The sequence below is a fragment of the Macrosteles quadrilineatus genome, unplaced genomic scaffold (assembly GCF_028750875.1).
Source record: "Macrosteles quadrilineatus isolate MER2022 unplaced genomic scaffold, UCM_ALF_1.0 Scaffold_8__2_contigs__length_117827958, whole genome shotgun sequence".
NCBI classification, from domain to species: Eukaryota; Metazoa; Arthropoda; class Insecta; order Hemiptera; family Cicadellidae; genus Macrosteles; species Macrosteles quadrilineatus.
Genome location: NW_026542601.1, coordinates 62,641,197 through 62,713,285, shown reverse-complemented (window position 1 = coordinate 62,713,285; position 72,089 = coordinate 62,641,197). Strand labels below are relative to the sequence as shown.

Here is a 72,089-nt window from a genome sequence, read left to right as displayed (position 1 = left end):
AGTTACACGCTTGAAATATCACAATTGACATTGTTTACAACCAAGAAGCTTGGACAGTATTTCACGTTCAGTAATAGTGTCTCAGAGGTCGTCGTTTGTCAAGCGATATTTTCCTTGTTTCTGATTGGATGGTTTTAAATCCTGCAGAGGGGAGGAAAGGAAGCTATGAGATTTAACTGACAAAGTTCAGTTCCGTCTTCAACATATCGGGGAGTGGACTCCCGAGTCTCGCGGTATTGTAGTTGTGCACGTGGTTCTCATTTACGTCCGCTATTTCAGCCATTGGATGATATTTGTTAACTTGTATTCTCTTATTAACGTATTTTCCTAAAGTCCAATGTGTTTTAAAGTATTACTCTCTCAATCAGTATATTGATAAAGTTTCAAGTTCTGCTGTTGAAGCAAGACAGATTTTAACAAGATCCATCAAGTCTAAAATACAGTATTGTAAAGTGCTATTTTACAGTGTTAATTTCTTAATAAATTAAAACATTTCATAAATAATTAATAATTCAACCGTAAATATAAGGCGTAAGAAATGCCAAGTTAAAAAAAAAACTTTCATCAAAATCATTAAAATGACAGATTCATAAAGCTTTTCTTAGTAGCCGTGCGCTGTACAGTTATCAAATTCCTCACCTTAAGTCACTTATCTAATTTGAAGTTGATTACTGCTGTTCGACCTGAAAGTACACAATGTATCCTTCAAAGCCTTTATTGTTAAATAGAAATGTAGATTTTTTATTGATTTTGTAAGATATCATAAAGGAAAACTTTTATGTACAGCTATGTAGAACCTGCATTAATCATTCAGGTTATCTCCACACTGATGACTAGGTTTTCGCAGGTTATCTAAAGACGTGATAATACAACAATTTTGAACAAAACGTAATAGGGGCCTTAAGAAACAGTACAAACCCTATAGTTTGTCATGATGGTTACGGTCCGAAACCTACTGCTGATTAATCAGCACTAAAAAATGAACCATTTTTATTACAGATATGTTTTTAAAGTGAATAAAGAAGATAACATTGAAAACCTGACAATCTATGAAACTTAGCAACTTAGAAACTTACTTAGCAGCTAGCTTCAGTTCAAAAAGCTCTTGATAGTAATTTGTTGAATTGAGTAATTTGAAATCATCGAATGAATTAAAATCATTCCAGAAATCGATTGCAATATTAAAAAATATAAATTTTTGGTTTACGCTTAAGCGATTAGTAGGATTCACAGTTGCAACTACAGCTACAGTGATGTACTAGGTTCAGTGACAGGTGTCAGGTGATATTGTCACAGGTTCAGCAGTCCATCCATCTCCCGTGACATTTTAGCACTTCTCACATTTCACCAGCGATGTAAACCGTGATACGTAGATTCTCGTAAGTATTGAGATACTCACGTTTCCCCACAGCATTACAGAATACTGTACGATTGTTCAAACAGTGTGTTAGTATTGCGTAAATATACTTCTTTATTTCGATTGAAACATCAATAGATCGTTTTTAATAAATAATTTTAGGAAATCAGCCATTTACTTGCTAGGTGTTTCATACCTAAGTCGGTATAGCATATTTGTATAGGCCTGTTAGTTGTACTGCTAGGTTAGAAGAAATAATAATAGACTTAGGACTTTCCTCACTGTTAGAAATATATGAAATAGACAAAAGTAGCAAAATGTATGAAATACTTCACAAACCGTTCTATAATTGGAGCCACTTTGATTAATGAATGTTATTTTATGATTCATACATTTCATGTCCATAATAGATTATACAATTTTTTTTATTAGCAACTGTTTTACGACGTATTTATATAGATTTTATGTGATTACTAGTTCTATAAATGGACGTAGATATTTTACCATGGATTATGGGTTGCATTATAGTTGAACAGGCTAAACACTAGAATAATACATTCAATTTAAAGCCTCGTGCATTCGTATACGTCATACAAATCTTATTTCAGTTTATAATCCCTCCTTTTTAACCACAGCCAGTGCAGTGAGCTGTTTATTATTCAGGTTGAACACATGTTTGCGTTTAATCAGTGGTAATGTGATCACGTGTCAGCAGTGGTGCCAATCGTTCACTCAATGTTACCAAACTGCTAGCGTAATATATTGTAAGGTTGGGCTTATAAAAAACTACAAACGACTCGGTAACATTTAAATTGGGAGTAATCTATACTATTTTTTTACTTATTTCAACGCCAGTGGCATTTCACAAGAGAATAAATGTTTAGTCGATGTGCCGGGGATTGAACCCGTCCCTCCCCTACCGAAGTTCGAGACGCTAACCACTAGGCTAGCAACACAACCAACTACTTATAAAGAAGAGGTGGTGTCTGTGTCTGCGTGTATTTGTGTCGGTGTGTCTCTGTGTGCGTTTGTATGAGCTAAACAAAAAAAAACTACTGAACCAACTGGGCTCAAATTGGACAAAAATAAAGCTAGAGCTCCGAGGATACATGTAGAGCTATTCCCGCTTCGATATTGACCTAGGACTCTGCCCCGCGGGCTTTCAAAGTTCTGAGGCAAGAGTTTAAAAAGAAAATATTGGTTGGTCTCCATGGTAACAAAGAACAAACACACAAAGTTAAAATATAAACCAAGCAGAACAGTCAAATTAATTTTGATTTCAAATTTCCACACAGCTGGTTCAAACATATTAAATACTGCGCATTAGAACATTAAGAGTATGGATCATTAAAACAATGATGTCACATCAGGCCGTGTTAATTTCATTAGTATATGATCCTTTCAGTAACGTAATTTGTTTATATTTATGATCCATACCGAGTCTGTTCTAATATTTCTGAAATGCTGTAATATTTTACAGGGAATAAGTCATTGCAAAGGAAATCATTCATGGATATAGGTAATAATTAAGATTCTATAATTATTGCCGTTTCAACCTAGGCTCTTATCCCGAGTTTTATGACAATTATTTTTTAGATATATTTTTGTATAGGCTAGACAGTAATAAAATAACACGGCCGCAGCAAACCTGCAGACTATGCGAATTTCCATTGGCCTGATTATAATTTCACTAAAATATGTTAGAAAATTTCACTATTCATAGGTTTGGAACCTTTTAGAATCACTTGGACAGGTTTGGAAAATCAGATGTTGTATTAGCTTTTCGTTACAGTACAAATTATTCAACATATTATTTGATATTAATTTAAAATCCATCATTGATTTTGTATCCTAGGTAGCTTAAATAAGCGTTCACAGATGAGTTACGTAAATGAGAAAACACGTACTATTATTATGTTTAGTGATACAGTTTAGTTTCGTTTCAATTATAAATAAAATTGTTGGTGTGAAACCATTTTAAGGCTTTTTTAAAAAAAAAAAAAAAAAAAAAAAAACATTGTTTATTTTGCATATTGACCCCGTTGCAAGGCTCTGGGTATAGCTGGTAGTTAAAAATAATATTTAAAGATAAATTACATTTGATTTAAAAGTCAATTGAATTTTGATGTTCCTTCTTTCCGTAACACTCATGTTCTCAAGGTAATTACGAACATTTGTAGGGTATTGTTGTAAACCATCGTAGCCTTTGTCAAGATGAAATTGTTAACTCACGATGGTTAACCCATACTAGGTATTAGTATTACTTTAAACACGGATTTTATATGGTAAGTATTTAAAAAGGATTTAGTTAGCTGATGGCTCAGTTTATAGCGTGATGGACTTCATATCTATGGCAGAGATGTCGTGGGTAAGAATCTAGGTAACTGTCACTACTATTTAGGTAGGCCTACTGTTAATCTCTTGTACTGTACCAGCACACTTGCTTTGCTGGATCAGTTCCGTACAAAATTCCGAGGCTTAAGTGGACATAAAAAGACTCCACGAACCTCTTTGTTTAATAAATACAAATATACCAAACACGATTTTTTTTACGCATATCGAGATGATATTAATATTATATTAAGTAAGAACTAGAGTTCCTAACCCAAGCCCAGGTTTTAAATTTTAATAACCCAGATTCAACCCAAGGTAACTCCAATTTAGTGATATACAATAAAAAAAGCATTTTTGATGCAAACCTGCAGTTTTCCTAGTGACTAGTGAATTTATTAGTGAATTGATTATACCTAGTGGCCCCGAATAAGTTGTTAAATTAAATGTTTTAAGTTACCTCTCCATCAGTGACACAGTGCATTTTCACTGACAGACAGGTAATACTGTATACGCCGTATATTAAAATTAGTAGATTTCATACAAAAATCAACACCCAAAACCAACTTCCCAGGGATCTTATGTGATTATGTTTTTCAATAAGAAGTTTAAAGTAGTAATTACATTGAATGGTAACCAATCAATATCTGTAGAATGGAGTACCTCGTCTTATGCCGCTAGTGACCTAAGTAAACTCTAAAACTTGTCAAACTTTAATTAATTTGCTCCTGATCAAAATCAAACTTCGGCAAATTTGAAAGCAAATTAGTTTTCCCTGTGCTGACTTAAGTGACATTCATAGTCGAATAACATTAAAAAATACATGAATACGTAAACCAATTTGTAGCATATGCATGATTACTTTATAATCGTATTTTTACGTCATAGCAGTTAAAGTTATCACTGTAATGTAATTAAATTCAGTAATTAAATGTTAAGTTTTAAAGATAATTTTAAATCTATAATTGAAACACCATGTCTTGCAATCATCAGCCAACCCAGCTCAACACTTGTCCAATATATCGTTCTATCAGTCTTCCTCAGGGATTTAATTTCACATTGGAATCAAATTAGTTTCTGTGGAAAATGTTTTATGTTATGATATTCTTAGGGTAAATTTGGTGTATCTACTTATTTCAATTTACCGTTAATAAATGTTTAGTACTGATTTGAGGAGTCCTATATTTTTTAGATTTTAAAATTGTAAGCGACATTTTGGTTTTAGGTATTTTAACGCAAAAAAAATAATATATATGGAAACTCTGATACGAAGATGACATTTCTCAGTTTACTTGTCATTAAATTGCCACGAATGCAGGAAACTGAATCTTATCGTTCTAATAAAAATTTACAAATAAAGGCTTATCGGCTCACCCCTTGCTTTGCTGGATACGTTTCACGCACAGATCTGTAGTCTATGTGGACGGGAAAATGCAAGGTTAAAAGAGGCCACCAACCTCTAAAAAAAAACCTACGTTACTTTTATAGGTTGCCAGAATTCTTTCCTTATGGGATCTCTCTCCCTCCCCGTCAAATATAAGTTGGTAATGCCAAAACCCGAATATGGCAGGGTTTCTATGATTTGTCCAGATTGTGAAAGAGCATTAATCGTTCGGTTGGTGAACATCTACTAACAATAATTATCCTCGGTTTCTCCGGATCTTGATACAATGTTTGGAATACAACATGGTTACCGTTAGAAAATAATGCATCAGCACATAGATTAACACTACCATTTCAACCTCGATAGAAACTTCCACTGAATTCTTACCGCAGACCTTTGAATTGAACAATTTTAATTGAAGAATAAATTAGCGGTGGAATAAGTGAATAAATTATCTTGGGTGAGATCAAATCTCAAATAAAAGTAACTTGACATTTTTCCACTTTATATTTATTCAATTAGAGGATTTGGTCAACATAAAATATGTAGTATGGGCATTAATATTAATGTCCATACTACTTATTTCATGTTTATTCATTTGTCAAATCAGTTTTATTTGATAATAAACTGATTTGACAAATGGAAGAGCAATTAACAAACGACAGGTGTAATTAATTTATATTAGTCCTACCTCTGTAGGCTGTAATTAAATTGATAATGGAATGCAACAGAGAATATAATTAATTCCGTTTATTATATATAACAGATAGTTGCTAGTTGAAGAATTTTATATTTTAAGTCAGCTTTACAGTTACTTTAGATATATCTACAACCACGACGGTATTGTGCGAATTAAATAAGCCCAACACAATGGTATTAAATAATTACTACTTTAGATTTTTTTACAAAAAATTTGAAAATCAATGTATTTCACGTAGTTTATGACAGCGATTGCATTGTTTACAATATCATTCGATCCACAGGAAGTAATTTGTCAAAAATAATTTATTGATTCTTGGGGACAGTGTTTGACAAATTTGTTCATACCTTTAGGCGTATAGGAAGAGAACTATCATTAACAACACTTTTTGCTATTAAATGAAAGATCTTACTCACTAGCTGTGTTATCAAGGTGAGAAGCTCTTAAAAAAACAACCATCTACTTATATACATTTAAAGTCAAGGCTACGTAGGTTTTGTTGTTGTTTATCGATTCAACTAATTATATAAGCTGATTGAATAGTTGAATAATACATTAAGTTGAGTAAATTTAGGATGAATGGTTCTGTTTATTTGTATTTAAAAAAATGCTACTACAATTTTAATAATAAGATTACTAATAAGATTACACATTGGTGCTTGATTTCGAGATACATTTTGATTCGTAGTGTAAAATATGGTAGCATTCATTTGAAAAAAATATGTTACGAAAATTCTCAATAACTATAATAAACCTAAACTGAGTCATAACAGAAGGCACGACATATTCAAGACATGTAGAATACATTAACAAGGAGTTAGGCATCTGATATACAAATACGTGTGGGGTGTACCAACTTTCACAAATAAAATAACTTTGTTTTACGTTCATATACTGTACGTCGATGGTTTAAAATACACGAATAAAATAAAATATTTGCTTTTTAATATTTGTTTCAAAATTTACCAACAACTGATAACTTCACTAGCCAAAAGTCAATGTTGATACTTGGTACTGAAGTCGTGCTGAAAAGACCTTTGGGTCAACTAATACACCTAGATTGCTTGTATGTCAAAGGTCAGTGGTTGTTACAATTGCATCTTTGTCTAACATTTCAAACGTCTGTCATCTGTGATACTGAGGGCATCTCTGTGTTATAGATCCACTTTGTGTCATTGAAACTGCAATAAAACCTCAATACTCTACTACTGACAGAGCAGCTGGATGCTTGAGCTTCTCTTTGGATCAGACCACTGAAATATCTAAAATGTTGATTCTAATCACCTCTGATCCATCTGTTAACCATTTCCCAAACATATTTATTCTTTTTGTTGGTTTTGTAGTTACAATAAGATGTCCTGTTTTCAAATTTAGATACAATTTGGTTGTTTTGGTAGTGTTAGAAGTTCTCTCTGAATCTCTATGTGTACTATCAACTGCCTGCCATTTGAGGATAAAATCATATGTTATTAATTGTTATGATCTATTTACTTTTTTGTTTACTTTTTATCAGTTTTGTTCTCAACCATGTTAATAAACCATCAATTGTTTTTCATCTCTTTTATTTTGTAAAAACTAATCACTCATACTATCTATCATTAACATTATTGGTCCTAAATCGAGCCGGAACAGCAACATATCAAAACACTTGTATCTATATCACTGAAATTTTATTCATCAAAATTTATTTTATGTCTACCAAAATTTGAAAATTCATTATCATTATGGCATCACTGGAATCAAAAATAAAACTCCAAAAATCAAGATTACAACACCTGGAAAATGCTTCAGCCTTTTTCAAAAACAAAGATACATCTACTATAACTAAGGCTCAACTACAAACAAGACTTGAAGTTTTGGAAGCAGACTGGAAAAAGTTTGACAAAGATCACGAAAGGATCTGTGAGTCAAAGCCCGAATTGCTAGAAAATCTCGACTATCTAAATGAAGACCACTACAGCCGCGGAAAAGAAGCTTACCTCATCAACAAATCGGAAATGCTGGACCTCCTTGACTTAGTCTCAACGTCATCTCTCCAAAATGCAAGTATTACAGAAAGTAGTAAATCCAACTCTTTTCTCAGACCAAAATTGCCTCAAATATCTTTGCCACAGTTTGCAGGAGATTATCAATCCTGGAAACCGTTTAGCGATCTTTTCGTTTCTTTAGTAATTTCTAATTCTGATTTAACTGATGTAACAAGATTACATTACCTCAAAAATAGCTTGGTAGGCGAGGCTGCTCAGTTGATATCTAGTTTTCAAATCACTGAGGAAAACTTTATTCCAGCTTGGGAAAAACTAGTAGCTAGATTTGAAAACAAACGGGTCTTGATTAAAAAACATCTAGATGACATTTTCAATATCCAACCTTTAAAACAAAAATCTGCCAAAGGTCTTAATCATCTGATCTCAACTGTAAATGAGAGTTTGGGCTCACTTAAATCTCTTGGCTCGCCGATCGATCAATGGGATCACATCTTAGTATATCTGACTGTTCATCGTCTAGATCCTGATACACACGAGGCATGGGAGCTTCACCAAGGCGTATCGACAGAACCATCATCGCTGCAAGACCTACAGACCTTCATCGAGGGACGTGTACGGGCTTTGGAAAACATCGAAGCCAGGGAAGTGTCTCACTCGAATGGAATGGTGAATCAATCAAAACATCAAGGTAAACCTCAGCACAATCCTAAGATAAATGCAGCTTTGGTAGCAGAATCTAAAGAAAAAGGTATGTGTAAACTTTGTAGTCATGCTCATTACATAGTATATTGCAAAGAGTTTCTCGCTAAAACACCTGTTCAACGTAAGGACTTCTTATCAAGTAAAAGGTTATGTTTCAACTGTCTTGGTCCTCACTTGCTCAAAGAATGCCGATCTCAAAAATCATGTGTGAAATGTGGTAATCGCCACCATACATTGATTCATGACGCTGTCAGTAAACCTTTTGATACATCTAGTCAAATCAAATCCACTTATCAAACACCAAATCCACTAAATACGGAAAGAAAATCATCAAACACACCACAAGTTTCCTCAAATCACTCTCTTCCCACTGTAAATCGACACACAGTTTTTTTAGCTACTGCTCAAGTTAGAGTAATCAGCCCGAAAGGTAACAACATTGTATGTAGAGCTCTAATAGACCAAGGCTCCGAAATTTCCTTTATCAGCGAGCATCTAGTGCAGACTCTTCATATTGAACGCACCTCATCATCACTCTCTCTTATCGGTATCGGAGGAAATCAATCATCAACTACTCGTGGATTAGTGTCCATTAACATTGGGAGTACATCTAACGACAAAGTCATCTGTCCGTTAACAGCACATATTCTGCCAAAACTCACGGCTAACTTACCTACTATGACACCAGGTAAATCTAACTGGCATCATATCAAGGAGCTTCAACTAGCTGATCAAGATTTCATGACCCCTGGATCTGTAGATTTGATACTTGGAGCTGATGTTTATGGAAGTATCATTCTTCCTGGACTTATCAAGGGCCCGCGTCTAACTCCTATTGCTCAATCAACCATCTTTGGTTGGGTGTTATCTGGGCCATGTGGATTTTTCATCAATGGCAACAAATCATCAATGTATCATTGCCTACTGGAGAACAAAGTAGATGATTTACTTCAGAAGTTTTGGGAACAGGAGGATTTTGCTAAAGATCCAGTTCAGGTTTTATCTCCTGAAAATCAAACGTGTGCAGAACACTCGCAATCAACACACTCTAGGACTGATAGAGGAAGACATGATTTTAAACCCCCACTAAAGGAGTCTGCCACAAATCCGGAATATGACAAACTCATCTGCATGGAAACATTGAAGACCAATAGCAAAATTGTGCTCTCTTCCTGTCACAGAATAAAATTGCCCAGTTCCCTGTTGCAATTTGGGGGGGAGTATGTTAGAAGTTCTCTCTGAATCTCTCTGAATACTATCTACTGCCTGCCATTTGAGGATAAAATCATATGTTATTAATTGTTATGATCTATTTACTTTTTTGTTTACTTTTTATCAGTTTTGTTCTCAACCATGTTAATAAACCATCAATTGTTTTTCATCTCTTTTATTTTGTAAAAACTAATCACTCATACTATCTATCATTAACAGGTAGTAATACTTTGTTAACAAGTGGTAGATAAACTACGAATTAGTAATTAGTTTAAACACTACCGTTAATGTTTGATAAGTTTTCTCTAATCTTTGTATAGTTTTGCATGTTCAAGTTTTAACTATGGCTTAGGTCCTGTACTGCTGTCACTTTCATTTTTCATGTTGACCTATTTTAGCACAGAACAAGACTGAAACCCTTGAAACGTTGTAAAGCTATTGTAATAACAATGAAATGAACGTAATTAATTGATGAGGACAACACATACTCGCATTGTATTACATAATGTAATTACATTCGTCAACGTTCAATGTAATTGAGGGTCAAAAAAATCTATACTGTCAGCCTACTTTATTGAAAGGAAATACTTCTAGATTTTTCAGACAGAGAATTGTGATGAATAGTAAACTAAAAAGTATAATACCCCAACCACAGCAAACCTGCAGACTAAGCGAATTTCCATTTGCCTGATTTGATTTTCAAATAAATCTATTTGAATATCATTTGGTTTAACGAGTACTAGGTTTGATGCTACAAGGAAACTAATAAAGTGTATTTTTTAGTAAAATATTAATAGCTTAGTATAAAATAAATAAATTTGCCAAGTTTGATCAAAATATATTCATAAAGAAGCAATTCAAAATTGTTTAGATTGTGAAATTTTATGTTTTGAGGGTGAAAAATTAGAAAACCCTTTTTTATCCATAAAACCCCGTTCTCATTGTCCTTTCCCATTACGGTATTGTATGTGTACCGGGAACCAAGCCCCGAAGTCCGAGACGCTAACCACTGGGCTCACACCCAAATTTGTACATCTAAAAAAAGTAGGATATTTGTAGTATTTTCTATTGTTTACAAAAACCGTTTTACTATCTTAGTTTTATTACAATATGTTGAGATTTTCAACATTCAGTCAATATGATAAATGTATTAACAAAACATTTGTCTATCTTCATTGACATATCCAATCTGAAACAATATTTCCATATTCCTAAACAAAAGTGAGCTATGGTCTTAATCGGTTTTTTTCGTATGTACGTACACAGCTTAAAAGGCTTAGAGCCAGGTAATTGGGGTAGTTCTCAAGCTATTTTAGGTATTTTACACTGAGTTCCATTATATATTCTTGAATTAACAGACCCCCTTATTCCCCCTTATTCTTGAATTAATTACCCTTATGAAAGTATACAGATAAATGCATTATCCTATAAAAGGCTTGTAGGAGAATGCATTTAATTGTATTCCTGTTTTTAGATTTTGTTATTTGTTGTAATACAAAAATAATTCAATACCTTCAATTAATTATAAACAACAATAATTTATTATGTCACCATTACTTCAAAGTTGAAGAAAATTCACCATCTGTAGTGAAAACATAAACACAATACAGTATGATTGTCAAGAACAAAAATTAAATTTATCTCAAACCCATCACTAAAGAGAGTGATAAGTGTAAAATAAACAGGTTTGTGATTGTTAGGATTGATGAGCTATTTTCATTGATGTTGTTACACATCTTAAATAACATGTTTTGGCATTGAACAAACTAAAATCAATTCTGATAACAAATTACGCTTTTATTATTGTTACTGATCAATAAAATAAAGTACTGATCAAATGTCATCCTAGGAAGATAGTCAATGTCAAATTAATAAATTGCTCTTTCCACGTATTTTTTATTCATGTCACGAGATAAGTATTGTTTATGGTTAATATTTCTAGTTAATATATTCAATAACATAGATTGTTTAATATTTCTGGTACATTGATTCGACGAATTACACAAGTAACTATTATTTTTTCCGTTCATCAGTGTTGCTAAAATGTATATATTTTATTGATATGATATACTTTTTAGAGTAAATCATTACAGACGGTTTTCAGCCGTATTAATAAAATAATGAAAGGGGCTTAATGCACACTTCTCTTTATAAACTTAAAACTGTGTAAACAAAAGTGGCAGTTTACGTATCGTTGAAACAGTTAAAGAGAGCAAAAGAGGAAACATCTGGTCGTGGTTCTGCTTGATGAGTTTGATCCTGTTAAACGTGAAATGAATATTGTTTCGACTAGTTCTAAAATATTTTAAAATATGTTTACCTTAAAAATTTTTTATATTTGAATGGTTAAAATTAATATTTCTACTGATATTTCACATTGTTTACACCTCACGTAATTCTTTCTTGAGGATTTAAATCCTAGTAATATATAACTATAGGACAACTCGCATAGCTCTGAACAGTATTTATGATCAAAAATATATTTTTGAAATAAGGAAAATCTTCTCAGAACATAATATATCTTCTTATAGAGTTGAAATGTTGTAACTGTATAACGGTTGGTGACTTTAAACCTAATTAAGGTTCAAAAAATTAACCTCCAAATGAGAAATTTTACTAAATGTATTATTTTAATCGTATACTATTACAGAGGTATCTACTTACAGGATTTTTGTATATTCAGTTCTTTTGTTTTATTTACTCGCTTTTAAATGTGTTGTTTTTCAACATCGTGCCATCGCAACTTTTTTAATACATCCACCAAGGATTGAGAGGGACGTTGGAAAAGAACATGAGGAAAATAACAACCTATATCATTTAATAATATATTATTTCTAAACAATTATTAGTTTTACATATTTTCCAACAATCATTTTAAAGTGCACCTACTAGAATATCTATGATCTAATTTTTAGATTATCTATAAACTAAATAACATGTTTTAGTGTTTCTCCACCTTAGTGAGAATAATATAAACAATTATAAAAAAGGCGTAAACAATTATTTTTCTATGAATACTAACCGAGTTCTTGTTAAGATTTTAAAACAGATATGTACTTAAAGGCATTTCTATGATATATATATATATATTTAATCCTTTGAATAAAAAAAAATCCTTTACATCGTTAGTTACTTTCTTTTAATATTTATGGTTGGTATAAATCGTTTAAAAAACTAATTCATGCCTTCCAATTTTACGGAATAAACATAATGTTGGCAAATGTATTAAAACTCTTATGAAAAATATTTTTTTCCATATATAATCTAATGCATTGTTTCTATGATAAACGGTGAGCTAACACTGGCACAGTGAATAAAACACCTCGATGCCTCGTAGACTAAAGCTGGAAGTTGAAATCTCTCACATTAAACTAAGCTCTTGATCCGGTTATGGCTACAGGGTGTTAGTAAAAAAAAACAATTCCTGTTGTAGATTTTACGAAACAGGTTTAAATACTTTAAACACTGAAGGTGTTACTTGTGAAAGTTACTTTTATGACTGCATCATCTATCTGAAAGCAGTAAGCAGTTGTCATCTAACAGCTTTCAATACTACATGCCATCATCCATATTACACATTATATTTAGTTCGACTTAGATAGTTCTTCGTCAAACAGGTTTGCTTGGTAGCATACACAAGTTAAAAGATTGAATGTAAATACATTGGCTCTACATCTCAATTATCAATTATTTGAGATGGGAACGCTCCCTAGGTGCGTATTTTAACCTAGATATGAGTGGAGGAAGAGTGTAGAATGTTGTGAGATGATCTCTGATGATCTCTTGTTACTGATTAAGATCAGTTGGTTCATCAGTCAGGATCATTTATTTAAATCTCAATGATCAGGAACAGGTGGGCTTGGTTTTGAAACATTTAAAAGCTATTGCCTTTTTTCAGGATCGATCTGGCGACCTTTTGGTTCCTAAGCCAACGCTATAACCACTCAGATACCCAGCCTAGTTTTAATCCAAAGACACATATTTACTACTTGTTATTTGTGTAGACTTCAAACCGAATTCTCGAAGTCGTAAGCAATAAACCATTCAAAATTAATTGTGCCTGCTATATATACTACATGCACTATTTCACTTACAACCTATATTATACAGTTGATAGGAACATATTTCAATAATATCAGATAACTTAACAATGCCAATACATGACTCTTGCTCTTAGGGAGCTAATTTAAAATCCTCTGCTAAGCAGGACCTAATCTCGCCTCTCGAGAACTATTATATATGATTTAATATCACTCACAAGATTATCCAAGAATTTTGTAGTTTTGTAACATATAAAGTATTTGGCACCCTCAAATGTATACTTTGTTGGAATTTCATCAAAGTGAGAATCCGGGGTATTACAGTTCATCTAGCCGGCCGATATTACAGGAATTTCGCATACTCATGCGCTTGCCCATATGTTGATCGCAGTCCAGGAACTTTAATTAAGAATTTATATTAAATGCAAAATAGCCATTCAAAACATCTCATACTTCTGATTTATATTCTGGAGAAGAACCTCTAAACCGTTTCAATTTTTAACAAAACTTCTTAGTTCAATCTAAATGATACATGTAATAAAGGGGCCTGCCCCTTTTAGGAATATAAAAAATTTGATTATAAATGTAAACAGGACTGTTATGACATACCAAAATATTTTGATTTGTTTGAACCCCACAGCAACACCCCTTATTTGAATACCCCGCAGTTATTTAATAAAAAGACCATGGATAGTAACTGCTTTTGACATTTTTAACTCAAGTTTCACAAACCACAAAAACATTTCACTGCAAACCTCACATTAACCTTAGCAATTTATAACACTCCCAATAGGGCGTGAAAATAACCGTCAATTTCAGTTGACACTCTAATTGCATGGTTTGTAACACCCAAGGTCAGTAAACACATTAATTTATGATTTTATTACAAGGTTTTTTATAAGATTGATTAGCCAACAATGTAAACTTAACACTAAACTTTGTGTTACTAAAACCAGTGAAATAGCTTTTATTATTGATTACATAATTGATTAACCGTTAGTTACGATATTTTAATATCCAATCACTTCCAGGTTGTTTTATACATTTTCCTTTTATATTGTTTTATTTTTTATTCTTTTTTGGGCTATATCTGTTATGGATGTTTCATCTGTCTTATTTGGACTAAAGAGAAAAATATCATTTAGTTGTAAACTTAAAACTTGCTTCAAATAAGTAAAATCAAGGGATATACAACATCCAGTCCTAATATTTATTTAAATGAGTGCTCGATAATCCATGAATTTTCTTATATTAATAGCTATTCGCATATATTTAAATATCTTAAAGTCGTTATAATGTTTATAGAATAGGTTGAGAAAAGCATAGTGACAACAAAAATGCATGTAAGTTTCACTACTAGCCACCCTTCATTATCACAGAGCTGTTGTACCAATCATTTTAAAGACAATAATTAACTTCTTTAACAGCATCGAACGTATTATTAAATTACCTGAAAGCACAAAAATACATCTAATAACACTTGTAATAATTTATATACACTTATACTGATTACTCACAAGACGATAAATACATACAAAAGGTTGTAAGTGGGTATTATGATGATTGGAGCGTCCAATATAAATCGATCACCACTTATCATCTTTTATATGTATTTACCATCTTGTGAGTAATCAGTATAAGTGTAAATATGTTATTAGACGTATTTTTCTATTTTTGTGCTTAATACATTATCAAAATTTAGGATGGAATCACTTATCGACTTTGCACTCTCTGACTATTAGTATAAACATTAAACCGCTGTTAGCATGAATTAAAGGTTGAATTGTTCTTAAAAATTGTCTTAAATTTAAAACTTTTATAAGATTTTGTGTAACATATTTCAAAGCGCTTCGAAACGCCGGTATTCGTGTGACAAATCTTTATTATTCATTGTTTGAAGTATTTTTTGTAGTACCGAGACAACCTAAATCATTTCAAAACCGATTGACCAGCTATTAAACTGTCATCGCCTTAGCAAACAGACATTTCAACACCACCTCAAAGTTTTACTCTTCAGTAGTCCTACAATTTGAGAACCCTATTATTATCCGCGACAATGGCAAGGCCTTGTGAATGTGAATTATAAACCTATGCGTACTTAAAAATATTACTGAAATATATATTCAATGCCTTGAATCATTATTACATTTTTGTTTACTACATTATTTTCTTTCTTTATTATTTACACTTATATTTGACGGATCTTTTTCCAACAATTAAATTATAGCTTTCCGTTATTTGGTATGTTATAAACGCAATATAGGTGCAATAAAGGTGTCAAAACTGAACAATGTAAAATCATATATTCATACGTGACCATATGTAACACTTTTTTAAATAAGGTGATGTATAAAAAGTTAAAACACCAGTTTTCAGTTCACCTGTTAGGAACTAATTACTTAAATACTTATAAAATTTGATTTAAAAAAAACACTACAACAACACCTGATAACTTCAAACGAACAATATTGTAAAGCAAATGTTACACTTGTGTTGTAATATCACATTTTCAGGTTACAGCATGGCAATATTTTAGAATATACACTTATCAATCCTCATAAATTAGTTAAAGTGTTTTAAATACCTGCATTTAAGTAATCCAATTTGTTGTTTTATGGCACAACCGCTTTCGACTCCGTGGAGTTGAAATCCTCAATATACGTGATTAATTTGATATCACGGACGATTACTTAAGATCAAACTTTAGAAAAGGCAAATAATTAAATGCAAAAATCATCTTCTTTATTTCTTTCGTTAAAAATCAACACACTAAACTATTATCTGTTTTTACAAAACAATTGAAATACATGTGACTGTTTATTTATATTAATCAGGAAAAAGTCTGTTGGCAAACTTATAGGGACATATCTATTGAGGGGTTTTCTTCATAAACGATTAATCATCGTACGTCAGAGTCATCTTCAGGTATACAACAATAAAAGATTCACTCCATTGAAGGTCGCCATAGTCTTAAAACTAGAACAAAACTGAACATAGACATTGAACTGATACTAAATAATGTTTTAAATTAGAAAACACAAAAAAATCTGAGTGGTTAGTGACACGTACTGGGCAGATAAAAAAGTATAAACTCAATTACAATGATTTAAAGCTGTCAAGTAAAACTGTATTATCCAATTTTATATTTATTACTACTATATTACTGCACAGAAAAGTTTCTAATTTGGATGCAGATTTAATTGTGGTATAAAATGTCTCATTACAACCATCGCTCCCAACTCATGGAACTCATTTCACATCTAACTTTAAAAACCACTATTTTCTTTAACCTTATAAATCATAGCACAAACAACCTTTGTTATTTTAGCCCTTTAATATAGTCTAGCAAATACCGAGAATTCTAAAAGCGTGTAAAGTTGCGAATGGTGGGTAGTATTCCTTTCAATACAATGAGTTTGATAATACATACCAATTATTGGATGTGCATTTTTGTTTTTGATGTTCATTAATCGTGCCTGTGTTAAAACTCAAAGGTATAAAAAAATTAAGGTTCACATAAAACCTTTCAAGACTTGTACAATCATGGTTGTTGCTGATTTTTTTCAGCAACATTAACATTACATGAATACTATTTGATGTAAATTAATTGAGTTTTTGTCCTTAATTCGTTGTATAAATTTAATCTCTGGTACAGCTTATTAACCCATACTAATATAGCACTGGTTAATGGATTGATATTAATCGATTATAGCTAAATGCATTCCGTGGTCAATTAGCCGAAGGAGAAGGTCCAAACTAGGGACGTGACCATATATTATTACATGCAGTAAGTATATCATTAGGTGTTTCATATGACAAATTTAGAAAATAAAAAAAAAAACTATGTTTATAAATTTGATATTTTACTAAAATTGGTAACAATAAAAAAGACTCATTTGGGTTTGAAATCAAAGCTTACTTTGAACTTTCTTATTCTATCTTAAATTAGTGTGTAAATTAATTTTAATGTTAATGCTTTGCAATAAAAATGCTTTTACTTACTTCAAAATCAAACCCAATTTTATTTCTCATCAAGATAAGTAGGCTTACTTATTTGGACGTAAGAATCAGTTTAATAGTTTTTACTAGTAGGTTATATAAAAAATCAATGTCAATTTGAAACACTTCAATCACGAAAATCGATGGTATAACAATAACAAATAATAGGCTAATACATTAATCTGCAATTAATTTTCTAAAAGGTTTTTCCAGAATTGTGGTATTTTTTTTATATCATAATGTGCATTATTGGAAATAAATAACAAACACACGCAAATAATTTATGAAGAGATCTCACGTATTTATAATAGTAGTTTAAAATAATAGCTTTTTAAACATCGTTTAACACCTTCTATGAAAAACACAAACACTACTAAATCAAACAACTGTCTCGTGTGCTGCAGAACACCAATCATTCAAATAATTTTCAATTACATTTCCGTTTTCAGCACGTACAAACCCATCTGTTGAAAATTTGACTAAACAATCCGTTACAAAACAAAACAATCCTTCAATTAAAACTTTATTAAAACACGCTCTTCTAAAATTACGTGTTGTGAATTTGCTCAAGACTGCCTAAGTGTAATGTTTGTAAAATAAAAAATATATTTAGTTGTTTTGTATGGGAATATATTGATAAAAACTCGTAATTGCTCCTTTTGTATTAGACCTTTTGTATTTATGTGGCGGACCTACGAATGTGTGTGGACCTAGAAAAACCAATTTGTGACATCATCACTTAAAGATAATTCACAGGAGGTTAGTATTTGAGGAATCGAGTTTCAATAGTTGTCCTGTACTCTAACTCTTAGCCAGAAACACAAAAAGAAATATAAGCAAACGATGAAGTAGCAATTGAAATGTGTTTTGACCTAAGATAAAACAGCACTAGGGCTTAAAGCAGGAAGACAACTAGCACTGAAAAGATTGATAATTTTTTACCGTTATAAGATCAAAAAAAGATTAACAGTTTCAAATACTATCCTAACTGTCATAAAACACATTTTTTTAAACAAGAGTTTAAGATTAACTGGATATACAAATAGTTAATATAGGCCTATACAATTCTTTAAATGCCATTTTAACCTCGGAATTGATCTTTAAATTATTAAAGTGTATAAAAGTTTGACATTTATTGCAAGAACAAGGGTTAAACCTATTCTTACCCAAGACTAAAACTAACACTTTTGAATGTAAAAATTGTATAGTTGCGAAACTGCATCATGTTTAGTATGCTTTAATGGTGTAAGCTTATGGCTTATGGTGGTAATTGGTAATTCCACAATAAATCATCGTAAACTTTCAATCTTGCAAATGACCACTAATTTGTTCTCAACCATCCATCACCAAGATTTCCGCTTCAGCTTACGTGTACCTGACCCTCATTGGTAAAGATGAATACGTATACAAGTTGAATGAACAAATTATAGTTCGCCGTTTGAGTATAAGTGAATTGCCTACATTATATTGGTAACAACGCAGTAGTCTATGGCAATATCTAACAAAATGGAGAAACTGAAATAACTACTACTAGCTTAAAAATGAAGGTACAAAAATCTTAAAATGCGATGAACGTCATTTAATGTTTGGTAAAATCTTTCTGCAACACAAGTAATAATAATTTATACTTTTAAAAATTATTTTGCTTTTGAATGAATATTTCATGTAGGACTATATATTAGTTACCATAGCTGGTCGGCATTAGCAATAATTAATACATATTTTGTATTTAATTATTGTATTGTGGATAATGAAGTAGAAATTCCATTCAAATGGACCAGTTGTCACCAAAGTGTTATTCAAAGATGAGTTTTCTGAATCAGTCACGGATTTCCTATTGTTGAAAATTATATTAGCAAATTTCTTATATGAAATGTGAGATACTTGTTACTGAGTTAGCTCTGTCATCCGGATGGTCATTTTGACAATTTGACTTGGTTAAAAAGTTAGCATATGCGACAGTAATTTTAATCAGCCCAATCCGTCGATGGCTTGCTTCAGTACTACGTTCATTTGAATTAAATATGCAAGTTAGTGACAGCTATTTCAGCCATGACATTAGGGTGGAATCTGTAAAATAGTTTACTATAAATGACATTAATTGACACAGACACTATTAGCCTAAATCTGTTAAAAGGAGCATTTTAATTTCTCACAGTGATGCAATGTTTTTCTTTAGACGCGGCCTTGAATGCCTGTCATTTGTCAAGCTGTCAAAAGCAAAAACAAAGAGGGCTTGTTTTTTAAATTGTTCATAATAGTATTGTTATAAAGAGGTCCCTGCATAAGAAAACGATCTCCTTTATATCATCCTAGGGGGTATTTTTGCATTTTCCCTTGAGTTTAAGTGTTCATCTTCTTTTAGGTTCTCCTACCTCAAGGTGCACTATTAAATTTTATTTCAGTTTAATTTTAACACATCTCTGAATTTTTATATTAAACATCAATCAATCAAAAAAAATTTTAAGAAAATAAGAAAATCATTCGGAGAAAAAATTTAGTAACTATTAGTAAACAACATAACAATAAATGTTTTACAATAAATCAGTCTTTGACAAGTCTTGTATCCTGAAGATAATTTATTCTCAAAACTTAAAATAACAATAAAATCAAATAATATGAGAATAAATGTACTAATGTGTTGTTTATTCTTTTCAAGCTATCTATCATTGAAATATCCTAGATGATACCGTTTGGGTTTTAGAACGTTGACTATTTATTTCAGTATTAGAGTTAAACTAAAGTTACTCAATAAAGTTAATTGTAAATAAAATGAAAATACCGCCGCCGCAGCAAACCTGCCGACTAAGCGAATTTCCATTGGTCTGAATTGATTATCAATTTAATCTATAAATAACATTAGGTTGAACGAGTACCTAGGTTTGCTGCTACAAGAAAACTAATAAAGTGTGTGTTTTATTAATAATAATAGCTGAGTCCAAACTAAATAAATTTGCCAAATTTGATGAAAATATAAAAGCTCTTTAAAAAAGTCTAAAGAGAAATTGGGATTTTTTGTTTTGAGAGTCAAAAATGAGAAAGTCTATTTTTAACCCTATAAAACCCCCCGTAAAAACCCGTTCGCATGGTCCGATCATGCTGGTTCGCGAGCTCATTCAAGTTTATCCCGCCTTATACCTTTAAAAAATTGTTTATCAAAATCGGACAAATATATATAAATAACTTCTTGTACGTTTTATTAAATTTACGGTAAGTAAATAATAGAGACGTCTTATAACACTTAAAAATGTTAAGTGTTATAAGACATCTCTTTTATTTACTTTCCGTGAATATATATAGTTATAAATCTATACATTTACAGTGTCCCAGTACTCTCTACCAATATTTTAGGACATTGTTCCTGGGTAAGAATCATATCTAAATATCATATTTAAATTGTCCGGAAGTCCTTAGTTACTCGCACAGCTGCCATTTAGTATTTTTTTACTTATTTACTTATTAATTAAAAATTGCGGCCATTTAAAATTTTGTTTCTTAAATGACTCAAAAACCGTTGATTTTATAAAGATTTTTCAAGAATAACATTTTTTAGGCAATTTAAATACAAATCGATCGCCTTCTAATTTTTTTTTTTTTTAATTGGACGAATATTGACTGAGAAATGGCAGATTAGGTAATACGTGACCGTATGCCTCGGTATGCACTGCAACTAACCTCCAGTGGTCACGCATCACTATATACACACGTACATGTATAACAATTTGAACAAATAGTGTTTTTGGACTCTGGGGACATCAAAATGAAAAAGTAAATGGGCCCCGGGCCTAGGTCATACCGTGACACTTACGGTAGCTACTTCCCTATGGGGAAACTCGCTAGTATAATTAATTTTTTGTAACTTTATTATTTCGAAATTATCTACGGAAAGTAGATAAAAACAAAAAATCTAAATTATTTAAACCAAACCAAAATGTTGAATGCAGTAATTAGATTGTTAAAAATTACTGCGTTACAACTGTATTTGAATTTTAATTGTTAATGTATTTGAGAGAAAAAAACACTACCAACAACAAAAAACTCGTTAGTTGTGATGTCAGTTTGTACACTCACTGACCATAGTTTTGTGCGGTTGTGTCATTACCGTTTGTCATTATCAGGGACTTTTTAATACGTTTTGCTGCTTCAAATGATCCTGATTTCTTTAGTAGCTTTGAACAAGTGTTTAAATGAAAGTTATATGTCAAACATATAGTTTAGATTTATGCTGGAAAGTACTTAAGAAAGTACTTATAACTGTATTAAGATAACTGAAACCAATACAGTTTTTAACTTATCAATATAAAGATTTTTTCGTAGAAATATTTTATTAAAGCAGATTAACTACAATACTACAGAGTATTACAGGATATAACAGATGTTTCTTCATTAAAAATTGTATTATTTTACCTAAATCTATACCATAGGCTTATACGAAAACCTATTAAGAATCAATCACGAAATAGATCGTGAATAACCAAGTTCATTTAATCTGCAACCACTGTTGATTGTCAACAAACCCAAAGTAGAACAATGGTCAAAGTTGTTAGTGGCGTTTGGAAATTGTTATTATAAAGACTCAAATACAACAAGGGCCTTTTATATTGTTTTTAACATCTGATTGTTTATACAACCTTCATGTACACGTAACTTTTGTGACTGCTAAATTTTAACGTATATTTAACATGCAACTTCATCGGTACCACAAAAAACAGAAAATTGTTATGACCACGGTTATTTGTTTGAAAAACTTAAACCCTGTTATAAACTTAAACTATTGATAATCTTGTAAAAAAGAGATCTTTTAAATTTCTTTGTAGATTTAAATACGTTCTAATGATTAAGAAATATACAACGTCTTAATTTTATAAATTAAATAAAATGCTAAAATATGGCTCTCAAAAGAGTGGTAAATAAAATAGTTGTAAACGTATAAATTTAGCTAACACTTAAGGAAAATCAGATTAATTTAGAACACATTTTTCGTGATAATAAATGGATCAGGAGATTATTGAACATGATTTGTGAAGGGATTTCAACCATATTGAATATCCGAGCGTCCGAATGTTTTTATTTGACGAAAAATATTGTGAAACTCAATTGTCAAGAGAAATACTTGTTTCATCAATCTGAATTCGTGTTTTTATTTCTTATTTACAATAGTTTATTTGAAGATGATTGATTTGAAATGTTCGGAGAGATATGAAAATACTGTACGCATATTACAGTAGTTGTAGGTACGTTGTAGTACGTTGAAGTTGCGTTAGTTTTAGTTGTGCATTAGTATTTTCTGTACGATTTGTTGTACCAGGAATGACAGTTTTCATTGAACACCTGGTTGAGAAGTATCCTGCTACCATTATACCAACGACGATGTTTATATGATCAGTTATGTTATTCATATGTTGATTATTAAAGACTTTTATATGTATAGATTCAGTTTTAATAGTTTCAACATTGCAAATGCTAATTGATTCGAGACAAACGGACTTCTTAGTGGGAATTAGATGAAAACTATATTTATGTTTGTCGCATCATAGTTTCATGTTTTAATCTGCCAAACCACCTTGTCCTAAATTAGTAGTCCACTAAACGTAGTATTTGACTGTAACAAAAATGATGTTATAAGTTAAAAAAAAAATAAACATAATCAACAACACTGTAATTCCAACAAAAAGCTATAAAAAACACAAGCACAGCAGCAAGATCAGTGGCTCAATTAATTGTTACAATCATCTTAAACGTTTTGTGATTAATTACTTACAGTTGGAACTAAAAACCTAACAAAGAGTACAACTATGAATATGAACACCAAGATTTATTTTGAGTAGGCTATTTGTATAAGACTTTGGTTTTCATCCCTTCTGGTCTCCTAAGCTGGTCGGGTTATCGTAGGCTTGTGAGTTATTAATTCCGAGTTACCTCTAATCGCTGCAAAAGTCTAATATTAACGTAGCTCAGAGCCAAATGTAATATGATTTGAGTCGGCATAACTCTGTTTCTGATTCGACACTCGAGTTTAGCCGAATACAATTATTACACTGTGTAAAGTTTCTAGGTTGGCGCGGAGTAAATTTATTGCTGTATTTATGCATTCTACTTGATGAATGGCCATAGTGAATGGGCATCTGTTTAATTACATATGTCTAAAAGCGTGGTTAAAAAAACATATTTAATTATTGGAACATTCGTTGAAATATATCCCTTTTAAATGTGATCGATACGTAAAAATGAATGTAAAAAGGTTTTGTGCAACAACCTATCAACAAATAATCAACAGAAAATGTAAAGAAATGTTATTTGGTGTTTAATACGTAACGACAATAATATTAGCAATTTGAATTGAAGATAGTATTGATTATTGCTAAACTTAAAGGGCTACTAAACCAAATAGTATGATAATATTTGTTATTTCAAAGGTTAATCAGTAAACTGTTAGAGGGTTATAAATAAATTAGTTTTCAAAACGAGAAACGAATCAGTTTCGTTAACAATGGTTAGCACCCAAAAACACAAATCAACAATCTACTCTACGTAAAAATTGCGTCAATTTGAGGTTAGAGTAATTTAACAATTTAGTTGTAACAATATAGTTTATTTACAAAACATATACATGTCATAGAGTATTGTACAAAAATATCTTTCACTACCTAAATATACCAAACATATGTTTTACGAAATGTGTTTATTTTAGATTACTATAATGGGATTACTACAAAGGTATTATTGCATTGAAGATCTTACATTACCTAAATGTCTAGCTTATAACTAAGTAGTTGGTTACAAGTAACTAACTCTTCTATATATTTACACTTACTTTGAAGAATGTTCGAGAATTTGTTTGCGGCGGCTCTCGAGGTGTTTTTACAAAAAATATAGGAATTCTCTTCAAAATAAAATAAGGAATTTAAAAGAGGATTACTACAAAAAAAGGTTTGAAAAATGCAGTGGTAATTCGAGGGAAACGTGGAAAATAGTAAATGAGTTAACAGGTCAGTCAAAGAAAAAAGATGACGCTCTTAGATTAGAAATAAATGGTGTACTGACTGATGATTCATTGGCAGTTGCGAATGAATTTAATAACTATTTTTTAGAAATTGTTGAAAATCTGAAAATGAACGATCATACATCTCAGGTTGATCTACGTTTATTAGACTATAGAAACAAGTTCCCCAGTTCTTTTCAAGTCAAAACAATGTTCATTGACCCTGTTTTCCCTGCAGATCTTTTAGCTGTAATTAACACATTAAAAAATAATACATCTCCTGGAATTGATGGCATAAATGCAAGCTTGATAAAGGAAATTTTTCCGGAAATTACTAATGTTCTTTTATTTGTCATTAATTTTAGTTTAACAACTGGAGTTTTTCCAACAAATTTAAAAAATGCAGTAATAATACCAATTTTTAAGAGTGGATCAAAGTCGAAATGTAGTAACTATCGTCCGATATCTTTGTTGTCATGTTTCTCAAAGATATATGAAAAAGTTATGAAGAACAAATTATTAGTATTTTTAGATAAAACAAATTTTTTTAGTGGAAATCAATTTGGATTTAGAGCTGCTATGAACACTGAACATGCTTTGCTAAATTTTATGACAAATGTTAATGAAGGTGTAAATGAGGGGAAAAAAGTGAGTGGGCTTTTCCTCGACATAAAAAAAGCGTTTGACACAGTTGACCACACCATTCTGCTGGACAAGCTGTTTAATATTGGTGTTAGAGGTGTTTCCCATGAGTGGTTTAAAAGTTATCTTTCTGACAGGAAACAATGTGTTCGAATTAATTCTATTCTTAGTGAAATGGGAACTATTAAGAGTGGGGTGCCTCAAGGATCTGTATTAGGGGCAACATTATTTATTATATTTATTAATGATCTTTGTGAAGGTAAATTTAATGGTAAGCTAACCTCTTTTGCTGATGATACAGCTTTATGTTACTCTGAACGCGATTGGCAGTCAGTTCAACATGCGATGAATGGAGACCTTGAGGCACTGAAATGGTGGTTCACTGTCAATCGTCTTTTACTGAGTGCTGAGAAAACCAAATACATTAATTTTAGCCTCATAAAACCCTTAATTTTACAGATCCTATTACATTTAAATGTACACTTTGCTTGAGTAGACAGACAACCTGCATGTTAAACTGTGCTACTGTAGATCAGACTGATAGTATTAAGTATTTGGGACTTCATGTAGATGCAGAACTTTGCTGGAAAATTCATATCAAAAAGCTCAAAGACAAAGTCAACAATTCAATAAGATATTTTTATTTTTTAAGAAATCTAAGTAATACTCAAATTTTGCGTATGTTATATTTTGCTTTGATTCAAAGTAGGCTAGAATACGGCTTGGTTTTCTGGGGTAATACTTATGACTCTTATACAAAACCATTATTTATTCAACAGAAACATGCTTTGAGATTAATTTCATATAAAAATAGATTTGAACCTTCAAAACCTCTTTTCATTCAGCACAAAATCTTTCCTTTAAAATATTTGTATGTTTTTAAAGCTTTGAATCTCTTTTGTTCAGTTTACAAAAAAATACCCAGGAATGAAAATGAATATATACTTAAGCTTAGAAATCCTAACCAGTTTTTAGTTTCCAAGCCCAACAACACCTTTTTTACAAAAACATTTGGTTTTATAGTGCTAAAATTGTTTAAGAAACTCCCTGAAAATGTACAAATGTTAATAAACAACAAAAAAGTGTTTTTAAATAAGGTAAAGAAATGGCTTTCACAATTGGAAGATATTGATGAATTATTTATATTATTAAATTAGAATCTTAAATGAGAATCTTATTTTGTATTTTTAGCAGTTAAGGACGCACTTTGGCGGGCTATGCCACTCAGGGTCTATACATTGTATGTAATGTGCTATGACGGCCCTTGGGTTGGGGCTATCAGCCGCCTGGTGGCACTAGTGCAGTGCGTGGTTTCGAGTTATCAAACCAGAGATAACAAACACGATAGATAAGAATCAAACATATGTGGCAGGTGTTTTGAATAATCATTTGTCTTTCTCATTTATTGTTTTTAGGTTAAGATTTCGAATGAGACCTTTGTGTTTTTTACTAGTATTGTTTTTATATCTATCTGATCGCTCTGTGTATACATTAAAGTTTGCAAGTAAAGGAACCTCAACCACAGGCTTTGCCTAATGAGGCCCTAATTATTTTCTCAAATTCAAATTTTAAAGGTCACTTTTATTGTACATACAGTATGGTTGTTTTTGTGCTTCAGATTACTGTAACTTGTCCTTTGTCAGCCTGGTGAGAACAACGGACTTTTTATTTCATTTCAAGTCTATTTTTATTATAACCAAGTTGTTTTTTTGTTTTACTCCAAGTGAAAATTAATGTACAATAATTGTGAAAGATGTACAATGTATTGTAAGTTCTTTGAGAAAATAAATATATATTCTATTCTATTCTATAGGTTTAGGTTAACAGAAAATAAGATAAGATAAAAAGATCAATTAATTATCATTTAAAGTAGTTCATTCAAAGTAGTGTAGTTAAAAGACATGTTTTGAGGTAACAATTATTTACTTAAAAGATCAATTGTTGTGCTTTTATTTTTGTCATAGATATAAACCACAAGAGAATGCAACATCAAATATTTCTTCTCAAATTAAATTCTGAGCTGCTATGGATAAATATTCATTCTTCTAGATAACCCAAATATATTCAATATAAACTATTAATCGAAAACACTGTACACATTACATTAAAAAAGATAGGCTTATTATCGTTTTATAAATGTATACATTACAGTTAAATAGTAGAAAGTATATCCTTTATATAGCTAAGAAGATAAATGCATTCGAATCCGACTAAGTTCGTTACGTTTCGATATTTTATAATAAATGCGGTTTTCACTATGGGAGTCGTCATCATTATTAGTCACGTTTTTTCAGTAACTTTCAAACTAGATCTGAAACATGACATTTTAAGGAACAACCTTTGTGTTGTTGATATTTGTGCAACTAAAGAAAAAGTTTATCCAGCTTGATATTTTACAACAAAATGTATCCACTATTTTGTTTTATGGTTCCTTAGGCAAGTGAGCGTAGCGAACGAGCTAACCTGAAGGAAAGTGAGCGCAGCGAACGAGCTCCAACCTAAAGGTGAGTGAGCGTAGCGAACGAACTTCAAAAAGAACCGAAATTTCTTAAACCATGTCCTCACTCATAACTGCTATAAGCATTTGATACTTATATGCCAATCCCGTACGAAGGACGGGTACTCTGCTAGTTAGGTATAAAATAATTCGATGATAAAATTATAAATACCGAAAATTACATTAGAACGTTTCAATCTGATTTATTATTTCAAAAAAAATTTATTCTCTGAACCAGTAGAGGTACAATAAACTCTGAATATGATATTTTTAATACGAAATTAATCATATTGGTGCCCTGACCTTAGGGTGGATAATACGTTAATTTTCTGTCGGTTTTGTATATAAGATTTTTCCAAATATTTTGTTTTATTTTGAGTTTGCTTTGTGCTAAGTTTTTTTATTATCAGGTAATTTTTCATGGTGGCTATACACTAGTAAAATATATATTTTTTAAATAATGCGTCTTGTTTGTTCAAACTTCAATAGATTTTGTTCCATATTTTGGTGTTTATTTTTGGTTGTCAATAAATTTTCCGCGTGGTAAGATAATATTTTTACCATCCTCAGTCTTGTATTTTTATTTGTATCTATTTGCTACAAAAAATCTTGTAGTTTCTATATATCCATAACCCTGTAGCAGTTGGCATATATTTTTTGTTTATACGAAGAGAAGATTTTCCATCGAGAGTGATGAGACAGGATGATCAATTCTGTGTCTGCTGTTCAATCTGGAAGATACAAAACATATGTTTAGCAGCATGAAAGCAATTGATTTAAAAATTAATATAATTAATTTATCCAATTTTAAATAGTAACTTTATTTACATAAAATGTTTATTTTAATAAGCATCTATCTACATAGTTTACTGTACAGCTGACCTAAACCCGGATTACTGACAGTACTACAGGTATTTAACCTTTTATTTGTAAAATACGTGATCTATAAGCTAAACATGTTAAAGTAATTATGTAAACGATAATTATCAATAGCTATTAGGCCTAAATCCAGTTCACGAATGCTTAGATTTAACTGTGGCACCTCTACTTCACATACTGTTTACAATTCGGCTAGGACTACTATTATGAATTTTTGTCCCCGAGGGTATACCCGTTCCTGACTGATTCCGGGCCGCTCCTTGCCGCACGATGCGCTGGAGAAAACACGATGAGTTTTGATAAAAATACCCCAAACACATCATTGAAGAGGAGCTCAAATGAGCAAGTAAATTCGTTTGAAGTGGAGCAGAGCCCTTTTGTCCGAAGCTCCAAACTTAAGAGGTCGCCACCACCGAAAAACGTGAGGACATCTCCGCCACCTGCACCTTTCAAGTGCTCTACGATTCCCCCGTTAGGATCTCCTTCGGGAAGTGGAGCTGGGAACGGTGCAGAAAATGTTGGCGATGTAGATGCTGTAGGGATGCCGAAGGAAACCCTCACAGCGACGTCGCGGTCGGAAAGCTCTGAGATTGTGCTTCTGCGTCAGGAATATCTTGACGCAGATAGTAACATTGAAACCCGGCTCCGTGACATGGAAAAGACCATTAAGGCTATGCTGGACACCTTCCGGACCCAGAGAGCCGTAAATCAAGTGGTCAAAAATGGAATGGCCAAACTAGAGGATGACCTTGGCTTTGTCTTTGCCTGCCGTCTGGTAAGCAAGGCGACCATGGAAAAGATTGCCGAAAAGGTGGTGTCCCTGCCCGATGAAAGAGCGCTGCCCTCTAAGAAACGTCGGAGGCCTTCCACATCGGAGAGTCCTCCAAAAAGAGAAGAAGGCGTCCAGACCAAAAAGACCACGGTTAAGGCCAAGGCGACTCAGACGGACCTCTCGTCTGCTGTGTCCAGATCCTTTTCGGACGTAGCTGCAGCTCCAGCGAGGCGCCGACAGGCACAGCAACCCACGACCCCCCTTCAGGGAAGTTCCCGAAAGGGGTCAGTGGTGGAGACACCTGAGGCTGTGTGGGAAAAACACCTTTCCAAAAAGGAGAAGAGGCAATTGAGGCGGGCGGAGGTCGCCTCCATGAAGAATGAGGCAGTGAAGGCATTTCCAACCGGCGTGGCCCAAACTGGGCCCGGCTCGGTCCCTGCTCCGAAAAGGTCGCGGCCCATAAAGCCCAGGACGGAGGCAATCCTTGTCAAACCCTCAGGGGGGAGATCTTTTGCCGAGGTCTTGGGCGTAATAAAGGCCAAAGCTAAACCGGAGCAGACCGATACGGTTGTACGGTCGATTAGACAAACCCGGGAAGGGGACGTTCTCCTTGAACTGGGTAAGTCGAAAAACAAGGCTGCTTTTACTGCCGAACTGAAGGCAGCTGTTGAAGGCCAGGGCACCGTCCGTGCTCTTGAGCCCAAGACATCAATTGAGGTTCGAGACATTGATTGTGTGTCGACGGAGAGTGACGTTGTTGAGGCCCTGAAGAAAGCTGTACCCGAGCTTGCCGGGCAAACGGCCATCCTAAGGGTTTGGCTCACAAAACCCAATAGGAGTCAGCAGCGGATGGCAATCGCCGAAATGGCAGACGCGCTTGCCACTAGGGTGCTGGCACTCCAGCATCTGAGAGTCGGCTGGGTCAACTGCAGGCTCAGATGGAGAGTGGAAGTGAAGAGGTGTTTTAAATGCCTCTGTTTCGGCCATTCCTCCCGAAACTGCAAGGGACCCGACCGAAGCAAGAACTGCCTTCGGTGCGGGGAGGTTGGTCACATCCGTAAGGACTGCAAAGTCGAGTCCTGTTTCCTTTGCAAAGAAAATGGGCTCGCTGACAAACACGTAAAGCATATAGCTGGGTCTGGGCAGTGTAGTGTATTTAAAACTGCTCTACAGCAAGCGAAATCTCTCCCACGAAGATAAGAATCCTTCAGTGCAATCTGGAGCGATCCAGGACGGCTGACGCACTTCTTTGTCAGTTTGCCCTCGAACACGATGTCGACGCTCTCTTAATCAGCGAACAGTACCAGTATCGAGATAGGGACCCATCTTTATGGTTCCCTGATAGTCTTGGTACTGCTGCATTCTGGGCTCGTAATGCAGCTAAAGTACAAGTGCGGGGTCACGCGAATGGCCGAGGTTTCGTTTGGGTTCGGTGCAGGGATGTCACTTACTTCAGTGTCTACCTCACTCCCAACGAGGCCATCCGTGACTTTCGTGAGAAGATAGACCGCCTAGAAGAGAGCGTGCGCGATACCACCGGACACGTCGTCGTGGGTGGGGATTTTAATGCTAGGGCTGTCGAGTGGGGAATGACCCTCACCAACTCCCGGGGCAAGTATATTCTGGACTTTGCTGCCAGAGCCGGACTCGTTGTACTGAATGAGGGCAACACGCCAACTTTCCGCCGCCCTGGGATGCGGGGGACGATCCCAGACATTACCCTTGCATCTGAGTCCCTTTTGCCAAGGATCAGATCCTGGAGAGTCCTGGAGGATTACACGGGCAGTGACCACCAGTACATAATTTTTGACGTCCTGGATGGTCATCAGAGACAAGTGGCAGCGTTTCATCAAGTGCCCGTTCGATGGAACATTAAAAAACTGGACGTGGCAAAATTCAATGGAGCCATCCTACGAAGAACGCCGGATATTCATCCCGCAACTGGCGTGCCTCACGCAGAGGCGTTAGTTGCATCCACGATGGAACTGATTGTCTCGGCCTGCGATGAATCTATGCCTCGCAGGAGATACCGGTGCAATAAGCGTCCTGTGTACTGGTGGACTGCCGAGATTGCGGAATTGCGACGAGCAGCATTGAGAGCCAGAAGACTTGCTACCAGGGCTAGAGAACCCCTAAACAGACGGCGTAAGTCGGATGCTTATAGGGCGGCTAGGAGGTATCTTCGTCGAGCCATCAATCGGAGTAAACGCAGTTGCTGGGATAAATTAAGGGACGATGTTGATTCCAACCCGTGGGGCCTGGGCTACAAACTTGTAACCAAGAAACTTGGAACCCGCTCTCCACCTTCCGTTATGGACAGGGTCATTATGGAGAGGATAGTCGAGCCCCTTTTCCCGGCTCACGCGTTGCGACCACTGCGGGATTTCGGAAGGGTGGACGACGTCCCACTTTTCAGCCCTGAAGAGCTGGTGGCGGCCGTCATATCCCTGAAGAACAACAAGGCTCCTGGTCCTGATGGGGTACCCGGTGAAGTCCTCAAGAAGGTTTTGACTACCAACCCCTTGATCCTTTTGAGCATGTACAACGCCTGCCTGGTCGAAGGGGTTTTCCCCTTGTGCTGGAAGACAGCTAGGCTTGTGCTTGTTGGGAAGGGCAAGGGAGACCCAGATCTGCCATCCTCTTACAGACCTCTGTGTATGTTGGATACGGCTGGCAAAGTCCTCGAGAAATTGATCCGTTCCCGGCTGAATTCAGCCGTTGTCGCTGCGGGGGACCTCTCCCCTCGTCAGTATGGATTCAGGACGGGGCGATCAACGATTGATGTGATTGAGGAGGTGAAGCAAGCAGTGATGAGAGCTGAGGATTTTAACCACTACTCTCGCAGGGTTGTGCTGCTCGTAACGCTCGATGTGCGAAATGCATTTAATTCGGCGAGGTGGTGCGATATGCTGGACGCTCTGGAGAACACCTTCCACGTGCCGGCATACCTCATGCGCATCATAGAGGATTATCTCCGGTTCCGCCTCCTCACGTATGACACTGCGGAGGGCCCGCGGACGATGAGTGTCACTTCTGGTGCTGCCCAAGGTTCCATACTCGGCCCAGACCTCTGGAACGTCGCTTATGACAGCCTTCTGAGGTCTGAAATGCCTGAGGAAACGGTCTTGGTTGGGTACGCAGACGACGTTGCAGCTTTGATAGCTGCACGTAGCGTTGAGCTGGCTCAGCTAAAGCTAAACCGAGTTATGCGTACCATAAACGCATGGATGGCAGACCACGGTCTCTCACTTGCTCTGAGCAAAACCGAGATCGTGATTTTGACAAAAAAACGGATTGACACCATCGTGCCGTTGAGGGTGGGAGCCGTCGAGGTTCAAACTGTTCGTTCTGCCAAGTATCTTGGGGTCATGGTAGACAGCAAGCTTAGCTGGCGGGATCAGATCTTCCGAACAGCGGACAAGGCCGCTAGGGTGGTTTCTTCTCATAGCCGGTTGATGGCCAATGTCGGAGGGCCTCGGTCCAGTCGTAGAAGGCTGTTAATGTCTTCGGTCCAGTCCGTACTCTTGTAGGTGTGGGCAGACGCACTAAATAAGGAGGCATACAGGATGCGGCTCGCCCGAGTGCAGCGTCAGGCAGCACTGAGGGTAGCATCTGCCTACCGAACAGTGTCCGAGCCCGCCGTCCTGGTGATTGCTGGAGTCATCCCCGTCAAACTTTTGGCGGCGGAGAGAAAGGCAATTTACCGGCGCCGCGGGGAGGACGAGGCACGAACAGAGGAACGCACCTGCACCTACCAGCTGTGGCAGGAGGGCTAGGAACAGGAGACACGGGGACTCTGGACCAGGCGACTGATACAGCAAGTCCAACCTTGGGTTGATCGGCGGTACGGAGAGGTGGACTTTTACCTCACCCAATTTCTGACGGGACACGGCTTTTTCCGGTCGTACCTGTTCAGGATGGGCAAAGCCGTGTCTCCCGACTGCATATACTGCCCAGGCATTCTCGATGACGTGGAACATACATTTTTCCACTGCCAGCGCTGGGAAAGGCCCCGCCTGGAGGCTCAACAGTTAATAGGACTGCTGTCGGTGGACACGGTCATACCGATTATGACGGAGGGTGAGGACAATTGGACCTGTGTGTCACATTATATCCAGGGTATCCTCCGCGCCAAGAAGATCGACCTTGACCGGGATGCGGTGTAGGTCATAAAGAATCAAAATGCCAGAAACGGTGCGAGCCCTGAGGGCTTAGGTCACATGTTGGCCTGACTTGAAGTAATGTGACAAACATATCCAGGTCTGTGTCCAACAGAGTAGAGGGGGTTTTTTAGTGAGTAGTCTGATAATTTCAGGAGTCTCACACTACAGGCTGGCTACCTGTGTGCGTAAAAGCATTTTCCCTCCTCTCCCTAAAAAAAAAAAAAAAAAAAACTATTATGAATTCAAAACATGTTTTATTACCATGAGGCAATTATATTTTGCAGTAAATGATTCTACGTTTTGAACAGTCGTATTTAAAGTGATTACTCAGTAATATAACTTTACAAAACGTTATTAATGGTCAAAACGTTATAAATCGCACAAACCTTGTACCGAAGCTGGTCAGTGATGTAGAACAGAAGGTAGGAGGCACAAGTGTCTGTAGAGATACCATCGACGATGACGTAGAACTGGACAACTCCATCTGCAGACGTGAAAGAAATAGTATTTGTATATACCTATTTATCTTACAGATGGCTGTATAGATAACTCTCTGAATCAGGTCTGAACAATACTCACAAGATAGAGGATTAAAAATAACTTTTCTCCGAATGAGAATGACTGAAAAACAATTTGTTCTTCGAATGAGAAATTAGTGCGAAATATTGTAGAAGGAATAGTGTTAAAATTATATGGAATCTAGCTATCTGGGGAATAAACTGAAGAAGCTCAATGTTAATTTTACTAAGGATACTAAGAAATATGTGGTTGTTCTTAAAACTTGGTATTTTATAACAAATTGTTTTTGCTTTCTAGATAAATTTTTTATATTAAGATCCAGAATTTAAAAAAAAAATATTCACAACACACTAATGATTACTAGAAGCTATAACTAATTCAAAAGTTACATCAGGGGACATATCTCGTTAAAACTAATCAGAAACTGCCATCAAGTCTAGCAATTAACAGGGAACTAAATAATTTGATACCTCATCTTCCAAAAATATGGCGTCACCTATTAGGATATTTCTTATTTACCTGATGCGTTTTAGGCAACCCTCTGGTGTAGTAGTCTAGGTTACCACGTCTACTGTCTGGAGTCGAGCTTAACAAGTTGGTGTGACTATTTCGCAAGTCTATCTCCTCCAAGTCACTTTCTGATGTAGAACTCTCTACAAGAATCAAGGATTCCAGTCTGAAATAATAAAAACAAGTAACACTTTACAGTTTATCATCAACTGAATAGTATACATTCTGTGATATTAGCGGGACTAAAGATAATTACATTGGTACATTGAATATGCTTCACTTCTTCTTTTTCAAATTTTGTTTCTTCATTTACTAAAGTAACATTCTCACAAAAATCTGTTTACTTCATATAGTTTTCTCTATAGATAATTGTAACGTATAAGCAACGCATGGTTTCTCAAAATAAATGGTAGATATGATGCTTATGATTCAACATATTATTATGTTTAACATGGAAACTTATTGAATATAAATATGTTCTTTCTCAGCACCACGTTGATTTATTAGTGCTAGTGACATAATTAAACGCTTATTCGGCTGTTTTCTAAGCCATTTGAAATTCAAAATTGGCTACTGGAAGCAAGATTCTATGTACTCGTACGTGGACGTCTTTAAGTGTCGGAAAGTTCGGCAAACGTATTGTGTTTAGGTTCGATTGGGTTACAGTCAATATCTTTGAAATTATTGACAAATCCCAAAAAAGTATTCAATAATATAGATGGATAATCTAAGCTTGTAATGTAATAAGTTTTTAAATTGTTTTTACTGTGGTAAATTCTACATCATTCTATTAATTGTTAAGGTTTCATTTATCTTATCTGGTGCATTTGGTACAGACTAGTTTACTCGTGGAATCAGTCAGCATCATCAAAGGCAATCAGGCCTTTTAAGAAGATGTATGGGAGTTTTTTTTATAACTGTACCCGTAAATCTTGCTTTAAGGTATGACTTATTTATATATTATCACCCACCGAAATCGAATACCTTAGGGAGAATGTTTGATTAGCATACATCGATTTCTCCTTACATGTGTGTAGCTTCTAGACTTTAGATATCTACCTGGGTATCTTGGGCACTGCGGGACTGCTGCAGAAGTGAACGCAGCTCATCACTACCACTATGAAGGCGAGGTTGAGGACACACGTCATCCCGATGATCATCAGAACCTGAGAACCAAGTAATGTACAGGCTAAATGAAATCAATTTGTTCAGTAATAATGTATAACATCAGTTGACACATTTACTAATAGGTGTCAGTGGACAACTTATACAGAGTAGTATGACACCTTGTAGTGAACCTGTCAAACAAAACTGATCGTAAGACATGCGTGCACCTATAATGTAAAATATCTCACAATTGATCAAACTGTGGCTATAATATGTATACTGTTAGATAACGAATACAGTTTATTATATCCACAGAAAGACAGCTGCGTTCATTCATATATGAACCTCTTCTCTGGTACGAAGTGTAAGGATAGTTTACCTCGTTGGTGTCGTAACACACGGACGCACAGTCCACGGTGGTCGTCGAGGACGGAGACGTGGCAATTATATATACCTATATGAATCTCTTCTCTGGTACGAAGTGTAAGGATGGTTTACCTCGTTGGTGTCGTAACACACGGACGCACGGTCCAAGGTGGTCGTCGAGGACGGAGACGTGGCAATTATATATACCTATATGAATCTCTTCACTGGTACGAAGTGTAAGGACGGTTTACCTCGTTGGTGTCGTAACACACGGACGCTCGGTCCACGGTGGTCGTCGAGGACGGAGACGTGGCAATTATATATACCTATATGAATCTCTTCACTGGTACGAAGTGTAAGGATGGTTTACCTCGTTGGTGTCGTAACACACGGACGCACGGTCCACGGTGGTCGTCGAGGACGGAGACGTGGCATTGATCACTTGTGACAGCGCTGTTGACCTCCACAAGTGATGTTTCCCGTGATGCCTCAACCTGTGACTCCCTTCACCTAGAGACGTCCCCATGGCGGCTACTGCATCTTCATCTGAAACAAACAAGGTAATGAATATTCAATAAATTGTTAAAAGAGCTATACTTTCATAGAGCGTGTTTATTTGAGACAAATTTAGGGTCAAATGGTCTTTTACAACTAACCGCATTACAGTTATTTATGCTCCCCTGAGAGATGTAGAGTTATTTTGTTTCCAGGATAGGTGGATCCAAGGTGGGATCCTAACCACTGGGATTATCAAAAAGCTGAACTAGTTATTTTTTTTCTTTAAAATGTACTTATGAAGAAAATATAACTTACTTTCAATGATATGATAAAGTAATTAAATGATATATAAATGTTTAAAACTCAAGAGTTAACTAGAGGACCCATGCTGCTCCGCAGCGTTAAAATAATTATTATATCCGAGAAATAATCAAATTTATAATTTTTGATTGAGTAATACAGTATCTTGAGCTTAACTGATTCAAACGATCAATATCTCAAATTAAATCCTATAATTTACTGATTAGTTTGTGTCTAAAACATATAGAAAAACATGAACAATGCTGCAGCTATTGATTTTTACCCATATTAAAACCTTATGAAAAATAATTTTTATATTGGTTAATCACCTTGCGTTTGCTTGAAACTCGTCCGATTTGAATAACTAATACCTTAAATGAAAGCCAGTATTTAACTAAAGGTTCTTAGACTAAAATATATAGGATTATAAATTTATAACTGGTAAAGGTACATCTTAAATTGAAGTTAGAATTATAAAATAAATCAAATTATGTGTTCTGGTCGTGTAATACTGTAGGTAAATATTTGTAGATGATTGGTGGCAAATCTGTGCGTGCATACCTTCAATTCGAGACGAAGAAGAAAAGAAAAAACCAAATTTAACTCCCATAAGAAATACATGGGGAGCAAATTTTGTTTACGTATAAAACGATTAATACTATAGATAATTATATGCCGATGCTTGATGGCAAATCTGTGCGTGCATACCTTCAATTTGAGACCTCAATCATGAAAATCGGTCGGGTAGAAGAGCCAAACGAACTCGGCAAAGAAAAACCAAATTTAACTTCCATAAGAAATACATGGAGAGCAAATTTCATTTGCGTATACACCGAGTTCGATTATAGGTAAATATATACCGATGCTTGATGGCAAATCTCTGCGTGCATACCTTCAATTTGAGACCTCAATCATGAAAATCGGTCTGGCAGAAGAGGCAAACGAACTCGGCAAAGAAAAGCCAAATTTAACTCCCATAAGAAATACATGGGGAGCAAATTTCATTTGCGTATACACCGAGTGGGATTATAGGTAAATATATACCGATGCTTGATGGCAAATCTCTGCGTGCATACCTTCAATTTAAGACCTCAATCATGAAAATCGGTCGGGTAGAAGAGCTCAACGAACTCGGCAAAGAAAAGCCAAATTTAACTCCCATAAGAAATACATGGGGAGCAAATTTCGTTTACGTATAACCCGAGTGGGATTATAGATAAATATATGCCAAAGCTTGATGGCAAATCTGTGCGTGCATACCTTCAATTTGAGACCTCAATCATGAAAATCGGTCGGGTAGAAGAGCCAAACGAACTCGGCAAAGAAAACCCAAATTTAACTCCCATAAGAAATACATGGGGAGCAAATTTCGTTTACGTATAAACCGATTAATACTATAGATAATTATATGCCGATGCTTGATGGCAAATCTGTGCGTGCATACCTTCAATTTGAGACCTCAATCATGAAAATCGGTCGGGTAGAAGAGCCAAACGAACTCGGAAAAGAAAACCCAAATTTTTTTAATATATAAGATTGTTTTTACTTTTACGTAGAGCTTTCACCTAAACTGTCCAAGTTGAGACCATAAACTCCACCAGATGTACCACAAATCCCGTGAGAGCCACTTTACCGTCAGCTGTACACAACGCAGAGACTGTAATGTATACTTAACTTTGCACTAAACTGCAGAAGACATATTATGTAAGATGGCTTGATTGAAGGAATGTGATATTTAAAAAGTGAACACATGTATTTGTAAGTGTTTAATATTGCTAAAATTAACATATATTTCTATTCTTTATGGGCTAAAAGGTATTTTAATAAATTATATTATTATAAGTGCACGACTGAAATATTTTATCTTCAGAATTATATTACAACAATAATTTGTAAACAATATATTGACTAATTTTTTAACAGCAATACAGTGTTATTTATTTCACCATCATTAAACCGGAGTTATTAATTTTAGCTTAAGAAGAAAACAGATGTTGCACTATTCCTCCCTAACGACATTTTCAGAGTTAAAGTTTCGGACTACCAAAGTTTCGTTCCAACTAGTTAAACATTCATTGACACTATCACACATTTTTGGGACAAACCGTCATTATGAGCACATTAGAAAAATTTGACTTCTATATTGAATGCCTAATACATTTCACCAATAGAGATAATATTCTAAAATTTGTTTGTTAGAAGTTATGTGTATAGACAATTTGAATCACCGTTCAAAACATTATTTTAGCCTTATTATTTGTATTAACTAATTCCATCAGTCACTTTAGCGTCTATTTGTTAAAGGGCGATTCTTATTTAGGTTCTCAAAAAAATCTCGGTCCGTCTTTACAAGTCTTTAAATATTCTTTATAGTATGTACAAGTTTATTTTAGCGTTTTGATAACACTTCAGTAATTGAAAGGATATCTAAATTGGGATTCAAAAATAATCATACGAGTTTTCGGGGAGTTACATGATTGTCAACCTTGAACTTTAATAACAAACCAATCTATACTATCGATACTACTACTACATCGATAATAGGATTAAATAAAAATTTCCATTTGACTAAATTTATGAGAAGAGTTTGGCAATATTTCTTAAAGTAAAATATGTTATACTCTTCTGGGACATACTACTTCTCTAGGGAATTGCCAACTCTAGAAACGGTGTTCTTAGTTTCACAACGTTCACAACTACTTTAGGTCTCATAAACCCAAGGATTTTGAAGTGGTTTTTCATTTTACAAATACATGTAGCAACTGTAGGCTTATTTTAAATGCTGACCAACAAACTATTTGTAATTCTAAAATAGTTTTCTCTAAAAAATCAAAGAGATAAACTGGGTTTACACAAAGAGCTACAATGTAATCAAATATCTATAAACTGTCTCCCTTCCATAGCGGTTCTGGAGATTTCCCAGTTTATGTAGTCATTAAAGTAACTATGTTAACAGCAGATGCGTTACAGGGTTTATGGTACTTGTGGTAGACTTGAGGGCTGAAACTTTGACAGCTTATGTTGTTCTACCTAATAGCTTGTGGGTTTTATTTTACCTTAATGAGTTTAACACCAGTATTATTACTTAGTAATCAAATAGCAAATCTAATTAAATGCTAGAAATTATTACGTAATTTTTCACTGGCCTTAAAATATCGGTGAAACTGTTTTAGGTGCAACTTTTCGTAAGAGCTGATTAGTGTACGAAGCTGAAAGTACGACACGAGTTCATTCTAATTCTGAACTACGAGAAATAGCATTTGAAAATGGGACAAAAGAACAACTCAAAAATCAAGTGTATTACTTCCTAAATTTATTATGAAAAGTAGGAAAAAACAGTTTTAATCTAATAGGTGAAACCCGTCGAAATCGACGGTTACTTTCAAGGCTTACGTTAATTCATCTAACTGCGATAAATTGGGTGAAATATACATATTTTGAGCATTTAACATTGTTTAAAGAGTAATAAGTGTAAAAAGAATAATGATATTAATTGCGTTAGTTGCCAAATTTGGTTGATCATTCAATGAATAAAATATTACCCATACCGTACGTCATCGGAGTTATTATTAGTAGCCTATGTTATTTGGTATATCTTCCTTTGGAAGTACGTTTAAATAGTATTAAAATGGTATTGATGGATCTTTTGTAGTTAAACACTTTCGTGATTTCATTAGTGTAAAATGATTTATTTCAAAAGAAAATATTTTTTTGGGAAGACATATTCTAACTTCAAAGGAGTATATCCGTTACAGTGTAAGTTTGATTTTTCCTTCGTCACGTCGCGTCAGTTCATATCGTACTTCTGTGCCAATGAATGAACCCTTAGCTTAGTTTTGAGAAATTATTGATTGTGGGGTTACTGTTAAAGCTGGAATTTCTTGACATGGGGGATGTCAGTTAGTTGTCTCAGCCTTATCAATAATATAAATTTGTCAATATAATCTCTCTACGGAATGTTAGGTGTAGTGGAATACTTGAAGTGAAGTTGGCTTTTATTCTTGTACTGTTAGGGGCCTCCTCGTTTATATGGTCGTGCGGCTTCATAGGCAACATATAATGCAAAAGGGACATTTCCAAAAAACAAAAATACTGTAAATTGGCTGAAATTTGAATATATTGACGTTTACATATTGTTAATCAACGTATCTTATAAAGGATGATGTGATCTAGTTTAAAAGGAATATGACCTTTCTGTCGTGACAGTAGCTGCTTAAAAAGTATTTTCTCTTTGTACCATCTTTTACAGCCAAAATGTCGTGTTATTTTCAATAATGTTACCAAACCAAACCAGTGCACCACCAAAGTCTGTAATATAGGCAGGTGCAAATAATTTGTCAAGATGGGTACCATTTTAGACAGTTTCTATGTTTGGATTTTATTAGGCATGATAAGAGCAGATATTTCTACATAAATATTTGATGTGTGTAGAATAATATGATAAAATGTAGGCAAAAGTGGTAAAAAAAGGCAGACACCAACCTGTACAATAGATATAAAATAGTTCAATAATAAATAATTTAAGAATTGCTGTGATAAAAGGATTTTCCACAGATTTCGTAAAGGAAAGTTATATTGCAAAACATGCCATGATAAAGAAGAAAGTCAAATCATAAAATAACATTGCAAATACCTATTTGGTGGAATTCACTAACTCCCAATAAATGTGTGTTGTTTGAAATACAATTTTAAAATCAACAGCTGTTTTATTAAAAAGTATTATTCACATGGCCAAAATGTAAACAACTCTGTGGAGGGATCTTTAAAGGCTTCTGGGGCAGAGTCCTAAAGGATTTTGATTAGTTTTTCTTTTGATAACTCATCTACAGACCAAGACCTTTCTTTGGACACCTCTACTAAGTTTTTACACCCAGCCGTTCTCTCAAATTAGTGGGGACAAAGTTTCTAATTAAATATTCAGATTTCCCCATGTTAATCTTATGGGAGAAACTCCAACTTTGATGGTCTGTGGGGCAAAGCCCGAGGATTTTTACTACGTGAATTGGTGAAAGGGGGCGTCTACACAAAAAATACTTTATTTTGACACGTCGTTTGTAAAAATCCGTCCATTATTAACGGAGGAGTAGTGTTTTGTAGAAATCGCCTTCACGTATCTTCTTCTTTCTATATAAAAGGCAAAGCCCTCACTGACTGACTCACTCACTCACTCACCCACTCATCACTAATTCTCCCACTTCCCATTTACCTAGGAGGCTGAAATTTGGTACACTGATTCTTTAGGCATTAAATAGGAAAACTAAGTGGTTTTTATTCTGATCGGACTCTCGGGCTCCGCCCCAGTGGCTCTGGAATTTCCCATGTTAATCTTATGAGTACTTATATTTAAATGGAATTAATGAATCTTAACAGCTGTTTCAATTAAACAAGTTGGTTCTGTTCTATGATGTTCAATAGCATTAAAGTTACAAGGATTACCAACAGGGTGCAGCACCATTATTTATTTTACATTTATGACAACAGCTAATTTGTAACCAAAAGGTGAGTGAGCGTAGCGAACGAACTTCAACCTCAAGGCGAGTGAGCGTAGCGAACGAGCTAACCTGAAGGCAAGTGAGCGCAGCGAACGAGCTCCAACCTAAAGATGAGTGAGCGTAGCGAACGAGCTCCAACCTAAAGGTGAGTGAGCGTAGCGAACGAACTTCAACCAGGACATGATTGAGCCATGCGAACGAGATCATCTTGAAAATTAAGAAGTGAAACGGGGCAAAGCCCGCGGGTTACAGCTAGTTATATATAAGGATATGCAAAGCATTATGAAAAAATCTTATTACTTACCTAAATCCCTATTTTTTTACTCCTATACTCCTAAACAACCATTATAAAAAGGCTGATTTTCTCATCCAATAAAATGACAAGTTTCCTCAAAATGTATATACTGGTGTTCAAATAACTCTTGATTACCAGCCGACCGATTTTACGATTTAATTGCACAATTGTATTATCATATCAGCTATATGTCTTATTTTTAATGGATATTGACGTTTAATAACGACAAATATTTAATATGAACTCATATCTATATGTAGAGTAAATAATGATAATCTAGTTGTTTGAATAGGAAACGCGATGAATATTTATTCAAATAATCCTAACTTAATGAGAGACCTGATGTTGCCAACCTGACAACACGTTCTGTATTTGCCTTGTCCAATGCTGAGCTGAAACACACACATGACGTTGTCCCTTCTACAGCTAGTCCATCAAATGTGATTGTATTTGCTTAGGTACAGATCATGTCAAAGTGGATTTATATTTATTTTGTAGCTAAGGCCTGTATAATTTACTAATGTCAGAATTATTTTTAGTCCTTTAATCTTTATGGCCTTTGTATAATCCAAAACATAATGATAAGTTTAAGTAGTTACACTTGAAAAATTACAATAATTTAAAATCCAGTTTGAATCTGGATAAATTCCGAGTAAATAAATGAAAGTAGAATTCGGTTCATAAATGAACTAGAGACAGAATTCTAAATTTCCTTTAGAAGACCAAAGACAATACAAACGTAATAAACCTCAACTCAAACATTCGGCACACATAAACCAACGTTCGGGTTGGTAATTAAACTCTAGCCTAGCTAGACTGTTTTTATATCTTAGGAGTAATAGGAGTTTCATTTGAAATAATTTGGCCACGCATTATTGAAACTACTGCAGATAAGTCAAATATAAAAGGAGAGAATTGACTTATAATGTATCGTATGAGTCTTTAACCGTGATTATCTTTACTTTTATTACTAGTTTCATCACTATTATTGTTACATTAAACACCAACGGGACCAAGAGAAGTGTTTTATGATGATTGTGATTTGATGAAGACTTTAGAGTGGGACTATATGTGTAGCCTAATTGTTAGCTACCTCTATTTTTTATTTAGCTAGAGTGACTTAAAAAGCCCAACAATTAATGACAACTGAACTCAGATTCAAGCTATCAAAAAGCTACTGGCTTTACTCAAGATCGTATTGCAAACCTTTATATTTTAATGTGATCGTTACAACTACTATTTACCAAGCGTTTTCTTCTTATGAGCAGTAATAAATAAATGCATATTCTTTTGTTTTAAGATTTATTAGCATATTAAACAAATTTAAGATTCAATTGATCAGTGATTTTCAGATTAAAAGAGAAGAAGGTTTTTAATTATAAACACAAGATAAAAAATTCTTGTGCTCTTTTCATATGTTGAACATTTTATTAAAAATTATATTCTACTCTTTTTACTTTTGGTTTTTGACGCGGTGAGTTTTTTTATTTCTTCAACTAGAGTTCTTTTTAATTGTTAAAATAAAAAAGTTTCTTACGAAGGGATAAAAAAGAGGCAACAATCCAACTGTGACAAACAAACAAAAAACAAATATTACAAAACAGTAAACATAAGTTTTTCATAACAATTTCCTATAGATAGACTATAGCCCAAGTATATTCATAATTTAAAAAAAAGCATACACAACTATCTGAAGAGGTTTTTGGCTGTCAGTCTCATCTATACCCAAATACTATATTGTCCACTGAGACAACACAAACAGAGACTGTTGAACCTGATAGTGTTTGTCTCGTGTTATGTTGTTGTTGTTTGACTTGTGACTATCGTCTCATCAGGTACTAGGGATATTAAAGATTTCCTGAACGTCCAAGCTAATGATAAATCGTAATAAAATACATATCCTCGAAAAAAATTACTACCTTATTTAGCATATATTTTTTTAGATTATAATAAAAGAATGTTTGTGGACTATTCGTTAGAAACATTACAGTCTAATGTATTTTGTTTTAGGAATACTGAGTATTTATTTAATTTCATATACCACTTTGTTCGTTTTAATTGTATAACTTACCGATATAGTAACATTCGGAATGTTCAAACAAAGAAGATTCATTTGGATTATTTCCAATCTAGGTTTCAATTAATTTACATTGAAAAAATAACTAATGATTATAAAATGAATGTATATATGCTTTTACACAATAATTTCTTATAGGTGCTATAAGAAATAATAAATAATCAAATTAAATCAAAAACTCTCTATATATGGTACTTTCCTGTTAAAGGGAACATTCATTATTGTCGATGATTTTTTCGATATATCGATATTAACAAATTGAAACATATCAGCTGACAACTACGATAAATTTTGTCCAGTATCAACAAACAATAATACAATGAAACTGTTCTAAAAAATAACCTAACATAACTAACCAAACTTAATGTAACATTTAAAAATTCCGTGTTTTACTTGCCTTTACTGTTATCAAACGGAATTTTTAAATAGTACAGCAAGTTTGGTTGGTTATCTTAGGTTAGCTTAACTTACAACAGTTTCATTTCTTAATCCATATAATAGACTTTTAGCCTAAACAACATCAGTTGTCAATTTGTAATGTAAATCGATATATCGAAAAAAATCATCGATAATAATGAATGTTCCCTTTAACAGGAAAGTACCCATAAGGTCATACTGGTTCGAACATAATATTACAATTTTGATATTTATGAAATCTATGCTTTGAAAGATACACATGATGGAAAGAAAAAAAGAGAATCACATTTTTAAGGACCTCTCTTTATCATCATTTACATAAGCTTCACAAACGAACTCTTTGTATATCAGCTCGCAGTCCATTTTCAAATAAAAGTCTTCTGGTTCAAAAGATTTATAAAATGTAAGCAATTTACATTGTATAAAAGTTTCTTTATACATTTCATATTGGTATCACTGTATAAACTATCCAAAAATCTTTAAAATTATACGATGTTATTGTCTATTGTGACGATGTAACTGGCCAGGTTAATTGTTTTCTTTAGTTTATTTCTAAATAATAAAATATACTTTTAGAAATAAATCTTAAGCCATTACAACTGGAAATTAACGTCTGAATGCAGTGTAAGATTAGTCGCCAAAATACAGATAAATAAATATTACATTCTAAAGCTTTTTTGTTTAATCACGTATTTAAGTCAAAATTCTTTAAGAATGAAACATGATCACTTTTTAACCTAATTCTATTTAAATTCATTATAAAACAAGGAAAATGCGTTTAGTGTTTCGAGTTGGAGCTCCGTTGAACATTAATGGTTGGTTATTTCCATTGAGACTATCTAACATAAACACAATTACAAAACATCATGAATTATTTAATACCTTTTAAGAAATAATCAAAATCCATCTTGTAAAAAAGATCACCAAAATCACTTATTTAAAAAATAAGTTTTGTATTCCCTCTCGCTCCCTTAATGAATGAGTGCCTAACAAATAGCATTAACATTATATGTAATATATATGGTAATCTATTGATACAAATGCTACAGCATATTTTTTTCATACAAATTGAGAATCAATTATTAACCATCAAATAATTTTATACTCGTACTTTGACTTAAAACACGTCCGGAAAAATAAAATTAATGTCTCAACAAACACAGTTTGAATTTTAAGGTACAAATAGTTACGTACAATGTGACTTAAGTAATTACGTTGCCGTAAATAATTCCAACAAGATCATTTGATTTTGTTGAAATTATTAACGGCACCTTTCCCAACATATCTATGAACTCTTTTAAGGTTAAAAATATTCTTCATATATGAATGTTAATATTTAAAGGAAGATTGTGGATGTCTCACGTATATCCTTTGTCATAAACAATGACAAAACTGCCTTAATTGACTTCAGCATATCATCAAAGAGTAAATCTGATCTCTGTGTTTGGATTGACGATGTTGCCGTATCGTCTGTGAAAAATTTGAAATGTTTAGGGCTTAACATTGATAAGAATCTGAAGTACAAATGTCATACTGACATTGTTGCACGAAGGGTGAATTCCGGAATTTTTGTTTTACGTCGGCTGGCTCCATTTGCAGAAAAAACTGTTCTTCTCTCAGCATACTATGCAGTGGTTTTCCCCTATCTCTCATATGCAGTCACGGTATGGGGATCTGAAATATGTGCAACAAAACATATTTTTGCGCTCCAGAAAGAGGCAGTGCGGGTTATTGCTGGCATTGGTCGAAGAGATTCATGTAAATCGGCTTTCATTCAATTAAGAATACTCACTTTCCCTTGCATCTATATCTACAACACTTTGATGTTTTAAAAGCAAAACCATAGTTTTTTTGAACCTTTATTCCCTCACTCCGATTACAATACCAGGAAAAGAACCGATTTAAATATCCCACAACACAAAACTTCCTTTTTTAAACGCCATGTGTTTTACAATGCTATAATGTTGTTCAACTCGCTGCCCAACAAGCTTAAGTCAATAAGTGACATCAGCTTATTCAAACGAAAAATTAAAATATTTCTAATCGAAAAACGTTTTTATTCTGTAAAAAATTATGTTAAAAATAGGTGGTAAAGAGGTTTGTTACTTATGTGAATGTATTTTAATTATTGTATTTGAATAATGTGACTCAAGCCATGCATGTTACTGTGTTTTATACGGCAATAAAGAATTTTTGATTTGATTTTTGATTTGATATCCTGAATAATTAGGTCCACGCAACTAGCAAATTACGTAAACCTCTTATGATTAATTGACTCCTTGGTGAAATGGTGCTCCAAGACCATTACCTGGTAAATAGGCAGGGCTATTGACGTTTCCTTTAAACAGATACTCGTATTGCCAATTAGATAGCATCTTGTAGGGTTTGCAGACACATTCATGTTCCCTAAATATGTATTTGAACTATACCGAATGATAAAATAGTTACCACCACAAGTTTTAACCTGAAACAAGTTAAAACATAGGTGATACATCCAGGTGCCATAAACTGCTAAAAACTGCTAACCCGTTTCTAAATTTCAGTTTCTTTCTATGGTTCTATATTCTAATTTACTTTAATCCTTTCTTAACTTCTACAGGGCTTTGAAACTTAAATTCCGGTGGATTTATTTACGTCTTGCAGTATGCTGGTCAATTTGACAACAAATCTTTAAGAAAGGTATAAAATATTAGTCCTAAAATTATACTGAAGCAAAATATAATGTTATAGGTTAGTTAATAGCTGAGCCTAAAACAGGGACAACTAGTTACCTAGCATAAACGCTTATAGTAGGTACCTTAAAAACCGAACACCACTTTCAAAATATGTTACAGTATTATTATTTTTAATTGAAACTGGGTTAACAAAAACTGTCATGATCGATCAGCAATCACTGGGTTTTCCCCTCAAACTTTTTTTATCAATTATAATACGTATTATCATGGACTTTTGGATAGATACTGTACATATTACTTTAAAATATTTAATAAACCCCTTACGATTTTTCGTTAAATTTCTACGCTATTGCATTCTCATAAAAACTACTTTGAGTTGTCAATTCAATTATTAACTTAATTTAAAATGTAAAAGTCATTATCGTTTTTCCTAAATAGCTATGCTTTTGACTTCTCAAAACTCCATTGTCGTACATTTTTGCCATTGTTGAGTGTAAAATCTGATATTTTAGTGTTTCAGAGATAACCGAGAAAATAAATTACCTGACAATGCATTGACAGACCTGGTGGCCCCGACCTGACAACAAGTTCTGTATTTACCTTGTCCAAAGCTGATCTGAAACACATACATGACGTTGTCCCTTGTACAGCTGATCCATCATTCATTATATGTTTAGGCACAGCACATGTCTTATTGAGTTTATAAATATAAATATAAACACATCTATCATGTTGTGTTTTATTTCTGTTTCCTTATTTACCGTTTGTTTTATGCATTTATCATAAAGCTACAATTCTGGGTAAATAAGTATTTTTAGTGAATGAATAGAAACTTACGGAACGGTAAATGTAATCAAAGTATAATTTTAATTCAAAGTGAATAGCAGATGCAATAACCTTATATAGATAAATACAACACGACCGCTAATAAACTTTAACTCAAACATTGTCACACATAACCCGAGGCACGGTTTAGTAATTGAATTGCAAGTTTAGAGTCTGCCTCGACTTTATTGTTATCTCTATTTAACGATCGTAGAGTTTTGGTAGTGTCGTTTGTTCTTTGATATTTAGGATTTTGTGAACTTTAAATTTGAACTACCGCAACCAAGACAGAACCATTATCATTTATAAATCACCGTGTACTTATACTCAACCATTATCTAAAGAGATCAAATAAGTTAGATATTTAAAATAGATTAAGAAAATTACATAAGTCATAAGAGAGTGGACGTTGTTATTATATATAAATATATGAAGTCGTCGGTGGCCTTATCGATTGGTAATATTGAAATCTTCAGTTTGTCTATTAATATTGACATTTGAACGAGTTTTCTCTTAGAAATGCGTAAGTATTGTGATAATGTTTTGTTAAATTTCTTATTTTTGCATGTTCCATATATGTTGCATAAATTAATACGATAACTAACAAGGAGAATGCAATGAAACTTCATTATAGTAATAACAAATTAGTTAATGCTTATCACATAGTTACATTAAATATTTTAATAAATCATATAGTGATATTTATTAAATAATTATATCAGCCATTAACATGGATAAGGAATTTCGTCGTTGGCCACAGGTGCAAAAACGTTGCATTAATTGACGCTAGTTTTGTGAGTTTGACTTTTTGTATCTTAATTTAATCTCTGCATTATCACTACTTCTATGATTGAATAAAAAAAATTAATGAACATCCTGTTATTATTTAAGGCCTAAATATACGGAAAGTAAATAATATGTCTTAAATGGTTGTAATAAATATGTCTTAAATTTTAAAAATAAACTTGTTGATTTGTTAATTTATTGTTATCTTCTATACTTATAAAAGTCAAATACCATTCACTGACTCACTTATGACTGTATCTCAAAAACTACTAACCCTAAGAACTCAGAAATTGGCATGGAGAATCCAATTAGGCTCTAGGTGTGCAATAAGAAGTGTTTTAAAAAAACCCATCTGGGCTCTGTCTCAGTGGCCTCCAAAGTTCCCATGTATTCCTTATGGGGAAATTATTTGTTTACATATGAAAAGATGAATATTTTTTAATTTTATACTAAGGGAACAGCTGGTTGTATTTATTTGATTGAATTTAAAATATTTGTATTTTTTGTGGCTTGAAATTGTGAACTCCAGATGTTTTATGGACTTGTGTGTGAAATGTGTCTGTGTTAGTGTGTGTGTGTGTGGTGTTTAGTTTAACTGCATGACACTTTTTTGTAATCGATAAATGAATTTAAAAATCAAGATGTACTCTATTTGTTGATGTTTTTAAGAACTTTTTCTCGCCAACTAAATAACAGTAGGTATATTATTTAATGTTTTGAGAATATCAATGTCAAAGAAATAATTAATTATTTGCAATCGAGTTTAGTAATTATTAGCACTTTAGACTTAAAAGGTCACATATGTTTAACTTATATTTTTGTGAGTGAAGTCACGATGGAGTAAGCTAGTTTGATATAATTTTAAATCAAATGTACCCCAAATAGTAAAAAATATGAGATTAATTTTTCTAAATTCTCTGAAAAGTTTAGTATTTAGTAGGAATTTAAAACAACGATGAATAAATCAAATACAATCCCCCAGTAGAAAACACCACGCTATCATAATCTATGTGAGAATATAATCCCTCTTGCTTTTTTTTTAATAAGTAAATAAAATTTTCCAACATTTATAAATCAGCCTTATTACTTATAGGAGTTCACAGAACTCGTTAATGCTTATCACAGTTACATTAAATATTTTTATAAATCATATAGTGATATTTATCAAATAATTATATCAGCCATTAACATGGATAAGAAATTTCGTCGTTGGCCACAGCTGCAAAAACGTTGCATTAATTGACGCTAGTTTTGTGAGTTTGACTTTTTGTATTTTAATTTAATCTCTTCATGATCACTACTTCTATTATTGAATAAAAAATCATTTTAATGAACATACTGCGATTATTAAGGCTTAGATATGTCTTAAATGTGAAAAAAATAATTAATTAATCTCAAAAACTACTAACCCTAAGAACTCAAGAATTGGCATGGAGATTTTAATTAGGCTCTAGGTGTGGCTTGAAAATAATTGGTGTTTAGTTTAACTCCATTTAACATTTTAACACTTTTTTGTAATCGTTAAATGAATTTGCAAATCTAGATGTACTCTATTTTTTTGATGTTTTAAGAACTGTTTTTCAGCAACCAAATAACAGTTGGTATATTATTTAAGGTGTTCAGAATATCAATGTCAAAGAAAGGATTATTTGCAATCGAGTTTAGTTTAATTCACTTAAGAGGTCACATATGTTTAACTTACTCGTATATTTTCGTGAGCGAAGTCACGACGGAGTAAGCTAGTTTGATGTAATTTTAAATCAAATGTACCACAAATAGTTAAAAATATGAGGTTAATTTTTCTACATTCTCTGAAAAGTTTAGTATTTAAAGTATGAACTTAAAATGACAATGAATAAATCAAACACAATCCCCCCAGTAGAAAACACTACTCTATCATAATCTAAGTGAGAATATAATCTCTCTTGTTTTTTTAAATAAGTAAATACAATTTTCCAACATTTATAAATCAGCCTTATTACTTATAGGAGTTCACAGAACTCGATTATTCATATCTTCAAACTGCATTTGAATGCTTGGCCGGGATGCAAAGCAAGGGCTCTCAAAATTCTAAACCAGTTGCTTTACAAAGACTTTACTTGTTAAATGGCTAATTTTCCTGTTTGCGAAGGCTAATTCTAAGTGGGTTTGCCATAATGTCTTCTTAACGACATTTTCTTATCACTTGGTATAGTATATACACTGCCAAGGACAATCGCTGTATAATTATACCTGTCTAAAACATGATGGTAATACGACGAGCTGCTAGACCTGCAAATATTTCTTGGTTAAGCATTCGTTCCCTTATAAAAATAAAATATATGACTTAAAATGATGGTACCGGTATATTTACGATTAATAAAATTTTGGGGTATTTTGGGTGCAGCTCAAAGTTTTAAAAATGAAGCCCGACCAAGTGACACCTCGTTATATGTTGAACCTAGAGGTCCCTAACTCCCAAAACCTCAGGCAATAATTCAACCTTGTCCAGCTGCCCCCGAAATTTCCAATTTTGGGCTCCTTATATGAGGCTTTTATATGAGGTTATTGTTTAGTTAGCTAATTAACTAAGTTATGATACTTTTATTTTCAAATTGGTGTTGTGAATAACTTTCAAACTATTAATATTTCTTACCGTATAAACGCAGATTATTTATACTGTAGGTATTTACATATCTTACTGGAAGTAGTATGGTAAAATTTGTATTAATTATATTTTAAAATTAGTCAAGTGTAAAGACGTTCCACTTTACACACAGATCAATATAGGTGTTAAATTTAATTACGTAGCCTACATTCTGTAGTTACAACTCTACTGTAAATATGTAGTCATGACATTACTGAAAACCCTTTGCTCACTTAATTTAATTTACATTATGGGACAAAAACGAGAGAAAAGCTTTTAACGAATTTGTCTGGAATCTGAATAATGAATAAGAAAAAAGTCTAGTTTATTGCCTCAGCATTTAGCTTTAATATAAAATATGAAACAGAATTTTGGCTGAATTTCCGGTTAATTTTTGCTGTAAGTTTGGGAAAATAATTGTAATCATTACCTTAACTCCTATATTAATTATTCTTCCAGGTATAATTCTTGAATACACTCACGCATATACTTACATACAGAAAAATAAAATAAATGAAATAATCAAAATTATCAGTAATCTTTATCAAATTAACATTGTCAATTCTTAGAGACAGCAAAGCACAGTTGGATGCGTATTTTAAGCCGAATTCGAATGCAAAGTGAGTGTAGTAGAATGGAGTAAGATGATCTGTGTAGCTTTGTTTTGACTAAGATCAGCCGTCTTACAAGTCATGATCATCAATCGAAACACCAATGATCGAGCACAGCTGGGCCCGGTTACTAAACATCAAAAAGCTACTGACTTCCATGATTCTTCAGGTTCTTTTGATTTAGGTGAGCACTATAACCACTGAGATACCCAATCAACGGTTGGATAACAAAATCTAAGTTTAGTTTAAGTGAATATGATCTCAATATACTTTTTCCTACAGTTACGTAACAATGTACATGTTCTCTCACTGATTTGAGAAAGCAAAGTGGCCAATTCGCTCATCAGTGAGACAATGTTAACATTGTTTCACTCTAATTACTTTGTCTCACTCCAGATTTGCAACGAGAAGGCACGAAATAGTGAGCGCGTAACATGCAGGCAACGTCGTATGTGCGCGAAATACATTGGCAGCACTGGCTGTAAATCAGCTGGTCAGCTGTCGCACTGTTGTATTTGTCACTTCACATTAAATGTTATATCAAAAGTTCACTTCTGTGTAAAAATAGGTTATGTTTCTTCACCAATTTATTTGTTTTATGGTAACTGTAGGAAAAGTATAATGTGCAACTCGAGTTCAAAGTACAATTGCCTCTTTCGAGAAACCATTCCTCACTCGCCTACGGCTCGTGAGTAAGGATTTCTCTTGAGTGAGTCAATTGCTCACTTTTCTCACTAGTTGCACAAATAACTATTTATTGGTGTAGTGGCAATTTCCGACAATTAAATTAACTCTAAGTTGATTTTATGACGTCATAATGGTTTTATATTAGGTCTCAGTTAATTAAGAAGTATAAATTATTATTAGACAAAGATGATCGTTGTAACATTGAATTGTCTAGTAACTTTCGAAAGAACCTTTCTTCTTTATACTCAATTTATATTATGGAAATAGTTCTTTTAAATTTACCTGTTACTTCATTAGATTATGTAACAGTTTATTACACTTTCTAAAACAGTTTGTGGCTAAATATAGCAACAAATGTACAATAAGCTACTTTAAATTTATGAAACGTGTATAAGCTATACTTTCAGTAGGTCATTAATATACACCAAGTGTATTAACCAAATATATATGCTATAACAATATCTTAAACGCAAGCCTACAATCACCATATTGAGTGCCAAGCAGTGTATTCAGGTACAGTATCAGTAGGGGCAATGTTGGATCCATGTCCTGTCTAATTTCAAGAACATCTTTTCGAATAATCTATGTATGAGTGTTAAGTTTGGCCCAGTTCCAAGTATCTTTAATTCATTTTAATAAATTGTATTTTATTAAGTAGACAAACTTCATAAAATAAACTATTTGTTGCTAAAAGATTTATTTGTGTAGTGGATTGTTTAATAAAATGACATTCGTAGGACAAGAGTAAGAAGTGTTTGTTAGATGTCTTCTAATGTTACATATGATCTGCTCCAAGGATTAAGGACACGAAACACAGACATTTAGTAAGATACTTGTTTACAAAGCTGGTGCAATGATGTATGTTATAATCGCGACTGCTGTTTGGATCAGATTTCGACCTTTTCGTTAATTCGCTACCAATTTAACAAGTATGTAACAATTACCAATCTATCGTTTAGGGGTTTCCTTTGTACTAATAACCTGAATCTAATAAGGTTTTGTAGATAATTAGAATATTTTAATTTGAATGAAACCTAATTGTAGTGAGTTAACTGGAAACGTACTAGGACTTTAAACTGACACACAATACCGATAACTAAGTATGAAATAAATACATTATTAGTGGATCCAATTTCCGTTAAGAAGAACCTTTGTCCTAAGTAGAATTATGGTTGTAAGTTATTCCAAACTAAATAAGTATCAATAACTGATTAGGAATTTAATTCCAGTTTTTTTTTACTTTTGAATTTTAATTATTGTGCTGGAAGATCCTTTTTATTATAACAACTGAATATGTCATTTTAATTGTCGAAACTGAGAATACGGGTATTGTTTTAACGTATGCGTAATTTTATTAAGTCACTCTAAGTTGCCCCTTAGTTCGCCGAAGCGTCCATAGCAATACTTTCAAAACGTAATTGCTTTTGGAAGTTTCAAGTAGAAATGTTGGGGACAAACTTTTGTTTCAAGTACTTAATATTTTACTGGAACGTTTAAACAGCTACTTGGGTAACGTGAACCAAACTAAATAGAAAGAAATAGAAGATTAGGCGATGTCGTTTACATAAAATTAAATTTAGAAACTCGATTTAATTTTTCTATGTAAAAATTATAGTTTACAAAATTACAAGTGAATTAAAATACAAGGTTTGGTATTTTTATTTGCTTACAGTTACCTAACAATGTACGTGTTCTCTCACTGATTTGAGAAAGCAAAGTGGCCAATTCGCTCATCAGTGAGACAATGTTAACATTGTCTCACTCTAATTACTTTGTCTCACTCCAGATTTGCAACGTGAAGGCACGAAATAGTGGGCGCGTAACATGCAGGCAACGTCGTATGCGCGCGAAATACGTTGGCAGCACTGGCTGTAAATCAGCTGGTCAGCTGTTGTACTGTTGTATTTGTCACTTCACATTAAATGTTATATTAAAAGTTCACTTCTGTGTAAAAATAGGTTATGTTTCTTCACCAATTTATTTGTTTTATGGTAACTGTAGGAAAAGTATAATGTGCAACTCGAGTTCAAAGTACAATTGCCTCACTCGAGAAACCATTCCTCACTCGCCTACGGCTCGTGAGTAAGGATTTCTCTCGAGTGAGTCAATTGTTCACTTTTCTCACTAGTTACACAAATAACTATTTTTAGTTTCAATTTAAGAAAGTTCATATTACCTCAATGATTACTGTAGTTATTTTTATTGATGAACATAATTACAGTTTTTACTATAACAACAATACAATTTACATTGGATTTTGTGTGTTCAAGAGAATGTAAAAAAAAACATAGTTTTTGGCAATGATCATACAGGGTGTTTCAGAACCAATACTTAAGACACGGTGCTTTTTTATTAAAAAAAATTTGTATATTTGAAGAATCATCTAAAAACCTCAGTTTATAAGGTACAAACGTCCTTGGTTAAACAGCTGAATCCACGTTTTATATTATAGTATATTACCTTGCTTTCCTTAAACGTATGTGATATCATAATCTACTAAATATGTTGGCCTAAACAATAAAACCAGTTTACCTAAACTGCATTCTGCACTACAGTGGAAAGTATATTTGATTTTAAAATCCGTAACAAAGCCTATGTATTAACATGGTGTTAGAGTAAGCTACAAGTTATAACTATTTCGACAATCCATTTAAAAAACTGTAGTATTTATTGTTCATTTTTAAAATATTACAGTATGTATATTGGGTCTTCTTTTAGTGTAAAATATTGACAAACCAAACTCTTCAACCAATGACAACACTGTAATTTTATTAAAATATTTAGTTATACTTATCCAGTTGATTTTGCTATAGATGTCTTACATTAAATTCATTATCAAGCATGAGACAATGAATGTCATCAAAAACTTAGACAGCTAAAATCCTATCTGTAATTAATCTTTTGTGAGCATCTTAAGCACTCTAAGTAGTTTAAAGTTTGCTTCTCAGACAGGTAAAGCTAATAACGTTCTTAACTGCATTATTAATAGGTCAAATCTGACAGTTCTTCACCATTTCACTTAGGTAAAACATTTTATTTTGTTTTGGATAGTTTCTTGTTTCACAAATTCAGTATTGCAGTTTTTACCGAACTATTTTATGATAAAACATTTTTTTACTTTAAACGTCATATTTCGCAAAATATAACTTGAAGTATTAACCTTTTCATTGTTATACTCAATATGAGAATGAGATTGAAAGTTTTTTTCAACCCAAAGAATATTTATGAAAACAAAAATATTGAAACGTATTGAAAACTCTCACAATTTCAAGAACGCCAGATTGCTTTAACTCGTGAGTGTGAAATAATTATAGTTTAATAAGGTTGTCAATACTTTTGCTCATTAATATTTTCCGATTTTTAAATATCTGTCGAAATAAACTAAAGGCATAAAAACAAAGATACAAGATACTTTAAGCACTTAATTACCAGAATAGTAGGTAATTAGACAGTCTGTTTAATTAATCCACAAACACTATCGTGTCCACTCTACAAGTCAATACAAACAGGTAGAGAATCTGATTGTGCCTGTGTTGTACTATTGTGTTGTTTGTGTTCAGCAGTATACTATTGGGTTAGGTATTATGCAATTGTGTTTTCGAAATTTGACTTGGGAACTATGGATAAACTGTTTCATCATTTAAGTTCCTAATACTGTTTCGTAAACGAGTTGACATAGTGCAGTGATATGTCAAATTAAAAAAGAGGTTGTAATGTTTACATTTGCTTTAGTATGTTAATTTGTAACTTTTACAGACATAGGGTATTTCAGATGCATACGTGGAATTAAATGGCCAATCAAACGAAATAAAATAAAAATAATTTATTCAAAGAAGGTAGTTACACATAAATTACAATTTCAAAAAATGGATGGTCCCCACATATGCAGCCTATGCAAGGGGAACGAGTTAAAATCAGTCCATATTAGATCCTAGTAGTCTAATCTACATACTAATACATATTCAAAAGAGACAAAAGCAATTTCATTAGGGAGCCACTGCAAACAACTTAAACTTTATGAAGGCTATAAATATGAAAATAAGATAAAAATAGTGTAAAATAAAATAAAAAATAAGCAAGGATTTAACAATACTGTAAACATCAAAGAGTCTCTGGGACTTGGAACTATTTATATTAGACTGACTTGGAACCATTATTTGATTGGAGTATTGAAAAAGTAGTGTTAAACTTATGTCAAATGAGTATTATGTAGTTGGTCTAGTACCAAACGCTAAGAGAAGCTTGTGATTTTGTCAATCCATGTCATATTAAATAAGTTTTTTGAAGCCTTAAAAACATATATGAACTAACAGATGTCTCTAAATAAGTTGAATGGATTATTGCTGGTAATAATAATTATGATCTTTCTTGTTTTTATGATATCTCGTCGTTATTTACGTATTTTGCATTATTTGACCAAATATAACTGTACATAAGAGATCTACACAAGGCTGGTACTTTAAATTGAAAATAACCATAGAGAATACGAAATGAAGAGCAAAAACTAACTTCTCGCATTTACATTTAGGGACTGAACTAAAGAAGAAGCTGTAAATGACAAACTTGTTTTATCTGAATAAATTAATTTAAAAATGAAACTTCCAGTATATCGCTTTTTATGTTTATCATGCGGTAAGTAAGATTTAAAAAAATATTGTCTACTTTAATATATTTTTGGCATATTCCCAAATAATACAATATACAGTAATGAACTATAGATAAACATGTAGATAAAAATTCAACTAAATGCATGATAAACTTCAACTTAAATTATGTTTCGAATCAACAGGTAATGCTGTATCGTGCATCCCAAGACTATTACTGCATATGACCTCAACATTAGGACCCAACACATGTGCATTTCAATTTAAATGATAATCCAAAATCACATTCAATGCGATAACGAAACAATCCACATAAATCGTATAGCACCATTAACGTCAGGACCTTTGAAAACGGACATACTGCACTGAGGTAAATGGCACTTAAGCTGGACATTCACAAAATATGTGGAATAAATCTGGTTGAAGTGGAACTTATGGAAATATACGACCGGACGACCTAGTTATAAATTAAATACTCACACATGTAAACATTTTCAATTTTTATAAGAATAAAAACTGATTATGTACTGGATAGAATCGGCTAGGTAGCCGACTGGATATACAGGGTGGCTGAAAAGTAACTTGCACCCCCCCTTAACTTTTCAGCCATTTGAGATATTTGAAATCTGTTTGCGGCAACCTTCTAAAATATGAGGGGCTAAAATAATTATGGCCAATTTTGAAAATTTTGCCCTTAGGGGTAGTGAGGGTAGGGGGTAGCTCAAAATTTTCAAATGACAAGTATAGTCGAGTTTGGTATCATTTTAAAGGTCTTGAGGAAAATAAAAATTGACATGAAGAAAATCAAAATCGAACCACTAATAACAAAATGGCGCCCTAAAACGTTTAAAATCCAAATAACCATGAAGTTGGCTGAAAAGTAACTTGCACCCCCCCTTAACATTTCAACCATTTGAGATATTTGAAATCTGTTTGCGGCAACTTTCTAAGATATAAAGGATTACAATAATTATAGTCAATTTTGAAAATTTTGTCCTTAGGGGTAGTGGGGGTAGGGGGTAGCTGAACATTTTCAAATAGCAAGTATTGATGAGTTTGGTATCATTTTACAGGTCTCGACGAAACATAACAATTAACATAAATAAAATAAAAATCGGACCATTAACAACAAAATGGCAGCTAAAAATGATTAGGACAATGGTAATAAAAATAAGTTTTGAACTGCCATTTTGTTATTAATGCTCCGATTTCTGTTTTCTTTATGTAAATTTTTAATTTTCGTCAAGACCTGTAATATGATACCAAACTCGACTATACTTGCTATTTGAAAATTTTGAGCTACATACTACCCCCACTACCCCTAAGGGCAAAATTTTCAAAACTGACCATAATTATTGTAGCCCTTCATATCCAAACAAGTTGCAGCAAACCGATTTCAAATATCTCAAATAGTTAAAAATTTAAAGGGGGTGCAAGTTGATTTTCAGCCACCATGGTTATTTGGATTTAAAACGTTTTAGAGCGCCATTTGGTTATTAGTGGGCCGATTTGGGTTTTATTTATGTTCATTTTTATGTTTCCTCGAGACCTGTAAAATGATACCAAAATCGACTATACTTGTCATTTGAAATTTTTGAGCTACCCCCTACCCCCACTACCCCTAAGGGCATCATTTTCAAAATTGACCATATCTATTGTAGCCTCTCATATCTAAGAAGGTTGCCGCAAACAGATTTCAAATATCTCAAATGGTTAAAAAGTTAAGGGGGGTGCAAGTTACTTTTCAGCCACCCTGTAGTGCTCTCTCTGATCTAAAGGTCCCTGGTTCGATTTCAAATAATATCTTTTTCTGGCCCTATATTTCAATTTTCCAGTGGTTATATCTTTCCTTACAAGAGCATTTAAAACTACCAATGCTGGAATAACAATAATATTAACCCTTCCGCAGCAAACCTACAGACTTTTTTTCTGTTTGGATATTTGCTAAAATATTTCCATAAACAAGCCATATTAATTCAATATTAAAATAACATTTTATTTAAATATTACTTAGGTTTGCTGCTACGTTAAAAGTAAAAAGGGGGTTTACCAAAGATTTATAGAATAGGATTAAATAAATGATTTGTTAAATTTGATCTACACATTTTGAAATAAACAAGCAAACTACATTAAACCCGTTTTCTTTTTCTCTATAAAAATAACATAGGAATATCAGGTAAATAACAGGTCTGGTTTCGTTAATTTTCTCAGTAACATTGTACAACATCGCTTCGATATAAAATATCCCAATAGACGATGGACATAATGTTTGTGAATTTCCATGTTTGTTGCCATTGAAACAATCAAAAAAACATTTTGAAAATTTTTAAACACCCATAACACAGGTAAAATAAGTTAATGAAACCCAATAAAATCATGGAACCCCGTTTCTATGAACTGACCTTTCTGGTTCGTGAACTCATCGAGTTAATCCCGTCCTACACCTTCAAGACAAATTAAATCAAAATCTGGCCAAAATGACAAGAGTCATCCTGTTCACGGACACACATTATTGTATTTTTATTTTAAATGTGTGTTCGTGTGTGATACGAACTGTGGTGACAAGAACTGCGTTCTCCTTATTTCAAAAAGGTGAGTGATGTCCAAAAATATTTATCTAAATGAATAAACTGAGTAGTCCGTTTAAAACAAGGGCAATAATAATAATAAATTGCAAAATAGATAGTAAAAGGAGTTTTATTGTTTGGTAAACGCTGATTTTACATCATCATTAAGCATATATTGCTGGTGGCTGGTAAAAATTTCTTGACCAAGATTGAAAATAAAATATATCAGCAATAAAAGCATTATTAGCGAACAAAAATGCACATTTCTTATTATACCCTCCTCAATAAACATTAAATCCTTATTCTTATTTTTGTGATAAATAATTGTATTTGACAGTATTAAATAAGACGATGATGTTTAGTTCGACAACTGTGTATAAAACAAACGCAATGCATTGCAAACTGAAACATTTGTAGAGATAATCCTGAAACTCTCGTTAGGATTTTAAAGTCGAACTGGAAGATATGAAATGCATCTTTAGAAATATACCTCCGATTTATAAAGCACGAAGACAAAGAACGCTGCAAAGTTGGGCTTGCTTGAGTAGGATTTTGTTTAAGGAATCCCTTTTCCAGACAGCTTTAATTTCTTTCTTAAACCGATTTCATTATTCTTCCGATCATGGACCTGAAAATATAATTTTTTTTTATTTATGATAGTTTTACAGAATTCATAATCAGATCAAAAGTATATTAGTGAAAAAATACAAAGCAATGTTTGTTGAAGTAAATGTTACGTTTCGACATATTGGTTATCCAACATAACACACGTTCATAACTTCCTTATCAGTATTTTAAACCTTTGCATGAATCTGGTTATAGTGCAAGCCTAGTAATCAAAAGGTCACCGGTTCGATCCTGAGAAAAGTGTGCAGCTCTATGTTGGTTCGAAACTGGACTAAGCTGTTTCATTTATTGGGCTTATAAATGGTTCTGGTTAATGAAACAGCTGGTCTTAGTCAATAGGTAACAAAGCTCCACAAGGCATAACACTCCATTCTACACTCATCCTTTACTCATATTTGGGTTAAAATACATACCTAAGTGGCGTCTCCTTCTCAATTTATAATAAAAATAATAATAATAATAATAATAATAATAATAATAATTTCAATTTGTTTATATCTCGCATGCGAAAATTTGTTGTACACTGCAGCGCCTTGTATATCTCTAGCTGCAAGCTATTAGAGAGGAAAACTCATATCTATTACCTTATTATAATATCTTTTACAGGTACATAGTATAAATCCATTTGTTTTGTTTTCAAATTAAATAATATATAATAAACAACTATATTTTGAACAAAAACATTTTTTTCTCTTTTATGTTTTTTTTTAATTATTTATTTATTTATTTATTTATTGCTCTTTACAATTTTTACATTGTGTAGCATTTTTACATTGTGTGATTCTAATATTTATAATTACATAGGGGTTATTTTATGCATTATATTTGACTATACAGTATGAGCTAGTATGTTTTTTATATATGTGTGTGTATCATGATAGTATTATGGAAATAGTTTTAAGTATGGGCCGGGCTGGTAGCCCCGTGTTAAAACCCGGGGCCGTCAATGCCTCTGTCACCCAGTTTCACCATTCCATATTATGTAATAACAATAATAATAATAATAATAATAATAGTGATAGCGTACACCCAATGGTGACTTTACTTATTGCGACCAGTAGCACTGCTTGTCATCAGAACCAATCAGAGACTCGGCTTTCAATATAATTACTTGTGCATTTCTAAAAAAAAAAAAATGGTCTTTGAGGAAAAATAATAAACATAACACCACGACTATTTTTACATAATGCTAATGTGATCCAATAGCATTGAACTGAATACAAGATTAGTATCGGTTTCACCAATGTCTGAATAGGATAGACTTCCTTATCTAAAACTGTCCTTATCCTCTATAAAAAATATTTATCAATTTTTTTATACTACTTTGTTTATTTAAACCTTATTAAACACAAAAAGATACATTGAGAGGTAAGTACCTTATTTTATGCTTATTATACACACTTGGCTGATAACACATGTAATGTTTATTTTACTTAACTCGTTGGTTAGTTACACAAACAAATATGTAAACCGATGGCTTAATTAACGTTTGTAAATTATGAACAATTAATTACCAGTCCACGAGTCGTGTGTAACATTAGCGCCGTAATTGTTTTTCGTTCAGATAATGAAGAAATGTCAATGCAACTCTATGTTTAACCGTTTTAAAGGTATTGCTAATCTTTCTGTTAACTTGGTTTTACAAATTGGAAAAAAACAAATTGTATATGCTTATAATTTAAGACCTATTATTGCGGCAACAATATTAATATGAAAATGGCTGGAGCAAATAGTGAAGTTTCATTTACGTATAAGCTCATTGCCTGTTATCATTTGTTTACATTATAGTATTGTTATTGGAATAGATTTGACTCTTTGAAATTAACCACCACGGCACAAACAAATTTATGAATAACGTGGATTTTTTTGGAATCTAATCTTGTATACAAGACAACTAGAACCGAACGATCTCAGACATCTGAAATGGAAATAAACGTTTGAAAATAATAATAGGTAACCAGCAGATATGGAAATGAAATTTAATTTTTTGCACCCTCAAATAACAGGTAAATGGTACCAAACCGATGAACAGGCTGCAATTAATAAATATTTAACAAGTGATCTTTAATTTTAAAACGTCCCGTATTTTCTTTGTACAAATTGAGAAGTCGTATTAACACCGTTATAGTTCTACCGGACTTATAACTAATCTGATAATATTCTTTTTCTACTTAATAATTTGAATATGAATTTAATTAATTTTATACCCTATGCATGAATGAATTTTTTACCTTATTAAAACCAAAATTATTTTAATGCCGTAATATAATAATTAATGACCCATCTTAATTTTCACGGGAATTTTGATACGAAACTTCATTGTCGCTGCCTGTCACAATCTTCCTTTGAAGTTCATCATAATATTAAATTTTGTGTTCGTATATTTTGAGTATTTCATACTAAATTTTTCGTTTCTGCCTTTATAGTAAATGTTCTTTCAGCCCTAAGTTTGGACCATATATCTTTATAAAGGCGGTCACAATATATTTTACAGTTAAAGTATATGAAACCCTTTTATTTTCTCAATTAATTTCAAATACCTGCTAAAAATTCATACAGCTCACTATTGTTTGGTTAAAAACACCAGGTATATATATTTAGCATATACAGTACCTAGACTTTATGATGTATAGGCATTTTTTATGTATATAGATTAAAAGTGCCACATGAAATACTAACGGTTATTAAATCCCGTTGGAATGAGTGGTCTTAGTGGTGAAGAACAAAAGTAAGCTATAGGCCCTACATATATAAAAATGCCAATAATTATTTAATTCTCTTGAGGGCAATTTTAACTCGTAATAATTTATTGGATTTCATGTAAATGAATGATTTAAATGAATGATTTATTTAGCATGTTTTGCTAATTTTAAATATCCTAGTATTATCATTAAAACATGTGACCAATTTAATTCCAAGAAACATAAAGTAGAGGAGAATTTATTTAAGTAATTGTTTGAATATTTATTCTCAAATTGATGAAACCAAATTATTAAAGCGTTACTATACCAAGATTGTGATATTACTTTAAAACCACTTCGTATATATGGACATAATTTTTTAAGTTATGTGAAAAATGCCATAAAGTAGAAAAAGAAGTGAACCTAGGATTTCAGACTAAATGTTTTAATTTACGCAATAAAATTATAACTGTAATACTCTTTCAATCAAACAGGCCTTACCTTCTGTTAACAATGGGTATCCGTACAAAACGGAGATATAACGATACCACCTGCACGGCTGCCGACAGCAGACTGGGAATTTGCCGATTTCTCCTTTGTCGTTCCCTCACTTCCCTCCCCCGAAACTCCCCTCAACACCCCATTGTTGCACCTGTCATTCGCCAGTCACCTTTATTGGAGGGGGAAATAATCTGGGAAATCTAACCTCACGTCAGAAAAAATTTAACCTCGTTCTTTGCATTTTTTCAAATAACCTTTGATCAAGGTGAAAGAGGGTACTCCTGAGTTATTTGTGTTGATAAAAAAGGTTCAAGGATATTTTAAAGTTTCTTTCTTGACAATAAAAACGTATTTAAATGTCGGTTACCTTATGACAATTTGCATACTTCAATTAGCTTACTCTAGCATAAAATATTTCAATAATAAAACATAATATTGTCCATAAAAATGTCCAAGGAATTAAATAGAAACCTTATTACTTATAAATACAAATTTTGTTTTTCCTGAGACGATTGCATGTCTTTTCATATTTAAAACTTCTAATTAAAAACTAGCTCTCTAGCAGAGGAAATATATAATAACATAGTCAAACATAAACGTGATACATATAACTTATTTTAATTTGTAAAATATTTAATTTATGTCTAGTATCAGATTCTAGTCAATATGATACATTAAATATAATACACTAGGAATAACTAGTTTTGATATTCATAAACCAAAACACATAACATGATTCACAGCCATTGAATTTGGTAGCACAAAAAGGCATGCTGAATATAACTTTTAGTCTTAAATTCGGGTAATTATTTAAGGTAATGGATTATGTTTTCATGTTATGTGTACAAGCAGTGCAATATCAACAAATTAACACTTATATTAGCTATTGCAATGTCATTTAGTGGCTGAATCAAATAGAATAGATCAATGGATCAAAGTGATGTTATAGCAAATTCGATATCCAGATGCTAATAATATCAGAGTAATGTTCAAATAAATATTATATGTTTAAATTAAGAAATATGTTTATAGGTATTAAAATAGTTTTAACATAAACCTGACTGAAATAGTTATGAAATACAGTAACGTATTAAATATAATTTTGTAAATATAATTGTATTATTTAAGTAAACATTAAAAAAAAAAATCCAATTTAAATAGAAAATCGTTCAAGTAAAATTCACTTCTTGATTTGCATTTGTTTTACCAAGTTCAAAATTCAGTGGTAGGAAAGCGAAGTAATAATTCCGATGTTTTCATGTTCCACACATTCAACGCGTCAACGGATCGTGGAGAATCATCCAAACAACAGTGTTGACGCTCTGACATTTATATACTGCAAGATTTCACTATATAATAAGATAAAAAAATATCAAGCTATTATCAGCTAAAAAAATGTAATCATCATTACAAAACAATAAGTTAAAAAAATAAAAAAAAACAATAATCCAACAAAATCCCTTTATAACTGATAAGAGAGCGTAGGTTTTGCTTGAAAAGCGTATTTAGTCAAATTTAGAAATAGAACTGACGACACAAATCATTGTATTAAATATAGTATCTAACAGTTTCCAAACAATTAAATAAATGCACTAAATAGTATTTCTCCAAGTTTTTGCACAAATAATGCATGATTTTCATTGTTTTAGTTCTAAACTATCCATTTGAATTTGTTGAGTTGTCTCTGAATCACACTTAGGTGTGGGTTAACTGATATAAATAATAGATTATGTTAAAATTACAGTAGAATGTACAAACAATTTTTAACACCTGCACGTATGAACCGCATTCAAGTTTATGAAAGATCAAGCAACAGATATTAAGTAGTATAACTTTAAACTGTACTTGCAAAACTACCCTTTTCCTTTTTCATCTCTTTAATCTTTTCAGTAGAAACTTACTGTGTACGTTTTTTTCAATTTTGACTCCAATTTGACCTAAAGTTCATGTTGAATACAAATCGGTGGAAATATTTACAAATAGGCGTAAAACAAGTATTAAATTGCGTGGTGTTTTTACTATCCTAGGTCAAGAATGGGTTACAATGATTCATCACATTCCAATTTAAAATAATCTCTTAATGGTTAGACAAAATTGTAAAAAAAGTAGAATAATTATCGAAATCATTTGCCTTTTCATTATAACATGAGCCAATTCTCTGTAATGGACGGTCATTCCTCTTACTAAGTCCAAACACAAAAGCTCTTACCTTAAGCACATTAAAGGGTCTTAGTCTGTTAGAAAGCCAGATCTTTATTTACTCTTGCAAAGCTTTTTAATATACTTTAGCCAAATAAGCTTTTAGAACACTAATGAACTAGCTTTCAATGCACATATTTTTTTAATCAGGGTTTGTAATGCTAAATCTCGTGTGGTGATTAAAATTTTAAATATTACTCAATCTTTTACTTTTTATGAATTAGATTTTAATTTCTTTTGTGTTAGTGTGTATTCTATTACTTTTCATTAGTACCTTCAACTATTTATTTTAATTTACTTTTTGACTTTGGCAAAAAAACCTATTTAATACTCAACTGGGTTTCAAATCCAAGGTAGTCAACACAAAAACTCATTATATTTATTCAAGTTATTTTTATTTTAGCTTAAACGTAAACATTATGCTATTAGCATTTGTGACTGCCAGCACAGTGGAAATTTTCGAATAACAGGCTAAAAAATATTGCATTGCATTATCTATCATAACCCCCCCCACCTTAACACATTTTTATGTTATTCTTAAACTTGCTTTAACTTGAACATAGTAACATCAAAGTGATCTATACTTTATGGAAGTACATCTATAGACAACTACAACTATAGAACAACTTAAAAAAAACTAAAATACTCTTTTTTGTTTGGATACTTCATCATTAGTCATAAAGTCGTCCTTTACATCGTGAATGTTAAGAGCTGTACTTAGAGGTTGACCATGTTCACTGTGTGATATAACCATTTCTCATAAAGCCAAATATGAAGTTGACGTAATAAGTGCAACGTGTATGTTTCAGGGCGAGATGAGAGACTCGGTTTACTCAGAGACAATATTGGACAAGACTTCTCTATTGTGATAACTTGTTTGTCTCATATGAGCTACGACATCCTTCTTGTCATTATTGCATTTTCAAAAATCCCTTTATAACTGATAAGAGAGCGTAGGTTTTGCTTGAAAAGTGTATCTAGTCAAATTTTGAAAAAGAACTGACGAAACAACCCATTGTACTAAATAACAGTTTCCAAATAATTACAAAATGCACTAAATAGTATTTCTCCAAGTTTTTGCAAAAATAATGCATGATTTTCATTGTTTTAGTTCTAAACTATCCATTACATTTTTGTTTTCGATCAAGTTTATAAAATATTAGATTATAATACAGTTAACCCTGATTAACAAGATTATATTAATATCAGAGTACCAATGTAGCCATGTACCAGAGGTTCTTTCAAAATATTTAAATATGCGATCAATATGCATTCTTTGATTTCAAATACCATAACTTCAGAACTCCACATGAAGAAAGTCAATAAGATTTTCGTAAACGTAAATTTTAAAATAAGTTATCTGGGAATAGGTTAAACCTTTTTGTTTTGTTGACAAAGATAAGTCTTTGGGTGGTTATAATTCACGCATTTTCATAAAACAAACAAAAACTACAAGAAAATATACTAACAAATATACTATATATGTAATATATCGAAAGTTTTTTGTGAGCATTATGTAATATCCTTAGCTGCATAAAACCAATAGTAATTATCACAGTACTTACTCATTACTAATACAATTCATGATCAAAAGTTAAGATGTATATTCTTATAATGAATTCCAATTTCATTCCTCTTATAAAAATAAGACTGTAGTTAAATCTTCTGTTCCATAAACCTTTTGAGCATTTATATGGGAAGGGAAAAGAAAAGTAATATTCTCTGAACTGCCAATAGTAGCGTTGGTAGATCTCGGCATCATAACGATAGCGTCTTGGTGAGGGAATACAAAATATTTACACATGAGCTTTTGTAACCTGAAGTAGGAATTCCAAGCTACAAACCCTCCAAATGGATAAAAGCTATAAGCTTTTAGAACACTAGTGAACTAGCTTTCAATTACTTTTCACTGTATTATTTATTATCATAGTTTCTAGCTCTATCATACGTCCATCACATGTACTGTTTTCTTTTTGTTTTGTCTTGTTACCAAAGTATTATTTATCATGTTATTTATATCATTATATTTATTGTTATATTTCCTAGGTTAGTCTCACTTGTCTCTGTTATGTACATGTTTCTTAGACTTAAACTTTTACTATTTATTCAATTACCGTATGTCTTGTATTATTTATGTCTTGTTACTCCTAGGTATAAGTAGTTTTTTTTCACTGTCTTAGAGCTTGCATGCATCCCTATTGTATTGTCCATCAGTTTTGCATTGTTACTTAGTTTTAGTATTTAGTCATGATGAGTATCTCACTATATTGTAATTCTTATTGTTAATTGGTGAAATCCGTTGGCAATAAATAAATAAATAAATAAATAGATATATTTTTTTTATTTAGGGTTTGTAATATCATGTAGTGATTTAAAATTGTAACCATCACCCAAATTTTTTACTTTTAATGAATTAGATTATAATTACTTTTTGCATGCAGCCATACTGTGTTCGTGTGTATTCTATTACTTTTCATCAATACTTTCAACTATTTATTTTAATTTACTTTTTTATTTAAGAAAAAACTTAGGAAGAACCTCCTAGAAAAATGTGGTTGAAGGGTGATACTGTTGAAAGATTCGTCGGAATATGGTCGAGACGTCAATTGGTATTGGAACATGGAAAGCCGAGGTATATTACTTGCTCTCTCATTGCTTCGTCATATTACAACATTAAAAGTTTTAGCACAGGTTTTCATCATACTTTTTAAAACACACGTCTAAATAATGGAGCTCTCAACCTTTGAATTCTACAGAAAAAAATTGGACACGACTCTAAATAACATATTTTAGTGGGGACTTTGTTGACAATATTGTTTTCAATTTTACAGTGAGGGTTCATAAATATTCTAAAACACGTTTAAGGAAATAATGTCTTAATATAAATCTAATTGTAATTCTTGTCTAATTATTATAGGACGTTATCAACCCTACATCCAAACTAAACGTATACCGTTTGCACTCGCCTTTTAAATATGAACTTCGTTTGGGTCCTAACTACACTAATAAGCACTTTGATCAATTTAATACAAAAGCATAAATATTAATTAGGACTATCATAAGACATTATTATATCAAACAAACATTATTGGTCAAATACTAATAGCTTATTTACTTGCGGCATGTGAAAAAGATATAATTTGTTTTAAAGTAGAAAACATGCAATGCACTTTTTCTAAACATTCCCGTTGCTTTTTATACGCCATTAATAGGAATTCTAGATTTTTTTAATGATTCGTCGTAACGTTTTTGTTATTCTTTAATTTTAATAGTGTTGCCTTATCACCATTAAATTTAGATAAAATCTTTAAATCAGCACCTTATTCACGTTCACAGTAGAAAATTATGCTTTGTGGTCAATTTTTTACACGGAATGAATGTGTGTATTTTTAATTTGGTATGGTAAAAATAAGATAGAATTCACACAGTCCTACAATACAAAAATATCGATGGAATCATTTAATCGATTTGGTTGGATTCGTCGTTAACTCTGAGAATATACACATGAACACAACAAAAACACGGAAAACGAATATAATAATGTAAAACTGGCCAATGAAATCACCGGAGACACGTGCGGCGACTCACTGGCGTGATTTCATTAGCCAGTTTTACATTATTATATTCGTTTTCCGTGTTTCTGTCGTGTTCGTGTGTATGTTTTCAAAGACGAATCTAACCAAATCGATTAAATGATTCCATCGATATTTTTGTATTACCTGAAGATAGAAGTCTGAAACTAAAGTAGTAAACTATTGAAAAAGGATCACTTGACGAAGCCAGGTAACATAGACCATTTAGAATAAATTTAGTGATCCAGGGCTACCTAACCATGAAAATTTTGATTCATTTTGATACGTAAAATATACACAAATTGAGAAACAGGTCTTATGCATTTAATTTTTAATTTAATTTAATTTAATTTTTTTATTTAATTTAATTTTTACTTAGAATTGATGAGGTGCGTGAGGTAAGAGGGGTAAATGTCAAACACGGACTTGTAAATCACCCAATGATTATAACCAAACAAGAAGTTGCTTCATTTTATTACATTGCATGAGTAGTATACTCTAGGTGCAAGAGAATAGTTATTTGTGCAACTAGTGAGAAAAGTGAGCAATTGACTCACTCGAGAGGAAATCCTTACTCACGAGCCGTAGGCGAGTGAGGAATTGTTTCTCGAGTGAGGCAATTGTACTTTGAACTCGAGTTGCACATTATACTTTTCCTACAGTTACCATAAAACCATAATTTGTTACCATAATTTGTGAAGATACATAACCTATTTTTGCACAGAAGTGAACTTTTAATATAACATTTAATGTGAAGTGACAAATACAACAGTACAACAGCTGACCAGCTGATTTACAGCCAGTGCTGCCAACGTATTTCGCGCGCATTCGACGTTACGCGTTCACTATTTCGTGCCTTCACGTTGCAAATCTGGAGTGAGACAAAGTAATTAGAGTGAGACAATGTTAACATTGTCTCACTGGTGAGCGAATTGGCCACTTTGCTTTCTCAAATCAGTGAGAGAACATGTACATTGTTAGGTAACTGTAGGAAAACAATATTATGTAAGCGTAAAATACCAAATAATGCTCTATGTGCATTCTATTCCAATTTAACTGACATGATTGTGTCAAACCCACGTTATAATGTCACGTGGTCTTTTTTGGGCCTTTTTACAACAAAGTTGTTCTTGGTTATCATTGTTATTAAATAAGAAACGTGTTTAACAATATTTACCAATGCCATGCTAGTTCATTACCACCTTTTAGTTTTTAATCTTAACCATTCATTTTATGCAAATGTAGCTGAGAACTAATGAATGCAAAATGTATAACAATTATAAGACATTCATGGATCATATTATCAATTCAAAAGTGTTGTCTGATTTGTTGTGTAATATAAAATAGTTTAAATAATAGTTTAGATTTTTTTTGTTACCAAAAGAGTGATGAACGAACAAAAACAATAACGTTCAGCAATAAGCAACGTGACCGGAAGTGAGAGTAAAATGAGACCAACAGTACGTGATTATCGTCTTCTTTTTCTTCATTATTGGACAGTTTCTTCGGCGTTACAATTTGTCAGGCTTTTGACTATCGACTTTTTAGGCAATATCACGATCCGTTTCCAAACTGACGTTCACCTAGTGTACAAAGTAAAATGTATTAAAATTAATGTTTCCAGAAACATTAGTTTTAATACATTTTGATAAAAAATATACGTACATTACGTTGCATATAAATATACGTTGCAATTGCATTATTGCAATTTTAATCATTTTAATACATATTGAATTTTATACAGGGGCCTGGACTAATTTATTAAGACAATAACCGGTTTTTAATTACCTCCATCAAATAGACCAATGTAAAAGATTGTTCAGTGGCTTACATGTTTCAATGCAAATACATCATGATCAATGCTTAAACTCTTCAAGAACACAATTAAATCAAATACGA

General features: G+C 32.8%; 1 protein-coding gene across 1 annotated transcript; it reads right to left on the bottom strand.

Annotated features, from left to right (window-relative positions):
• Positions 1-28,338: 28,338 nt before the first annotated feature.
• LOC129001036 (uncharacterized) lies at positions 28,339-64,477 on the bottom strand. Its single transcript, XM_054428179.1, has 6 exons — positions 64,420-64,477; positions 36,521-36,696; positions 35,737-35,843; positions 34,687-34,843; positions 34,035-34,132; positions 28,339-28,565 (listed from the first exon to the last, which is right to left on the bottom strand). Exons 2-6 carry the CDS (start codon positions 36,674-36,676, stop codon positions 28,496-28,498), a joined length of 588 nt encoding a protein of 195 aa, XP_054284154.1. The 5' UTR covers positions 36,677-36,696; positions 64,420-64,477; the 3' UTR covers positions 28,339-28,495.
• Positions 64,478-72,089: the final 7,612 nt, after the last annotated feature.

Excerpts from the sequence above, each read along its gene's own strand:
- LOC129001036 (XM_054428179.1), bottom strand. The coding sequence starts at position 36,676 with ATGGGGACGTCTCTAGGTGAAGGGAGTCACAGGTTGAGGCATCACGGG. Across the intron at positions 35,844-36,520 it reads TGTGTTACGACACCAACGAG|GTTCTGATGATCATCGGGAT; the intron begins GTAAACCATCCT and ends CTTGGTTCTCAG. Across the intron at positions 34,844-35,736 it reads GCAGTGCCCAAGATACCCAG|ACTGGAATCCTTGATTCTTG; the intron begins GTAGATATCTAA and ends TTATTATTTCAG.